A 72,089-nucleotide genomic window follows, 5' to 3' on the forward strand; every position below is an offset into this window, starting at 1 on the left:
TTGGATCCCCTTCCCCACCCTACCCTGATGATTCTAAGCAGGGACTCAGATCTCATATTATACGTGTTTAACAAGTGTCTTCTAGGTGATTCTTAGAATCAGGTAAATTTAATTCAAAGAGGGACAAGGATGAGGAGTGAGCTTGCATCATGCAATGAACGTGTAGGTGTTTTTGAACATATGCCAACCTCCCGGCCCACCTTCCACTGCCCCACCCTTACCTCGACCTCCCCCACCTCGACTACCCACCCTCAAGTCCATTCCTTCGACAGGCCTCTAAGAGGTAGTGTGGCCCTCTTGTGAGTCATTTCCTAACAGGCACTTTTCAGATATGAGCCAGCTCTGTTCTCTTGTGATGATTTATGCCCTAAACCCACAAATGCTACCCCCTGCAGCCATGTTTGAACCAGGTGACCTTGAACTGCTTTCCATCACTGTGTGTGTCATGATAGAACCCCGACTGTGCTGTACAGCCATCTTTTCTCTCCTGAGACTTTGAATTTGGAGTTCCAAAAGGAGAAATGATGGTAGGATCAAGATGATAAAAACTTACGATGGGGGCAACCCGGTTTATTCAGATTGCCATGAAGGATCTGGTAAAGCGATTCCTAGGAAAAGAGAAAAAAGAAGCGAATGCTCAGAAGCAAAGAGAGGCACCTCCCGGCCTTGGATGGAAGGAGAGAATGACCCTCCTCACATCCGAGTGGCTTTTCAGTGAGGACAGGGTGCAGGCGGCTCTGACTCGGGTGACAGAACTGAGTGGACTTCACGGTTGACATCAGACAAGGACCGCCTGCCACACTGGCTGAGCTCTCACTGCTTTCTGGGGAATCCATAAAGAACTGCAAGCTGGCCACTCAAGGACCCAAGACAAATGTCTCTGCTACCTTCCAGTCGATTGTTCTGCCCCAAAACATGCAATACAAGTTCCACTGTTCCCAGATGGTCTTAATTTTTCTCTCCTCTCTCTTAGAAACCCTCTTTACCTCACTCTTTCCTGTGAGAATAAACAATTAGCATAGGAAAATAAACTCACTGTGAAGTAGTTACCCATGTGTTCCTGGGTATTCTACAACACCGATTCCCATCCCTAGGTAATCCCTGTGCTCCGGTCAGCCTGGGGATGGTTTGGTTACATATCCAGACAAACCAGCAGAGACGCACACACAGGTGTGTGGGGAACAAAAGAACCCTTGTCCTAGAATAGTAACTCCAAACTAGGTATGCACCCCAGGAGCATTTCAAAGGTGTGGACTATTGGATTGGACACTCAGGGATTCTTAATCCATAAGGCTCAGATAGATTTGAGAAACTGGCATGTTTTTACAACACCTTGGTCTTTCTAATGCTAGGGGGTACAAGTATTTTAATTTCGAAAGCACTGTCCGAAAGGAGAGTCACCTGGATGGCTCAAGCAGTAAAGAATCTGCTTACAATGCAGGAGACACAGGAGACTCAGGTTCCATCCCTGGGTCGGAAAGATCCCCTGGAAAAGGAAATGGCAACCCACTTCTGAAGGAGTCTTTGGGGCCTAGAAAAGAAAACAACAGTTTCAAAGGCCCTTGCTGAATCACCTAACTTCGGAGAAAACAAAACAGAACTTTAGGTCCCGCCCTGATGCTCCAGGCCAGTTGCATCTATCTGGGACTTATCACCCCCTGTCCAGAAACCTTCCACCCTCTACACTTGCCCAGAAGACTTATCACCCCCTGTCTGGAAACCTTCCACCCCCTACACCTGCCCAAAAGACTTATCACCCCTTGCCCAACTACAAATGCTATCTCAACTAAAAAATACCCAAAACATCCCGCCTGATTAACGTTTCCCTTATCGCTTCCACAAGCCTCCCTACAAATATGGAGCCTCCCTGATCCCTCTCCGTGCTCAGCCTGGTCGTTAGGCCAACTGTCGACCCTCCTTGTCTAAATAAAGATAACCTACTTCTGTTGAGGTCGTCTTTCCTCTTTCTGCCTCGGCCCGAACTATACCTTACAACTTCAGTATTCTTTCCTGGAGAATCCCATGGACAGAGGAGCCCAGTGGGCTATACTCCATAGGGTGGTAACGAAGCAGACAATACTGAATACATGATGGATGGATTAGCCCTAAAGGAAAAAAAAATCAGATATTCAAAAATATGTTTGTGAGGTGTATGTGTCCGTGTTGTGTGTTCTGATTTTTTTAACATCAGAAGAGGATTTCTGATAACCCTGAAGTCACATTTTTCCCTTACTGTTTTAAAGTCATTGATTTACTGCCAGTTTTGCCTGGAAGCCTAGCCCAGGCTTTCATATGAGGTGAAACAGCTGGGTTCAGCAGTGTCTTTGGTCAAGAGAAGACAAATGGACCCAGTACCGGCTAAACAGAAAGCCACGTGTGAACAAATTAGGTAACAGCTAGCTCAAGAACCAGTGGTAAAGAGCGGACTGAAAACCCAGGGGAGAATTCAGGACTTGAACAACTACTAACCATTTGCACATAATCAATTTTTAGAGTCAGGGGGCTAGGGCAAAGTTTCTCAAACTCAGGAGTATTGACATTCTGGGCTGGAAAATTCTTTAAGGTTAGAGGCTGGGAGGTTGTGTGCATTGTCGGGTGTTGAACAGCCTTCCTGGCCTCTTCTCTCTAGATACCAGCAGTGCTTCACCCCCAAGTGTGACGATCGAGCACTTCTCCAGACTTTGCTGAAGGTGCTGAGGGGCAAAACTGTCCCCAGGAGAGACCACTGTTCCAGAGGCACGGGATGGGGGTGGGGGATGGGTGGAGGGAAAGAGGAAGGGCCCCACGCTGGGGCTGGGCTCCCTTAATAAGTTTCATCTCCTCTAAAACTGTCTTTCATAGTAAAAGCAGGACTATACGTAAGCAGAAGCGGTAGCAGTAAAATGTCTCATTTACAAACACGAGGTTTTAGTGGACTTACAGGGAAACTTCTTTCCTCAGAAGTTGGCTTTGGTATTTTTGAAATTTCATAAATCCTGTTACTGTCATACAGACTTGTACAGCTGGATAAACAAACTCAAAGAACACTCTCAGCCACATCTTCATTAGCAGCTCTGCAGGCAGAATCCCCGTCACTTTGAGATGTTTTGTATTCAAAGCAATCGCAGAAAGAGTATTTCCAGATCCTACTGCCTGCTTTAAATCTGCGGTTTTGTCTTTATCATTGGGGTGGCCTATTACTGCTGGCCAATTGTGCAATAACATTTGCAGCTTAAGTTTGGTGTCTGTACAGAGCTGCTACCCTCCCAAACTCTGGCACAAAACTAGTCACAGCGGCGCTCATGGATCAATACAATACACCTCTGGCCTTGATAAGTGGTTCAAGGAATCTGCATCTGAGCTCACGCAGACAAAACCATGCCAAAGAAGAGATATGCTAAGGGAAGAATAACTAAGTCTTCCCTAGATTCAAACGCCTGAGCTCTACACCAGCCTACACCTCGGAGACCTGTGCACAGTCAGCTGCTGAACATACAGCAATTAGTTCCTTGACATCCTTGTCCCAGTTATTAAGAGTCCACCAGAATAACAGATCACGGACAAATGCGATTTCAGTCAAGGGACTTTATGTAGTTCTTGGTTTGTTTTATTACTTGCTGTTTATCCTTCTGTAAGGTGATGCAGTATTTACCTATGTTCTAAGGCTCAGAACTTGAATTTACTTATCTTAAGAATAAAATGTCTTGCAGAAATTCTCCTTAAAATGTTGACCAGCTTCCTTCTGAGGTTTCAATTGAATTAAGTCCCTCCAAGACATAGCTCTGACTCTGTGCTGTGGCGAGGTCCTCTGCACCATTGGGAGAGTAAGAGCTTCTATTCTACTCAGAATTCAGCAACCCACTTTAGATGTTTATGACTGTTTCCTAGCCTGCCATAAAATGAGGGTGATAATTCATGTTCAACAGTCGATACACACTCCACACAAAGTGCTGGGCTCTGAGTTAGGAGCTGAAGAATTTAAAAACAGAAAAGAAGAAAAAGAAAAGATAAGAAAAAAGAAAGAAAGAGGAAAGAGGAGGAAAGGAAACCTCCTGCTTTGGGGAATCTAGTTGAGAAAGCATCATCTCTGATGTAAGTAGAGTGGCCGGAGGTGGCTGCTGCTGCTGCTGCTGCTGCTAAGTTGCTTCAGTCCTGTCTGACTCTTAGCGACTCCATGGATGGCAGCCCACCAGGCTCTTCCATCCATGGGATTTTCCAGGCAAGAGTACTGGAGTGGGGTGCCATTGCCTTCTCTGGCTGGGGGTAGGGTTGAAAGATATTCAAGTAAAAAAAAAAAAAAAGATTTTCATTAAGTGTTTTGAAATGACAAGTAAAATCTCATGTAGATTTAAGATCTTTTTATATTACAGGATATAGCAGGAAATCCCTACAGCTAGAGTGATAGACTCCATGGTTCTCCTCTTCTATTAAAATAGATACGGCTCCAGGATTCTGAATTTAGCAGCTGCTGGTATATGTGTCTCTTGCCACACTCATAAAGATTTTTAATGCACAATAACATAATATATACCTCATGCCTTCTGTGGCTGGATGCATTATTTCTAATTAACTAACTTCGTACCATCTTCATGTGTGGAAGGAGCAATAATTGGAGCTATCCATTTTTAGTTCACAGGAAGCAAGACGCTCTTCATTTGTCACAGAACCGTTTACTTACCACCCTTTCTTGCCAATGATTTGAAACAGTCAGCTGTAGCTCCTGTTTAGTTTCAACAGACTCACAACTGGGAGACGATGCCAGTTCAAAGTGAATTAACCAGAGAGTTCATCTGGAAATGCTGAAAGGCCTGCTGCACCCCACAGCTTAGGTGCAGACGCTCAGGGCAGACCTGAAAGTCATAATGTCTGTACCGGAATGCATTCATCTGTAAAGTGAAAATGATTATATTGATGTTAAATCTGAAAAGAAAAAGCAAAGGTTTGGATGGAAGTTAAAATATTTCCCTGGCAGATATTAGTGTTTGTAATAGTTCTCCACGGTTCACTTTGCCCTGTGTCATGAGGCACTTTGGATTCACAGAATAAAAGAATCCCATCCACACATTTTGTTCTTAGAAACGGTCTGCATATTTACTCACTGTATTTACTAACACGGATTCCTAGTCACTTTCTAAAGCTCCTCTTTGCAGAAACTTATAACAATCTTTGCATCTGGGCTCCTCTTTCCTCCAACTCTACTTTCTCCTGTAAGGGAGGCTAGAAGCCAGGAGTCATCTTTCTCCATCGTGGGTCATATACGGGGACAGTCCCGATGTTTACAGGAAGTTCTGTCTCTAGAGGTTGGAGGAGGACCCTTGTTTCAGAATGAATCTCAGTGAAGGAGATGAGGCACTACGTGAGCCCAAGTGTTGACGCTTCAGCTCATTTCAAACATAGGTACAGTCCTTACGAGAGGGGCTGAGACTGACCATGACCTGACAGAGCTTTGAGGAGAGCACAGTAGTCAGCCAGGGAAAATATAGCACATAAAACAAATGATCTGAGGCTGAATATATTTACAGATAAAAACTATAGCGTGGTTAGGGAAAAACCTAGGGTGTAGTTACAGGAGAATTTAAGCATCTGAGCTGGGACAAGTATAATGAGAGAACTTCAACAGTCAGAAAAACTTTCAACCAGTAAATTGGAGTGTCGGGGGCAGAGAACACAATGCAGGAAGGAGCTGGATAAGCATAGTTACAGAAGCCGCAGGCAAAAAGCAAGATGGGCCATTTGGACAGAGGTAGGGTTCCCAAGAGGATCAAATAGAAGATTGACGGTGAGGCAGAGGCCATATTTCACACCCAAGGTAAATTATTTTGAAATGTATTCTGCTAGCAACAGTCTACTGTTTGGTTTTACTAGGAAGCGATCAGAGCAAGACACTTATTTTTTAATAGACACATCTGTCCCTTTCTACCAAAATGGAATGGAGTAGGAGGAAACTGAAGGCATCACCAATCCCCAAAGGAGTTAAGTTTATTTGCAACAGCTGGTATTTCACTATATTAGATGGCAGACTCAGGTTGACTCTTGGCCAAGTGTAATCTCAGATGTTAGTGAGAGGTTCCATATGTCCAGTACCACAGGAATTACAGGTGCTCGACGATTTCCAAAGTCTGGAATTGCACACACGTGTCACAGTAACTGAGCCACAGTCTTTGCTGCCTGTGGGTCTTTACTGAATTGCAGGTTCCATTTCTTGAATAAGAAAGAGGTTCCTTCCACCTGTTTGTCACATACCTTTCCATATTTACACTGCCAGAGAAATTATTGCAATCAATAAGGCTGATTAGTCTTTTTTGTCTTCCCCTGATCTTTAGCATCTGTGCTCCTCAAGTCAGTCTTGTATTAATACGGTATATTGATTTTGCATTTCTAAATGACAGCAACCCCAGCCCTGCTGCCGCACATTCCCCTCCTCAGCCCTTGCTCTTCCTGAAGGCTGATCCCAGACATCCCACGGCGTCACCCCGCCCATCCCCACTTCCCGCATCATTTGTAATCTGGCCCAGAAACTCCTCTATCCTCCTCTCACTCCTAGCCCTGTGAGGTCGGCCCTCTCCCCACAACCAAAGGCGTAACAGCAGCGGGACTCGACCGGCAAGGAGAGGTCCTCTGACCCTTGCACTCCCAAATCCCTCCCTCCCTCTTCTCCCGGTTCCGCCGCTCCGGGAGCGCGCGCCGCCGCGGCAGCCGGGAACACGCGCACTCCGAGGGCCCTAGGGTTCAGATCCCGGGGGCGGTCGGCCCTGCCCTTGGCCCCGCCCCCATCTCCTTCCAGCCCCGCCTCCGATCCATCTCCGGCGTAGCCTGTGCTCGCGCTCCCCCGCCCGAGACCCCGCCCCACCAACGTCCTCTCCACCCCGCCCACCACCCGCCTCGCCCTCCCAGGATCCGAGGCCCCGCCCCGGCCCCGCCCCCAGCCGTTCCCGCCCCGCCCCCGGCCCGCGTCGCCGTCTCTCGCCCTCCCCCGGCCGCGCGGCCGGAGCTGGCACTGAGCACCGGCGGCCGCGGCGGCCTCGCGTTTTGGCACGCCAGCGCCCCGCTGGACACGGCGTCCCCGAGAGCGCCCGGCGCGCGCGGATCTGCCTTCCGCGGCCCCGGGCTGCCCGGGGGCGTCCGGCGCTCCCCGAGGGCGGGCGTGTCCGCGCGGCGCCGGGCGGGGCACGGGCGCGGGGCCTCAGCCTGTTGGAGCGCCGGGGGCGCCGGACCCGGGGGCTTCGGGAGCCCTGCGGGGGCCGGGCCGCCCGAGTCCCACGCAGAGCAGTGTTTTCCAACTCTCCGCCTGCGTCTCATCGGGCCCACCACCACCCGGAGAGACCCCGTCCAGATCTGCCGAGGTAAGAGGACTTGGCTATTGAGGGGTCTCTTGTCCTAAGACCACTGCCAGGGGTCGGGGATGGGGAGCGGAAGATGGAGCTGGCATGTTCGTAGGAAGCGAATCACAAAATGCAACAGGCGGAGCGGAGCAGGAAACTCCTAGCGTTCATGTTTCCCACAGAGAGGAGACTTGTCCAAGACTGAAACTTGGTGAGGTTCTTCGGAACCCAGACGGGCTGCCGCGAAGCTGCTCCTTGAGTCCGGGTTTGGGTCTGAGCTCCCTCTGGTGGCTTCTTTTAAGGATGGAAAACCAGGCTTTTCGGGAGGGAGACTGGAGCAGAACCGGCGTTCTTCGCTCCCACACATTGTCATGACTTCTCCTTAGACAAAAGTGACTGCGCTTAGTATTATAGTTCCTCTGGCAAAGACACCTTGAGCCCTTGAAAGCTAAGCCCTCATCGAGAATCATAAAATGGTCCTTTCAACTTTGGGTTTTTGTCTCTGAGTCTTCCGTGATCAAAACAAGAATGACAGCGGTACTCAAATCTTCTCTTGACTGTATTTGAGTAAAAACATTTTAAATTAAGAAAGCAAGCCACCGTTAAAATAAATACTCTTGGGAAAGTTACATCTTGTAGCCGCTTGTCTTCTACCACCATTGTTATCCTAATATGTGCCTTGAAAAGTATGAGAAAAGGAATCATTTAGTGTAACTTCGATTGTATTAAATAACAGATCTTATTGTCATTCTAAAATTTCTATCAGGAGATGGTAGAACGTTTAAATCTTCCGTTTATGTCCCAGCATACCTGTAGCCTCCGAGAATTTCTGTTTTGTTATGTCCCCCAGAACAAAATTTCTGTTTTGTTTTTCCAGTGTCATGAAAAAGGAACGGAAAAGAGACGTCACTGTTGGTGAAAGGGGAGTTTTCTTTCCCAGTTGATGGTTACTTCGTGATTGGAAAAGAAGTACCTAGGTGGTTGCAAAGATTAGATTTTCATAGTTGTACAGATGAAGCTGATAAAAGAAGATGAGAATATGCTTTCTCAGATGGGTCATAATAGGCTGATGAGTAAGTAAGCCTGACAAGACAGACTGGAAATGAGGGCAGGAATCTGGAATGTTTTAAAACCAAGTAGGACTTTGAACACTTGCTGAGGATTTTTTCTCCCAAAAATGGAGGAAGAAAAAAAAAATTCTCACAGCCAGAAGTGTAAAAAGCTGAGCGGAGTAACAACCCAGTCTGCTCCAAGGATTTCAGTACTTCATCAACTTCTTTGAGAGCACACAGACAAAGGCATCAGACCTGTATGATGAGCTTGTCACCAGTGATGGTATCCTGTGCCAGGAATGACTTCTTAATTTGGATTTTGGAGTGCTTTTTTTTTTTTTTTTACAATGTGGGGTTTTTGACTCTCCATGTTAGGTAGATTTCTGTCACGGAAGTAACTTGTGAATTCATAGTATTCTTGACTATCTCCACTCCTGTTTGCTGTGTGACATGGGAAAATCAAGAGGCTTTAACATTCCTTGAAGTTTTATTGGAAGCAACACTGCATCAGGGAGGCAGATTCACAGTGTAAGTTTTCTCTTTTTGGCAACTGTACTTTGAATGAGCCGAATGTCAGCAGGATTTCACAGCGCATACAATTTACAGTCTTTGTTTTATCAAGGCCTTAAATGTATGTTTTATACTCAGCAGATGGGAAGCACATTGAACGCTGCATTTGACATGTATGCCTGAGGAAAGGAGCTCCCCGATGGATCATGGCGTTAATGTTTACAGGACATTGCTTATTTTTAGTATTAGTGATGTTTGCTTTCTCCACTTTGGAGGAATCTGTGAGCAATTACTCTGACTGGGCAGTTTTCCCAGATGACATAGATCCATTTAAGACACAGAGAGTGCAAGATGTCAGACCCAATCAAAAACCGAAGAAGAGTATGCTTCATCCACATTTGTATTTTGATGCTGGAGAGATCCAAGCAATGAGACAGAAGTCTCGCACAACCCATTTGCACCTTTTTAGAGCGATCAGAAGTGCGGTGACTGCTATGCTGTCGAACCCGACATACTACCTACCTCCACCCAAGCATGCTGATTTTGCTGCCAAGTGGAATGAAATCTATGGCAACAATCTGCCTCCTTTAGCCCTGTACTGTTTGCTGTGCCCGGAAGACAAAGTTGCCTTTGAATTTGCCTTGGAATACATGGACAGGATGGTGGGCTACAAAGACTGGCTGGTGGAGAATGCACCAGGGGATGAGGTTCCAGTTGGCCACTCCCTAACAGGTTTTGCCACTGCCTTTGACTTTTTATATAACTTATTAGATGGTCGTCGGAGACAAAAATACCTAGAAAAAATATGGGTTATTACTGAGGAAATGTATGAATATTCTAAGGTCCGCTCTTGGGGCAAACAACTTCTTCACAACCATCAAGCTACTAACATGATAGCACTGCTGACCGGGGCTTTGGTGACTGGGGTAGATAAAGGGACTAAGGTAAATCTATGGAAACAGGTTGTAGTAGATGTGATGGAAAAGACAATGTTTCTGTTGAATCACATTGTCGATGGCTCTTTGGATGAAGGTGTGGCCTATGGAAGCTACACAGCTAAATCAGTCACACAGTATGTTTTTCTGGCCCAGCGCCACTTTAATATCAACAACTTGGATAACAACTGGTTAAAAATGCACTTTTGGTTTTATTATGCCACCCTTTTGCCAGGCTTCCAAAGGACCGTGGGGATAGCAGATTCCAATTATAACTGGTTTTATGGTCCTGAGAGCCAGTTAGTTTTTTTGGATAAGTTTGTCTTAAAGAATGGAGCTGGAAATTGGTTAGCTCAGCAAATCAGAAGGCACCGACCTAAAGATGGACCCATGGTCCCCTCCACTGCCCAGAGGTGGAGTACCCTTCACACTGAATACATCTGGTATGACCCCCAGCTCACCCCACAGCCTCCTGCAGAATATGGCACTGCAAAAATGCACATGTTCCCTAACTGGGGTGTGGTCACTTATGGGGCTGGGCTACCAAATACACAGACCAATACCTTTGTGTCTTTTAAGTCTGGGAAGCTAGGAGGGCGTGCTGTGTATGACATAGTTCACTTCCAGCCATACTCCTGGATTGATGGGTGGAGGAGCTTCAACCCTGGACATGAACATCCGGATCAGAACTCATTTACCTTTGCCCCCAACGGGCAGGTGTTTGTTTCCGAAGCTCTCTATGGACCTAAGTTGAGCCACCTGAACAACGTACTGGTGTTCGCGCCGTCACCCACGAGTCAGTGTAATAAGCCCTGGGAAGGTCAGCTGGGAGAATGTGCACAGTGGCTCAAGTGGACCGGCGAGGAGGTTGGTGATGCGGCCGGGGAAATCATTACTGCCTCTCAGCACGGGGACATGATATTTGTGAGTGGAGAAGCCGTGTCGGCTTACTCTTCAGCAATGAAGCTGAAAAGCGTGTATCGGGCTTTGCTTCTCTTAAACTCTCAGACTCTGCTAGTTGTTGATCATGTCGAGAAGCAAGAAGATTCCCCAATAAAATCTGTCAGTGCCTTCTTCCATAATCTGGATATTGATTTTAAGTACATCCCATATAGGTTCATGAACAGGTATAATGGCGCCTTGATGGACGTGTGGGATGCTCACTACAAGATGTTTTGGTTTGATCATCGTGGCAGTAGCCCCCTTGCTAGTATACAGGAAGCAGAGCAAGCCGCTGAATTTAAGAAACGGTGGACTCAGTTTGTCAATGTTACGTTTCAGATGGAATCCGCAATCACAAGAATCGCATATGTCTTCTATGGACCATATGTCAATGTTTCCAGTTGCAGATTTATTGATAATTCCAATTCTGGACTTCAGCTTTCTCTCAATGTCAATAACACCGACCATGTTGTTTCGATCGTGACTGACTACCAGAACTTGAAGACAAGGTTTGACTACCTGGGATTTGGCGGCTTTGCCACTGTGGCTGATCAGGCCCAAGTAACCCGCTTCGGTTTGGGCACTGAGGCAATAGTAAAGCCCATAAGACGCGATAGAGTTATTTTCCCCTTTGGATTTAAATTTAATGTAGCAGTTGGGTTGATTTTGTGCATCGGCCTGGTGATCTTAACTTTTCAGTGGCGGTTTTACCTTTCTTTTAGAAAGCTTATGCGGTGGATCCTCATCCTTGTTATTGCCTTGTGGTCCGTTGAACTGCTGGACGTGTGGAGCGCTTGCACGCAGCCCATCTGTGCCAAGTGGGCGAGGCCGGAGACCGAGGCAAGCGGGCAGGCGCTGGCCCCGGGAGGCCAGCGCACAGACCCGCCGGACGTCGTCATTACCTCACTTCCTGGTTCCGGAGCCGAGATTCTCAAACAACTCTTCTTCAACAGCAGTGACTTCCTCTACATCCGGGTCCCCACAGCCTACATTGACATCCCGGAAACGGAATTGGAAATCGACTCCTTTGTGGACGCCTGTGAATGGACGGCGTCCGAAGTCCACGGCGTGCGTTTCCGTTTACTCCGAGGCTGGTTGCAGTCCTTGGTCCGAGACACGAAACTCCATTTGCAGAACATCCATCTGCATGAACCCAGTAGGGGGAAATTGGCCCAGTATTTTAGCATGAATAAAGACAAGAAAAGGAAGTTGAAAAGGAGAGAGTCTCTGGCAGAACAAAGAAGCAGAATGAAAGGCGCCTTTGACAGAGACGCTGAATACGTCCGGGCTCTGCGGAGACACCTGGTCCACTACCCCAGTGCGCGGCCGGTGCTCAGCCTGGGCAGCGGGAGCTGGACGTTAAAGCTGCATTTCTTTAACGAGGTGTTGGGAGCCTCCATGAGGGCCTTGTACGTGGTGAGGGACCCTCGGGCGTGGGTTTATTCCATGCTGTACAGTAGTAAACCTAGCCTTTACTCTTTGAAGAATGTACAAGAGCACTTAGCTAAGCTGTTTAAAACGGAGGGAAGTGCAGGCCGTTGTACCTTGAACTCAGGCTATGCTGTGGAGTATGAATTGTTGCGGAAGGAACTGTTGGCATCCAGACCTCACCCAGTCTCGCTGCTGGCCCATGCGTGGCTGGCAAACACGGCTGCTGCCCTGAGGCTAAATGCAGACCTGCTGCCCACCAGCTACCAATTAATCAAGTTTGAAGATCTTGTGCATTTCCCTCAGAATACCACGGAAAGGATTTTTGCCTTCCTTGGAATTCCTTTATCTCCTGCTACTTTAAACCAAATATTGTTTGCCACCTCCACAAACCTTTTCTATCTTCCCTACGAAGGGGAGATATCACCCGCTAATACTAACGTTTGGAAACGAAACTTGCCGAAGGATGAAATTAAACTGATTGAGAACATCTGCTGGACGCTGATGGATCGTCTAGGATACCCAAAGTTTATGGACTGAATGCTGCAGGTCAGCAGAGATTTGCACTAATACTTTCCAACCCAATTTGTGGATATGAATTAGAAGTTTGTTTATTCTTGTACTGTGTGTGTTTGTGTGTGTGTTTGTGATCAATTCGTTACATGCAGAGAGATTATTTTAAAAATAAGCACTGTATTTGGCCTAGCAGGATTTATTTTTGTCACCACTTCCCTTGCCTTTGTTTCTGAACTTTTTTCTGCTAATATGTTTCTGCCACAGAGGCTTAGATGAAGTTATATTACCATGGTCAGGGGAGATAGGAGGATTATAAAGGTTTTTGTCTAACTCTCTGCTTCATCTGTAACTCAGCTGATCTAGCCCAGAACCTCATGCACTGCTGAAAGCCTGGCAGTTGCTGCTTTACCCAAGCGCCTCTTGCTTTCAAGATGAACTGCAGAAGTTTCCTAGTTTTTTAGAAGGTGTCCCAACACATTTATCTTGCACGCCACACATACACACAAATCCTTTCACTGTGTAGAATGTTCACAGATATCACTGGGGAAATGGTGAAAGCTCCTATTGGAATTATCGGATCCCTTCTGGAAAATACAAATGGAAATACAGAATGGACTTTTTTTTTTTTTTTTTAGGTCAGAAACAGTGACCTGAAAATCCTCCTTCAAGTTTTTTACTTAGAAGTCATAAGGAATCAGTCTTGGAACAGTGGATGCCAAGGGCTGGTAGGGTATTTTAGGCCCTCTTGTCTCTTTAAAACCCTCTCATTCTTGCTTCCTTGAAACTGCAGCTGTTCACCATTACCGCTCCCACCCTGTCCTTTCTGCCACTGTCACGCAAAACAGTCAGTAGTTGCTAATGGCTAAACTCTGATATTTGTGGGGATTTTTTTTCTCCCTGTCCTGTTGATTAATTTTGTGTCAAAGCCTGAGACCACCTTAGAATCAGATTTCTCCTTGTGGAAGCATCACTGTATGAGTCAAAGCAGTGCTGCTGCTGCCAGTGTTTTTTTAGACTGGAAACAGAATTGGAAAACTGCCTGACTTATCCTGCGTCCCTTTGAATGAGTCTCCAGACTGCCGGTGTCTGCAGAAGTTGAAGGCCAATGGCAGATGATGTCAGAGGCATCTGCTTCCTTTACCATCTGCATCTTATTATAAATGTTGTCGTCATAACACATGGTTCATTTTATTTTGGTAGACGCTGAAATCAAAATGCGATGCCATTAGAAACCAGTGGAGCAATTACAATGAACTGGATGAAACCATGAGGCAGTGTGGGGACTTAATGCAAATCTCTGTGTAGACTGCAGTCTTCCTGATGTTTCAGACTGTAGTTTCACACCACCCCCCTCACCCTCCAGGCGCTAACACTTGGAATTCTGTCATTCTGACCTAGATAAAAGTGGCTTTTTCTCAGTAGTTTGTTGTTATGTCAAAATGTGCCTCCAGGGTGATCAAGCTGTGGGTATGTTACATTCCAGCTGAAGCTAACCAGGCTGTCATTTTTCTTCCATTACAGTAGGAAAACAGCTCTCTCCTACGCCCCCACCTCTACTTCCTGGTGTAGCTCTCCCTGCCCTCTCTCTACAATGTCAAAATGAATGAAAATCCTGTTGGGTTAATACAGGTTGAGAGGGCAACCAAAGACTCAAATCCGTACTATTATTCTCAAGGAAGATTATTCTTCCTATCTCAGGGTTATCGTGATGCATGTAACATTTCTACATGGATGATAACACCATTTCCATTACTGGTCAGAGTCTCAGTGTCTGCTTTCAATTTCTAGGATGTGTGATCGTATATCAAATAAAAAGGCTTTGGGTTGAAAATAATATGAGGTTCGATCAAGGTAAGAATTACCAATGTTTGCAGATAGCAGCAGAGAACACCAATTCTGGACCACTGCCTTTCCTTTAACTTTGCACAGAAACATGCTCACAGGCAGAAGAGAGCCAGGTTGAGTATGCACAGGGGTTGGGGAGAGATGCAGAAAATGAAAAAGAGCAGTTCTGTGAATGAATATGGGAACAAGATGAGAATACATTATTAATAGATAAGGAAAGGGACGCACTTAAAGTGATCTTCACAGGGTATCTTTCACCACTTAGCAAGGTCAGGGTGAATTTCCCTGTCTACTTCTGACCCAAGGGAAAGTTTGCTGGAGGAGACTAATGTTCACAGGTTCTGTTTCTGAGGAATGTTACACGTAGGTGAAAGCTGGCCCAGCCGTTGCATGTGCAAGGACTTGTACATGCTTGGGACCCACTGCCTTAACATCCCAATTATGATCTCAGAACACCTAGGTCCTGCACTTCCAGAGTGTTATCCTAGGAAAAATGTGAACTTACTTTTACTACATTTTTACTCTGATCATCACAAAAATAAAGCAACCCTGATGACTTTATGACATTTTCAAAGGAAACACAAAATGTTCTTTCCATAAAAACAATTCTTTCCTTCATTAATTTCCCCAAACTTGGGCCCAGTTGGAATAAAAGCATTTATTAATACTGTTTACATATTGAAATTCTGAAAGAATGGATTAGGTTTGCTGACATAAAAAGTAGCTTAAGTGTGGTGATAATGTTGATCTAGTTTTCAAAATTTAGAAATGATGCAAATTACTCACTTTGGATGAGAGAGGCCATATCCATAGCCGAATTTACTGTAATGACAATTCCAGAAAGGAAGGAAATGGGAGAACCTGCTCAGGAGAAAGAAGTCTATGATTATACTTAATCTATAGAAACCCAGAAAGGCATGAATTTTAGGTAGATACACTTTAATACCTACATACTGAGCCTAGAACCTGAGTATTAGATGTTTGATTAACTGGGTTTTTGGACAAACAGAATAATTAGTACTATAAATGCCTGGCAGGAATGGGGTAATTGTGTCTAATTCCCAGACGTGGTATAGGATCTGCCATAAATACCTTCGTATTTGAAGAGACTCTCTCCACACACTAGTTATGTTTATTTTATTTTTTCTTTTTGTAGAAATGCCACCCCTTCTGTCTGCCATTGACTTGATTGGCATCATTTATCAGCACAGTTTTTGGTGATTTGGTTTAGGGTCATCATAGATGCTGTGTGTATTAATCACTCAGTCATGTGTGACTGCGACCCTGTGAACTAAAGCTTACCAGGCTCCTCTGTTCTTGAAATTTTCCAGGCAAGGATACTGAAGTGGGTTGCCATTTCCTTCTCCAGGGTATCTTCCCAACCCAGGGATCAAACCCAGGTCTCCTGCATTGCAGGCAGATGCTTTACCATCTGGGCTACTATATAAAGTCTATCTCATTCAGTTATCTGTAAGTAAATATGGACAATGGTTTTAAACTCTGACTTAATTCTGATCATAATTAGAAAAATGTCACTAATTTAGTGAAAAGTGTAAGTAGAAGATAATATGTTATAACACCACTTACAGAGGTAAGGGAGCCTAATATTCTAAGACAGATCTAGGAATTTAATATACATATGTGGGCTATCTACTGCTTGTTTAAATATAGACCAAAGTATGTCTAAAAATAGCTGCTAAGGCAATGTTTTCCATACTTGACTAGTATCATTATTTCCCTTCATGTTGGCAGAAAAATTCAAATAACATTTTAAGAACTAGACTGAATTTTTGTTTTTTATTTTTTTTTTGCACAAAGAATGGAAGGAACTTAAAACAGATTCTCACACTCTCTAGCTAACTTGTAAATGCTTGAGCTGTAATTTACATGAGCTTATGTTGTGTTTAGTCCAAGTAACATGTTTAGTTCCATTTCCAAAGATAGGTTTGGAGAAAGCTTCCAAACCTTAGCCGGGTATCTTGTTTTTGTTCTTCATTTTCATTTTTCTTTCACATCTATCCAGTTACGCAGCGAAGAAAACCTATACTGGAGACCATAGCCCAGTTTATTCTGCTGCTGCTGCTGCTAAGTCGCTTCAGTCGTGTCCGACTCTGTGCGACCCCATAGACGGCAGCCCACCAGGCTCCCCCATCCCTGGGATTCTCCAGGCAAGACCACTGGAGTGGGTTGCCATTTCCTTCTTCAATGCATGAAAGTGAAAAGTGAAAGTGAAGTCGCTCAGTCGTGTCCGACTCTTAGCGACCCCATGGACTGCAGCCCACCAGGCTCCTCCGTCCATGGGATTTTCCAGGCAAGAGTACTGGAGTGGGGTGCCATTGCCTTCTCCGCCAGTTTATTCTAACTATATGTATAACATGACTCCTCTGTTAATAAAAAGCTAAAAGCAACTTGGCTATGGTTGGGATAATTTGTAATAGCCCTCTTCTTTAGGTCTTTGGGTACCTGTGCTAGGATTTTGTCTGGAGCTGAGAAGGCAGATTTGGGAAATGCAGTCCCATGATTTCAGCTACTAAACTTGTACCCTTCAATGATGGACAAGCCATGACTCCACTCTTGTAAGTTAATTTTAAGTCCTGCCTTCAGTCCATTTCACTCTTCTCTGTACTTTGTCCTAACTTACTAAGTAGTAAGAACATCCTGGTACTGTATACCTGGGCTCCACAATTGCCCCCCCTATCATTGGTGGAATCTCCATTTGAGCAGGAGATCTATGAAAGGAAGGTTGGTGCAGGTTCCTTGAGTCATTCCGACAGGTGGTGCAGAGGGTTGGCATAGTGGAGACTTTTGCTTTTAAAGACAGAAGGATCCATCATAAATTAGTCTCAGTATGTGCTGCACAGAACCTTAACGTTTTCATGTTCATCATTACAATCTTCACAACTCACTGGTGTTGATTTTACAGATAGATCTGAAGCCTGTATTCTCTTTGCAGGGAATCTGTTTTTGTGAAGACATTTGGAGCAGGTTTACAATTCAGTTATCAATTCACGGTAGTTTTAGGGTATCTACCACCAAGGTATTGATTTGCATGAGGGAAGAAGACAAAAATGAGTTGACTTTGTGCCTGCCCTGTGAAGAATTGGTGTTCTCGCCAGAGACTTCAGAGCCAGTAGGAATTCATCAAGAGGAGAAGGAGAGGAAGGGCATGCCAGTAGCGATTACCACCCAAGGAGAGGCACCACAAAGTGTCAGCTGCTCTGCCTTAGAAATGGTGGTTATGAGAAAAGGAAGTAGTTTATGGAGCTTCAGTACATTTGGAGAGAGATCACCATCCATGCTTTTCCTAATTAGATTTGACTCTATCATCACAGGACGTCCCATCAGTAAGTAGTGATAGGCACAAGCGGAACAAAACTGCTGACACTCTCTCCCAATTCTCCCCTGACTTAATTGCCCCAACACATTTCTCACAAAGAAATGTGGTCCATAACTGAACAGCAAGGGATGCCCTGAAGAGAAGGCTGTGTGAGTGTGGTTGGACTGGGGTGCATGCAGATTGCTGCTGGTAATAGCAGTAAAGGATAACTCAGGGTATCTCATCTGGGCTCCAGCTGGCCAGTAGCATCTCCTTTTCCTTCCCCGGCCCTCTCAGTGCCTCCAGATTCATATTACCAGGCGGAGCTGACCAATCCTAAGAAGGCAGCAGTGAACAAAACCTATGGAGCTGACAGTCAACCAAATATATTGGGGCGGGGGGGAACTGTTCTTATTCCTACTACGAAAATAGTAGAACTAAGGGAAGGAGGGAAGGAAAAAATGGAAGGAAGGAATTCTGAACCTAAATCTGAACACAAAGTAAGGTGTATAAGGAGAACGGTTTCTCTAACAATTGAGTTCATTATTGTATGAACTGTTTAAGAATCTCTTTGAAATCTTATTATAGCTAAAACTTCAGAAAAAAGGAAAGATTGTAATCTGAACAAACCTTTTGTATAGTACATTGCAGTTGCTCTTTCTATCTTATTTCTTTTAACTATTTCTGTATTGCTGTGACTCTTGAGATGAAATGAATTTTTCCTTTCAAGGGTACTAACACTGGTGTTGAATTGCATCTAAGTGTTAGGTTTTACAGCTTTCTAGATAGCGTGGTGTTTTCCTATATACTATCTCCCTCTCTGTTTCCAAGTGAGGGGTATATACAATGATCCCAGTGATTTAAGGAACCAGACATTCATACACATGGGACATCCATGGTGCTCTTCATTCTTTTGGAAGTTAATTCACCTCCCATCACCATCACTTTTCTCACTTCATGAGTAAATGAACAACACAGAAATCTCTAATCCCTGCATTAAAATCTGACATCCCTCTACGGACAATGCATAAACCACTTCTTACCTTATTCATTTCATAATGGAAATAATGCTCCCAAACTTTGTTCTACTACAATGAAAGATAACTGCCCAACTTTATTAGTGTTTATTTATTGTTTTAAGTGTTCATTTATTCCTTTGCCTTGTTCCAAAAGATTAATTTTGTTTTATATATTTGTTTAAAGTTTCTGGGATTTTAAAATAAGGCTTTTTAAACTATATTGAGCTATTTTAACTTGATGCCTTAATGCAGTATTCCACAAAACTTTGAAGGGAGATTTACAAGAACACAATACAACCAAGAAGTGATGAAATTGCTTCCATAAAACACCCATGAAAAGACAACTACATATAAAGAGTGCAGTTAATAAAAGTTAACCCTACACAGTGAAATAGGTGGGTTCTGCTCTTCATTTTTATTCCAAACATTAACCTGGGGGTCCTGGCATTCAGTGTTAACTCGAACACATCACACTCACAGTGGGCTTATGTGCACCAAGGAACTCGTGTTATTTTTCTTTAGATTGACCAAAATAAACTGAAATGTACATGCATTCAGTTATACTTTATAAAGCTATGGTTTTTCCTGTGGTCATGTATGGATGTGAGAGTTGGACTGTGAAGAAGGCTGAGTGCAGAAGAATTGATGCTTTTGAACTGTGGTGTTGGAGAAGACTCTTGAGAGTCCCTTGGACTGCAAAGAGATCCAACCAGTCCATTGTGAAGGAGATCAGCCCTGGGATTACTTTGGAAGGAATGATGCTAAAGCTGAAACTCCAGTACTTTGGCCACCTCATGCGAAGAGTTGACTCATTGGAAAAGACTCTGATGCTGGGAGGGATTGGGGGCAGGAGGAGAAGGGGATGACAGAGGATGAGATGGCTGGATGGCATCACTGACTCGATGGACGTGAGTCTCTGAACTCTGGGAGTTGGTGATGGACAGGGAGACCTGGCGTGCTGCAATTCATGGGGTCGCAAAGAGTCGGACACAACTGAGCGACTGAACTGACCTATAAAATGTGCGTTTATAGTTACTGAACAAAAACCCCATTACTAAAAGGTACTTGCTTTTATGCTCAGTCACTCAGTCGTGTCCAGGTTTTTGCAACCCCATGGACTGTTGCCTGTCAGGCTCCTCTGTCCATGGGATTCTCCAGACAATACTGGAGTGGGTTGCCATTTCCTTCTCCAGGACTTTCTTGTGCACCCACATGAAAATCTGGCACGATTCTGTTATCATATGGGGTGTAAGGTTTTCTGTGTATAATCAACATATTGTACTCATAGGTTTTTCACAAGCTATGTTTATGCCTTTCTTCCATTTCCTTGGTTAATTTGAAGAGGGAGATTTCTATTAAAAATGTTATATTAACAACACTTTGTATATTATATGAACTTTGAAATTTGATAAAATTTGAATACAAATCACGAGGTCAGTAAATAATAACCAGCTGTGAGTTGTTGCTCAAACTACTGCACAATTGCACTCATTTCACATGCTAGTAAAGTAATGCTCAAAATTATCCAAGCCAGGCTTCAGCAATATGTGGACTGTGAACTTCCAGATGTTCAAGGTGGTTTTAGAAAAGGCAGAGGAACCAGAGATCAAATTGCCAACATCCACTGGATCAAAAAAGCAAGAGAGTTCCAGAAAAACATCTATTTCTGCTTTATTGACTATGCCAAAGCCTTTGACTGTGTGGATCACAATAAACTGTGGAAAATTCTGAAAGAGATGGGAATACCAGAACACCTGACCTGCCTCTTGAGAAACCTTTATGCAGGGCAGGAAGCAACAGTTAGAACTGTACATGGAACAACAGACTGGTTCCAAATAGGAAAAGAAGTATGTCAAGGCTGTATATTGTCACCCTGCTGATTTAACTTTTATGCAGAGTACATCATGAGAAATGCTGGGCTGGAAGAAGTACAAGCTGGAATCAGGATTGCTGGGAGCAATATCAATAACCTCAGATATGCAGATGACACCACCCTTATGGCAGAAAGTGAAGAGGTGCTAAAAAGCCTCTTGATGAAAGTGAAAGAGGAGAGTGAAAAAGTTGGCTTAAAGCTCAACATTCAGAAAACGAAGATCATGGCATCTGGTCCCATCACTTGATGGGAAATAGATGGGGAAACAGTGGAAACAATGTCAGACTTTATTTTAGGGGGCTCCAAAATCACTGTAGATAGTGGCTGCAGCCATGAAATTAAAAGACGCTTACTCCTTGGAAAGAAAGTTATGACTAACCTAGATAGCATATTCAAAAGCAGAGACATTACTTTGCCAACAGAGGTCTGTCTAGTCAAGGCTATGGTTTTTCCTGTGGTCATGTATGGATGTGAGAGTTGGACTGTGAAGAAAGCTGAGTGCCAAAGAACTGATGCTTTTGAACTGTGGTGTTGGAGAAGACTCTTGAGAGTCCCTTGGACTGCAAGGAGATCCAACCAGTCCATTCTGAAGATCAGTCCTGGGTATTCTTTGGAGGGACTGATGCTGAAGCTGAAACTCCAATACTTTGGCCACCTGGTGTGAAGAGTTGACTCATTGGAAAAGACTCTGATGCTGGGAGGGATTGGGGGCAGGAGGAGAAGGGGACCACAGAGGATGAGGTGGCTGGATGACATCACTGACTCGATGGACGTGAGTCTGAGTGAACTCTGGGAGTTGGTGATGGACAGGGAGGCCTGGCGTGCTGTGGTTCATGGGGTCACAAAGAGTCGGACACGACTGAGTGACTGAACTGAACTGAACTGTGTGGTGTTGGGGAGTTTTCTTAATTTGAAATGATCATTTCCCCATCTTTAAAACTCCCCAGAGTTGATGTAAGGATTAAATAAAATCACATGTAAAAATTAATAGAATGATACTTGTTTCCTCTCTGCAATCACCTCAAATTCATTTTCTATCAAACCCATATGTAACAGAATGCACCATTCTCCGAAGAAGAAAATATTAAAGTGTCCCCAGAGGATTTGAGCCTACATAGTTGGCATATAGACCAAATAGACACCTATTTTAATATTTCATATATGCACTGAGTTGTAAAAACATGTAAAATCACAATTATGCAATTAATATATGTGGAAATAATTTGGAGCATTTTTCATGTTCACATTTTTTAAAAAATCATTCAAATTTTCACTTACTTCAGTGCTTTATTTCTAAAGTCATGGTTTGAGTTATTCTAGAGAATATTGTATTTCCTTCTGAATTTTATTAAGATAGAGACTCTCTTAAGTTTATGTTTAGTCACCCGGTTGTATCTGACTCTTTGGAACCCCATGGACTGTAGCCCACCAGGCTCCTCTGTCCATGGGATTTTTCAAGCAAGAATACTGAAGGAGGTTGCCATTTCCTCCTCCATGGTATCTTCCCAACCCAGAGATTGAATCTGCATCTCTTGTGTCTCCTGCATTGCAGCAGAATTATTTACCCGCTACGCCATCAGAGAAGCCTATTGAATTTAAGTATGATGCTATTACTTGAAGTTTTATATCATGTTACGAGAGCTATTTGTATAACATTAATCATAATTTTATGTTCATACCTTCATTCAGTAGATACATTATTATGATCTTATGCATCAAAATCAATGTATTTTCCTATTTTAATATTTTCATTTATTTATTATGAAATATGCATAAAAGCTGGGAGTGTTGAAGACTATGTGTGAACATGACATTTACTGCACTGGCTATGATGGAATAAGTGAGGGCCAACCTTGTGGCTCAGTGGTAGAGAATCCGCCTGCTAATGCAGGAGATGCAGGTTCAGTCCCTGGGTTAGGACAATCCCCTGGAGAAGGAAATGGCAACCCACTCCAATATTCTTGCCTGGAAAATCCCATGGACTGAGGAGCCTGGTTGGCCACAGCCCACAGGGTTGCAAAAGAGTCAGACACGACAGCAGCTAAACAACAACAATCTGAGGTAGCATATCCAAGTTATACATGTCATGATTATATAGCTTGACACTGTATGTAACAGATGGTTTTATGAATATAAAATGATCTCTTTATAGAACACTTAATGCGCACATCCTTCACACACATTTTTTGGCTCAGGGTTAAGTTCTACAATACGTTATCATCTGCCTGGTGCTTTGTAAGTGTGGGTGTTTTTTCCCTTCTGTGGCTGTAGATCACAACCCAGGAGCAGTTCCAGAGCCTCCAGTTGGAACCTCAGCCTTCCAGCAAGGAGCCCGGGACAGCATGCGCCTCTGCCCAGGGAACGGGTGCCCCACACCTACGATCACAGCATTCATCTCACTGAGGACAGGAATTCCTCTTCTATGACTGGTTTTCCCTGGAGACTGCCGTCCAGACCCTGGCTGAGGTCCACTGTATGCAAATCAGAAGACACTGTTTTGCTGAGCCTTGCACGTGTCAGGTCTGCTGCCCCTACTTCTCCAACTGTAGGTGTGATGGATAGGTTACGCTAATCTGTGGACCCTGAAAAGACGTGCTGACCCTATCAGAAGCCCTCTTCTGTGATGTTGATGTCTCTGTGACCACAGCTGAGACTTAGAGTCAGAACCCCTATACTCACACCCTACCATGTGGTGCAGAGCGTATACCTCTGACCTTCGATTACTGTATCCTCCCACCCTAACCAGCGACCCCAGAGGTAACAACTATCCTGAGTTTTGTGTTTACCATTCCTGTGCTCTTCTTTATAGCTCCACCACATATGTCTCTATATTTATCAACACATTGTGCATTTTTGCATGTTTTTATACATTATGTAAACCTAACATACTGCATATATTCTTACACAGCTTGCTTTTCTTCACTCAAAATTTTGTCTAATGCATGTTGATGTTTGCAGGTGGAGAGCACTTATTTCCAACACAGTGAGTTCCAATATAGACTACTGTCCAAACAGCATACTTTATGAAGCTTTCATCTTGTTGGATTTGGGGAATATTTTTAATTTTTGTAATTTTAAACATTATACATAAAACTTTATATATGCTATATAATGCATATATGTTAATGCAAGAATTTTGTCATTGTGTTTTTTGTTTTTTGTTTTTTTGTACTCAGAAACCTTCCCACCCAGCCCCACTCCAGCCTAGTGTATATATTGAGGGCTCAACGCACATCCTCAAGTATTCTTGATACCAAATTATTATTTTCACAGATTGTTTGTACCAGTTGACACTCTAGCAATTGTTGAAAAGCTTATGTTGCTCCAAAGCTTCTCCTGTACTTGGCATTTTCATAGTTTTAAATACTTTTCTGTCTAGTGGGATAAAAGAGTGCTATGTCTTTTTTTTTGGTTCTGTTAATAACATAGAACACGTGTGCAGCAATGCACTAGTGCACACACACACACAGCCGTCCTTATTTTTCCCATTTGTGTTTCTTCTTTTGTGAAAAGAAATCATGTTCCTGTCTTTTATGCATTTTTCCATGGCATTCATTTTTTTCTCATTGATTCATTGACATTTACTGTATATTAATAATACTAATCCTTTTTTAGTTATACTTGCAGTGAATAACTTCTTGGCTTATATTTTTATGATCTTTGCACTATGACTTTTATAATACATTTTGATATGCAGGTGTTCTTAATTTGAACGTAGACAAAATATGTTTACAAATAATTTTTCTTTATTATTTATACTTTTTAACATCTTATCAAAGAATCTTAGCATCTTGGCACTGAAAATGTTCTCCTCTATTTTCCTATCATTATCAATTGCTGCCAAATAATATTACCACACTTGTAATAGCTTAGAACATCACACATTCATTATCTCACAGTTTCTGTGGGTCGGGAATCCAAGCCTGGCTGAACTTGGTCGTCTGCTCGTACATGTGGCTGAAGTGACGTTGATGGGACTAAGATCTCATCTGAGAAGCACCCACTTCCAAGCTCATGTGATTGTTGGCAAGACTGAATTCTTTGTGGGCTATTGGACTAAAAGCCTCAGTTCTTTTCTGCCTGTTGGCAGGAGACCTTGAATCACTTGCCATGTGAGCTTCTCCATTGGCAGTTAACTTCACGAAGTCAGGATGAGAGAGTCTATAGAGAAACTGCTAACATGCTATCATAATCTTGGAAGCGACACCCAGGCAGCTTTGGTTAGAAGCTAGTCAGAGGTCCCCTTACCCCTACACCCAGGAAAGGGTTTCCACAAAGACAGGACTACCAGGAGAAGGAGAGCTTATTTTGCCTTTTATATTTAAGTATTTAATCTGCATACTTAGTTGGTCAGTCATGTCTGATTCTTTGGGACCCCATGGACTGTAGCCCACCAGGCAACTCTGTTCATGAAATTTCCTGGGATTTCCCAGGCAAGAATACTGGAGTGAGTTGCCATTTCCTTCTCCATTTAATCTGCTTTACATTAACTGTTAAGTCCATTCTGAGGTTGTTTTTTTTTTTTTTTTCCCCTTGTATGAATAACCTGCTGTCCTAGACTGAAAAGATTCAGTACCCTCTCCTTTCCACTAATCTTCAATGCCATTTCTACTGCATATCAAGTCCTTATGTTTTGTGTGAGCTGATTTCTGAGTTCTCTACTGTACTCCACTGGCAAATTTGATTACCCGATGACAGTACTGCACTGTCTTAATTACTGCAGTCTTTTTGTTGGCCTTGAAATCTGGTAAGGGAAGTTTTTTTATTTTCTTTTTTCTATTTCTTAAGCCTTTGTTCTTCCATATGCATTTTAGAATTAGTTAGCATAGCTCCTCAAAGCAAGCAAACAAAGAACAATACATGTTATTGTAAATGCATTACATCAATTTTGGGAGAATTGACCTCTTTAATTAATCCCAATTCATAAGCATGGCATATCTCTCCTTTTATATAACATTTGTTAATCCTTTGATAGATTTAAGTATGAGCACTTTATATATTACAGTGGATCATATTTATTTTTAATTGTGTGTCCTAACTGATGATAGTATGTAGAAAATACAGTTGACTTTTGTGTATTTATATTATATCAGGGAACTTACTAATTTAATAATTTACCTGTAAATTTTTTTGAAATACTTATATAAGATGATTTTGTAATCTGTAATTAATGGAATACATTTCTGTCCTTTTAATTTTATAACTTTTTAATGTTCTTACTGGGTTTGTTAGGACGTCTTATAAAGTACTGAGTGGATCTGGCAATGTGAATATTCTTGTACTGTTCCTAATGTGAATGGAGTAATTGTACATTTCACCACTGAGCAAATGAATGGATGCTGTGTGTATTTCATAGATTCCCTTTATCAGGATGCAATACTCCCTTCTATTGCCAGTTGATAATTGCCTTTTTATCATCAGTGCATGATGAGATTTATTCATGCTTTTACTGTATTTATTGTGATAATCATATGTTTCTTTGCCCTAATCTGTTAATGCAAGGTATTTTGTGAAGATATTTTTTTCTTTTGAGATTAAACCAAATTTGGCTTGCTATGATGAAACCAGACTGGGAGTGATTTATAATATTTGTTGCTGAATTGAGCTTATTAATAATTAAGATGTTTATATCAACATTTGTAATTGTAATTTTCTCATGATATATTTGTCTAATTTTCAAGTCAGCAAACTTGTCACACAAAGTAAGTTGAGGATGTTCTATTTTTATATTCTCTAGATGAGTTTGCATGGGATTGAAATGACCTAATACAAGAATGTTTGTCAGAACGCATTTGTAAAATTATCTGAGCATTCTGTTTTCTTTGTAGGAACACTTTAACTAAATATAAAATTTTATTTGGTGGTTATAGGGTTCTTTTATTTACCTCATGAATTTATTTTGAAGCCTATTTTGGCAAATTATGTTTTTAAGGAATCTGTACTGTTCTTTTAATTTTTCACATTTATTGAGCTAAATTTACTCAAAATGCAAATTACCTAATTTGCATTTCTAATTATCCATCTCCCACATATGTATTTTCTCTCCCTAATACTGCGTATGTGTGCCTTATTTCTTTATGTTCCTGATGCTTTTGGGCTGGTGAATATTGACAATAATAGGCCATATAGTTAAATTACCTTCCATATTGGTGGTGGTTTAGTCGCTAAGTCATGTCCAACTCTTTGCAACCCCGTGAACTGTAGCCCACCAGAGACCCCATGGACGCTAGCCCACCAGTCTCCTCTGTCCATGGAATTCTCCAGGCAAAATACTGGAGCGGGTTGCCATTTCCTTCTCCAAGGGATCTTCCAGACCCAAGGATTGAATCCTGGTCTCCTGCATTGCAGGAGATTCTTTACTGACTGAGCTACCAGGGAAGCCCTATTTATCTTCTCTATTAGGAATATAAATTGAAGGTCCTTTACAACGACTAATTTTTAGCTTTTTTGTTCTTACCTAATATTTTATGTTTATTTGCTATTGCATAACCAGCTCCTAATCTTATATATTTCCTTTATTTCTCTAACATCAATTATTTTTCTTTTTTAATCTTTAATTATATGCCCCATTATTTTTTGTCAATGTTCACCAGCCAAAAACCACCATGAAGAAACTGTATTTATTAGAGTAAGAGGGTTTTAAGCAGTACAGCTTTGCTCTGCCCTATATAAAAAAATGAACTAACAAAAACAGCATTAAAAAAAAGCACCAATTAGAAAATAGGATTTTACCACAAACAAGTAAAGATTCAATATCTTTAATGTAGAAAAGATTTTACTTATATGTAAGCAAAAAAATGATTACAACTTTAAAAGAGACAGAAGTTAAAAGCAATAGAGCAGATAATCAGTTTCACTAATTCAAAGTACAAATACTGTCACTTCCCTTTTCTTTTACAGTTTGTATCTTGGCCTCCAAATTATTTCTACTTAAGGCCTGTCCTCCCAGTACTAAATAAATTAAAAAAAAAAAAAAAATACAGGGGAAAAAGTCTAAAATTCCTTGGGATTTAATCAAAAGGTTTAGGACTACTTCCAAACATAAATCAAGAAAGAGCTTTAATCCCATGTGACCAATACTTTACCTGTTTCTCACTGGTATAATGTATCACTGTAGATGACTGGGCCTGTCCAACGCAACAAATGATGCTTTTCTACAGAGGCTAGAATCACATGCCTATATTGTTTCTGCAGAGTTCACATTAGTGACCCATGCACAAAAGGCCAGTTCATTTTAATTCACCTCCCCCACTCCTTTTTTTTTTTTTTTCTTAATTTTATTCTTGAAAGCACAACCTACTGGACTGCTGTTCTTGGGTCTAGAAAATTTGCCTACATTAGGTGTATATTGATATTATGCAGAAATTACTCCCACCTCCTGCACCATCCTTGCAAAAACCATTAGACATTTTTATAGAGACTGGATTACCAGCCTAAAATCCCCTCCCAGGGGAATGTCATTTCAGGTATTTTCTCGTCCTTTCTTGAACAAGTGATTGTTTTGAGGGCCATGCTGGACCAATTTTAAGGGCTCTGTACTTCCAGATTTTGAAAAGAGGTATCAGTTATAGGTCACTTCACGTTCACAAATGCCCTGGGCCCCTTCAGGAAAGAAATTGGCAATCACCAAGGAAATTGATTCAGATTACTTCAGGAAATACAGATACAAGATGGCCAGAAAACCACATGACCCAGTCCAGTAGGGAAGAAAATCTAAGGTGGGTATCCGGCTTCCCGTCATTGCAGGGCACTTCCCAGGAGGCCCCCTCCAGTCTCAACTCAGGGGGTCCTCAGAAGAATCCTAGGAGCTCAGTAGCTGGGGAAATGGAGAAGAAGGATGGAACTTAAGAGCAACCAGTGTTCAAATATCCACGGACTGCATTCCTGCTTCCAGTGGTACCTGAGTGGACAGTCTACCCAGTAGCTCTGCACATGCGCAAAGCTGAACTAATCAGTGAAAATCAGTAAAAGGAAAATCCATAAAAACCTGGATATTAAAGTGAGGTAAAGACACTCCTGAAAAACCCACTGGCCAAAGAAAAAATAAAAAGAGATATCAAAAAATATTTTGAGACAAACAAAGATGAAACACAGTATATAAAAACTCATGGGGTGCAGCAAAAGTAGTTCTATGAGGAAAGGTTATATTAATAGCTATGAGTGACTACATTAAGAAAACAGGTCTCAAATAAACAACCCAATAGTATATTTCAAGGAGCTAGGAAAAGCAACAAATTAAGCCCAAATTTAACAGAAGAAAGCAAATAATAGAGATTAGTATAGAAATAAACGAAATAGAGAATAGGAAAACAATAGAAATGATTAACAAAACTAAGTGTTTATTCTTCAAAAAGATAAATAAAATTGTTAAAAACCGTAGGATGGTTACCAAGAAAAACACAGAGAGGACTTAAAAATAAAGGCAGAAGTAAAAGGAGAGAAATTAAAATTAATACCACATAAATACAAAGGCTCTTAAGATATGATAATTATATACCAATCAACTGGACACCCTAAAAAGTTAGATTTATTGCTAAAAACATGCATCCTGCTAAGACTGAATCCTGAAGAAATATAAATCTGAAAAGACCAATAATGAATAAGAAGATTGAGTCAGTAACAAAAAAATTAAATAGTAATAAGAACTGGAGAAAATAAATATTGGAGAAAGCGTTAGTATCAGTGTCACCTAGTTATAGTTATCAGATTACTTTAGAATATTTTCTTCGACCTGGGTATAGGAAAAGGCTTTCTAACTAAGACTCAATATTCACATGCCTGAGTTCACTTTTGATTACGGACCAAAGAAACCAATATTGCTTCAACCCTCTCACAGACAGCAGCATTTAACTCTAGAGAAAACTTTTTAAATAAATAATAAACACACACGCAACTACTAGAAGATGCTGGAGAGTGATCCAAAAATGAGCAGAAATCCGAAAGAATTTCACTATTGGAAAAAGGAAGAGGCACTAGGGATTTTCTTGTTTCACCACTTCTAGCTTCAAGGCAGGCCTCGCCTGCAGCACAAACGGAAGCTAAAAAGCCAACAGACTAGAAAATGCCATTTTCCGGTGAAAGAAGAAACTGTAAAAGAGGAGTGCCAGAGACTGGGGGCACAAACGCCATGCAGAAACTCTACCTAAGTATCTTTGAGTGTGTGCTCAGTCATGTCCGACTCTTTGTGACCCACGGACTGTAGACCACCAGGCCCCTCTGTCCATGGCATTTCCCAGGCAAGGATACTGGAGTGGGTTGCCGTTTCTGCCTCTAGGGGATCTTCCTGATCCAGGACTCAATCCTGAGCCTCCTATGTGTCCTGCTTTGGCAGGTGAATTCTTTACCACTGCCCCTAAATACCTGGCCTATTCGTAAACCATGAACGCTAAGGGCTGAGTCTTAGCTTAACCATAAAGATAAAATAACCCATCTAAGATTCAATCTGTTAAAAGTCCAAAACTGAGCAGAATTAAAACCATTAAATCAATAAACAGTCTTTAGTAAGAGTTTATCATGCATCACTTCAGTTCAGTCACTCAGTGGAGTCCAATTCCTTGTGACCCCATGAACTGCAGCACACCAGGCTTCCCTGTCCATAACCAACTGCCTGACCTTATTCAAACTTATGTCCACTGAGTCGGTGATGCCATCCAACCATCTCATCCTCTGTCTTCCCCTCCTCCTCCTGTCTTCAATCTTTCCCAGCATCAGGGTCTTTTCCAATGAGTCATCTCTTCGCATCAGGTGGCCAAAGTATTGCAGTTTCAGCTTCAACATCAGTCCTTCCAACGAATATTCAGGACTGATTTCCTTTAGGATGGACTGGTTGGATCTCGTTGCAGTCCAAGGGACTCTCAAGAGTCTTATCCAACACCACAGTTCAAAAGCATCAATTCTTTGGTGCTCAGCTTTCTTTATAGTCCAACTCTCACATCCATACATGACTACTGGAAAAACCATAGCCTTGACTAGATGGACATTTGTTAGCAACGTAGTATCTCTGCTTTAAAATATGCTATCTAGGCAATGGCACCCCACTCCAGTACTCTTGCCTGGAAAATCCCATGGATGGAGGAGCCTGGGGCTATAGCTATGGAGGCTATAGTCCATGGGGTCGCTAAGAGTCCAACATGACTGAGCGACTTCACTTTCACTTCTCACTTTCATGTATTGGAGGAGGAAATGGCAACCCACTCCAGTGTTCTTGCCTGGAGAATCCGAGGGACGGGGGAGCCTGGTGGGCTGCTGTCTATGGGGTCGCACAGAGTCGGACACAACTGAAGCGACTTAGCAGCAGCAGCAGGTTGGTCATAACTTTCCTTCCAAGGAGTAAGAGTCTTTTAATTTCATGGCTACAGTCACCATCTGCAGTGATTTTGGAGCCCCCAAAAATAAAGACTCTCATTGTTTCCACTGTTTCCCCATTATTTGCCATGAATTTATGGGACCAGACGCCATGATCTTTGCTTTTTGAATGGTGAGCTTTAACTTTTTCACTCTTTCACTTTTTCACTCCCTTCACTTTCATCAAGAGGCTCTTCAGTTCTTCTTCACTTTCTGCCATAAGAGTGGTGTCATCTGCATATCTGAGGTTATTGATATTTCTCCCGGCAATCCTGATTCCAGCTTATGCTTCATCCAGCCCAGCATTTCTCATGATGTACTCTGCATATAAGTTAAATAAGCAGGGTGACAATGTACAGCCTTGACGTACTCCTTTTCCTATTTGGAACCAGTCTGTTGTTCCATGTCCAGTTCTAACTGTTGCTTCCTGATCTGCATACAGATTTCTCAAGAGGCAGGTCAGGTGGTCTGGTATTCCCATCTCTTTCAGAATTTTCCACAGTTGATTGTGATCCACACAGTCAAAGGCTTTGGCATAGTCAATGAAGCAGAAATAGATGTTTTTTCCTGGAACTCTCTTGCTTTTTCGATGACCTAGCGGTTGTTGGCAATTTGATCTCTGATTCCTCTGCCTTTTCTAAATCCAGCTTGAACATCTGGAAGTTCATGGTTCATGTATTGTTGAAACCTGGCATGGAGAATTTTGAGCATTACTTATATTATCATGCATATACGTTTGCAAACCAGGAGCTTTCAAAAGGGCCTTCATTAAGTTACAAGGATGACTTACAAAGTGAAAACAAAGAAGTTGTTTGCCCTTTGGAGAGATTACAGTGGGGGTTTCTGGTTGGCAAGGGGTTGCTTAAGAGTGATTACTTCATATTATTTTTAGGAAGATGGTGTAAGTTTCTTTTATGATTATCAGATGCATTTGCAAGAAATAACCTAAGCTTTTTCTTTTGTGCTCATGAAATAGACTTAGTTTTGCTTATATGACTTAAATGGTTTTGTCTTCTCAGGAAATTCTCAAGTCTGGTCTTCATTTTGCTTTTAATTTTAATACCTGCTACTCAAAAGACTGAGTTTTCATTTTGAGAACAATTGAACTAGTTGCCTATTAAAACCAAAACAAAATAAAAATATCTCTTTAGGGTAAAATAACAGAATACAAATTCTCCAACAAAATGCTTTTCATAGCACACAGGACACAGTTTAAAATCACACAACGTTTTAAAGAAACAGAGAAATGTGACCTATATTTGAAATTAAAGACAATTTTTTGAGACTGACTCCTAGAAGACACAGATTTTTGAATTAACAGACTAAGATTTTAAAGCAGCTGTTATAACCATGCTTTATGGCATAAAGGAAGCTTAATTTGCAATAGCTGAAAAAGAGAATATTTCCATTGAGAAATATAAAATAAGAAGGAAAATTCCATAGCTAAAAAGCACAATATTTGAAATCTTTAAAAAAACAATAAACATGCTTGATGGTGATACAACAAAATGGAGATAGCAAACACTGTGAGCTTGACAGAGCCGTAGAAATTATTTAAAGACTAAAGAAGATATTAGTAATATTTGGAAGCAATAACACACACATATTTGGAGTCCTATAAGGAGAGAAAAAAATAGGACTAAATATAGTCAAAGAATAATAACTGACATATCCTCAAATTTGTGGCAAGATGCAAATTTATATTCTGTGAGCTCAAAAAACCTCAAGTATGTTAAATGTGAAGAAAACTATGCCAAGACACACCATAGTCAAAATACTATAAATCAAAGACAACAGAGCATCTAAATACCGTGAAAGCAAAGTGGCGTCATGTATACACTGGGAAATAATTCAAATAACTCCTGATTAAAAACAATAGAATTGAGATTTGACAGAAAACAGCAAAATTCTATAAAGCATTATCCTTCAATAAAAAATACTTTAATAAAAAAAATAGAATTTAGAGGATATTGTGCCAATGTCTTTATAGTGCTGAATGAACGCAACAACCTTTCAACCCAGATGTCTCTATACAATCAATAGGTAGCTCAGGAAAAAATAAAGACATTGTGTTATGCACAAACTTGATAAACTGTATCACCAACCCATGTGAGCTACAAGAAAGGATAAGGGGATGTTCTTTATGTAGAAAAGTAATCAAACAGATGGAACCTTGTATACTCAAGGAGTGAAAGAAAAGCCAATAATATGAGCATAGGAGGGAATGCAGTCCTGTGATTATCCTCAGATGAGAAATGGGGACCTGGAGGCAGGGAAGTGGGTATTCCTTGGAGCTGCCTAGTGCACACTCCAAATTTCCTTAAGTTTCTTTCCTTTTTTTTTAAGAATCCATCTACATGAAACACTTTGTTGTTTAGTTGCTAAATTGTGTCTGACTCTTCTGCAGTGCCACGAACTGTAGCCCACCAGGGTCCTCTGTCCATGAGATTTCCCAGTCAAGAATATTGGAGTGGGTTGCCATTTCCTTCTCCAGGTAGAATTTCTTTAAAGCCTCATTACTAAAGGAGGTAAAAATGCCATAGACTATCCCATGATATAGACAGACATGTTTTAATAGTAAAATTTTCAAACTATGGTTAACAATCATGAGACAATTTCTCTGCAAAAATATTCACTTAAAATTGAGAAGCAAGAACTAGGCCTTGCCTGTTGTGTGGCTTTATGTATGAACCCCTTGGCCATTAGATTTAAGACTTGGGCAAATTGAGAACTTATTGTGATGGAGGGCATCCTTTTCATCTGACAAAGGCAGAAATAAAAATATTGTTCAAAATTGCCCTTTAACCCAGGAGGGTGGAGGAATATAACATCTAGCATTAACTTTCTATTCTGCAAACCCAGCGTTTCTCTGTTAGCATTTTTAGGAATCTCATCCTGCTAATCAAAATGTATATATATGTCCAAATCTCCAGATTTTTTAAAGGAACTACTGCAAAGGAAGTTTCCTCTTTTCTGAAATTATACCACTGAGTTTTGAAAAGTACCAGACTTCTGCTCAGTTTCTATAAATTTTTGTCTGAGTTTCTACACAGCATACCAGATGGTCAAAACTATTTCTTTTTCCTCTTTCTTGATTTTGTTTCTATTGCTTTAGTTATCACTTCCAGCTTGCTGCCATCTACACATCTTAAAGCTATGCCCTTTATCTGTCTTTCTCCTGGGTATTAATCAAATTTTTAACAAGATAGGGATAAGAGCCAACACACGCTGTAGAAATCTGCTAGAGACTATTCCACTTTGCAGTTTAATATTTATTAGCATTCTTTGGGCATCTAGCTGCAATACAACTTGATTTTTCTGTGAGAAACCATTAATCTTCTTTTGGCTTATTTTCCTTATCTTTAATATGGGGTGGATTTCATAGCAGTATTTCTCAAAGCATCTGTGGTAAGGGACAGTTTTGCTTTTTAATTTCCATTTGTCAGGTATCTGTGTTTTTATACAATACAATAAGAATGAAATATAAAAAAAATCTCTAGAAAAATGATAAATACAAGAGAAATGAAATCAGAACCATTTTATTACTAGACTCAAAAGACGTAAGACCACATTTCAATAATCCAATCAAATAGATAGGAAAATAAAACTGTTGCAAAAGCTATATACATTGTTCATTGAAATTGTGCACATAGGTAATTAATATAGGAAATATTTTTACAGTTATCACTTTTTGTTGTTCTTCAACTTTCACCAAATAAGGGTTGTTGTTGAAATAACAATCCCTACACTGAACTGCTGACTGGACATTTTGAATCAATTCTGTTTGTCAATAATGTTTTTTCATGTGACAGATGAACTTACATTTTGCTTGTTAACTGATCTAATTTAGATTGGATAAATAACATCACCACTCATACAGGTTAACCTCAGTTTTGATTTCACAGCACTCAGAGAAGCTTGTCTCAGAGACAGGTATACTGAGTGGATTGGAAGACAAGAATTTGAAGTAAATTCAGTAAACTTACTGAATTCATTTTTAACATAAAGTAGATGATTCTATATTTTAAAAATTTATCTTCAATCCTTCATCATCAGGAGTTTCAGCCATTAATCTTATGAAAGATTAATTAAAGTTATACTTTGATAAAAGAAATGGAGTTCATCTTTTTTTCTGGTATGGATATTTGATGAAAAATAAAATTTAAAATATTCTAAATAAAATGCAAAACACATTTGTGTTTGGTGGTGGTGTGTGTGTGTGTGTTAGTCACTCAGTCGTGTCTGACTCTTTGCAACCCCACAGACCATATCCCGCCAGGCTCCTCTGTCCATGAGATTCTCCAGGCAAGAATAGTAGGGTGGGTTGCCATTTCCTTCTCCAGGGGGTCTTCTCGACCCAGGGATCAAACCTGGGTCTCCTGCATTGCAGACAGATACTTTACTGTGAACTACTCAGGAAGCCATTTTTCACAAACGTACAAAATCAAAAGTCATTGAAGTAAGTATGTGTGAATACTTCCTGCCAGGCATGGAAGTATTAAGATGATTTAAAAAATTCAAATACTCTGGTACAGGGCAAAACTATTTTTGGCACCCTGATCAGTTAGCAAAGCTATACAGGAGATTTTAAAATAAAATTAGCATTCCTTACCAAATTTGAAAATGTGACTATCTGCTAAGAAATATTATTCCAGTATTTTCTATGCAGACATTTAGATTGAATCTGAGACAAAATACCGTTAATTTCCTAGTCTGTCTCTGTACTTTAAAGAGCTAATCTCCAGTGTGCTGGCTGTCACAGTGCTGAGTCACTAATACATTTGACTTCACGCTAGGAGAAACTACTTCACACGTAGTATTTAAAAGTGTTCATGTTTCTTACTTCTTTTGACAGTTCTTAGCAGAGTTTGTTAAATCATAATGTTTATTTAAACATTTTTTAAAAGATGTGCCCAAATTGCTTTTATTTGCATGTAGTTTATACATAAAATCACCTCATGTAGAAAACCAGAGGATACATGAGATGCAAAAATTACCCATCTATAGACTGCTGCCACTTGAATTTAAATATTTTAATCTAAATAATGGCCAGGAGGCTTATAACTGTGAAAATCTTAATAAAATCATACCTAAAATGATAGAAAATTTCTGCTCGTGATTGACTTTTGCTTATGGACAATATTTGCTAAAATCCAAGGAGGACTGGGTACAGGCTTCTTTGTGCTTTCATAAAAGTTTGATTATATATGTATGTATAAGGTTATTGTGGGTGCTGTAACAAATTACCATTAACTTGGTGGCTTAAGAAAACACACATTTACTATCTTTCAATTACAGAGATCAGAAATCAGACATAGGTCTCACTGGATGAAATAAATTTATGTGTAGATCTGTATTTCTTTCTGGAGTGTCCAGAAGAGAATATGTTTCTGTGGATGTTCAAGCTTCTAGAGGGCACCGTTGTTCTCTGACTTATATCTTCATTTCTTCATCTGTAGAGACTCTGAACCATAAGCTTCTCACATTGCCATCTCTTCACATCTCCCTCCTCTCTCAGCCTCTTTTGATCCTCTTTTGAGGATCCTTGTGATTATACCGAACCCACCCAAATAATATATAAAAATCCCCCAATCCCAAAGTCAGCTGACTGGCAACATTAATTCAATATGAAACCTTAGTTCTTCTTTGCCATATAGGCTAACACATTCCTAAATAGAGGAACAGGTGACTAAAGATTGAAATGGAAGCTTTTATCAGTGAGAATGACTAGGCTGGAGGACCATGGGGGAAACGGGGTCCCTGATCCTTTAGACTGGATATAGGCAGAGTTTTCCCAAAGGTCCCAAGTGGTGCTGGAAGCCTCCCATGGGAATCAACCCTGACGGTACTCTCAGCATAGGGGAGGAGATTAGAGCATCTACTGTTAGGGGCAACAGGAGTGTGGGCTATGGGCCAGTTAGATACACCACCAGTAACGTCACCCACCGGGAGAAGAAACAGGGCAGCAGTGACCAGCACAAAGCCCCTCCAGGTGGGCTCACCACAGAGGGTAGGAAGCACTCCCCTTTCCACCCAAAGACCAGTCACTTCATTGGAAATACAATCTATCTATTCAATTCAATCTGTCAAAAACAGTTGTGGATAAAGACAAACTAGCATTTACATTTGAGCATAAAGACAAATCTTTAGAAACTTACTAGAGTCAGTTACTAAGTCTTCCCTGGTGACTCAGATGGTAAAGAAACTGCCTGCAGTGCAGAAGACCTGGGTTCCCTCCCTTGGTCAGGAAGATCCCCTGGAGAAGGAAATGGCACCCCACTCCAGCATTCCTGCCTGGAGAGTTCCATGGACAGAGGAACCTGGTGGGCTACAGTCCATGGGCTTGCAAAAGAGTTGGACACAACTGTGTGACTGACAAACACTTTAAAAAGAAAGTTGATAACGTTATACCATATTATAACTATCCCGAAATATGTTTGTCAGGAAACAGGCAAGGCCTATCCCAATAAACTGAACTGTAAGAAGTAATTTTCCAAATAATCTGCTCCTCCACTTGTTCAAATAGCTTTCATTTTAAAACTATTTATTTTGGTAGCAGCTGCTTTACATATATTTTTGGAATAAACAAACAGAATTTTGGTTTAAAGCATGGAAAATATTGAGAGGAACAATTAAAAAATAATCTGAATATTTATAAATATGTTACTAATACCTGTTTTTCTTTCCACCAGAATCCACAGGTTGCAAAGTACGTTTCCAATAAAACAAGGCATCTGTGTATAAGGTGTATGATAAAAGATCTTTGTCCTCTGGAATCACTGCTGTTTGACACCAAGGCTGGGACCATGCATATCTCAAGAATTAAGCAAAGGTTTGTTGAGGCAAAGGGTAAATGAATCTTCACATCAAGATAGGAAGTCATTTCCTTTTGGTAGGAGCCAAATTTCCTGAGTTCAAATCCTGTCTCTACAGCGAATTTCTTCAGGCCAGTTACTTAACTTCTCTCTGACTCAGTTTCCTCCAGCAGTACAAGGATTATAATAATATAACCTACCATAAAGTTATTGTAAAGTTCAGTTGAGTTGAACACATAAAGTTCTTAGAACAACAGGAGGTACATTTTAAACTATTATGTGCTCCTGGTAAAATAAAGAACGACTCAGAGTCTTTTTTTTTTTTTTTTTCATGTCTCATAGTTAGAAATATTTAGGACTTGAGCTCAGCATACTGATTCTTACGCCCAATTCTATTTCTAAAATGTCTGAACTATGTTCAAGATACATAGGTAGGTTGTTTACCACTAGCGCCACCTGGGAATTCCCCACAGAAACTAATCTTGAAATATGTGTCATTTTTACTGTTCATGGATTTTTTGTAAGATATTGACTTTTTATCTATCTAGTTACAGAGTAATATGAAATGATTCTAATATGAAACAGTCAAATCTTGATTGCCTGTTAGTGATCTCAGCCAGGCAGCAGTGGGCGGTGGCGTGAAGTGGGATCTTAATTCCCTGTTCAGGAACTGAAGCTGGGTGAGAACCAGGAATCCTTGCCACCAGACCAGCAAGGACTAGAGGCTAGAAGCTATTTTTCTCTTGGTCTTTGCCCCCAGTGAAAAAGGGGACTGCTGTAAAGAGACAGTTAAGTCATTTATATAGGTCACTTCTTCCAGCTGTTGTCTTCCTTCAGGCCAATTATCTGGTTTCTTTTCCCACATCTGACCTGTCCTGGGACACCCTCTTGGGACGCACAGGCACCTCTTAACCAAGATGGATCTCAAAGTGAAGGCTTCTGGGAGGAGCACGCCTCCTTATGGCCTAGCATTATCCCTTGACACTTGACCCCCAAGGAGGATTTCTGCACATGTGTAGTGTCTCCCTTGTTCCAAAAGAGAGGTGAGTGAAGATCCCTTAACTCCTTACTCAAACAGGGTTTTACCCCTCTTTGTCCTTACCGTGACTATTACCTTAAGGTGTTTATGAGAGACAAACACTGGCTTTTTACCCCATTTCTGTTGTTACTTCCAATTTGGAGGGCAAATAGGAGGCTGATTATAAATGCCTCAACTGGGGCTCACCTATCTCTTGTCTCAGGAAATGCAAGCAGGAGGCTGGTTGTAACTGTTTAACCTGAAGCCCATCTATCTCCTTAACCTGAAGCCCATCTATCTCTTATTTCCTACATCAATAGGAAGGGGACGGGAAGAAATGGGTTTTACAGCAATGTGACTTTTCTCCATCTGAGATAAACTTTTATGCATGGAGAAGAAAAAAAAAAGACTATGTGAGTTATTTGAGAGATAAATAGGGTACCCTTGTTTAAGTAAAATGATACATCATTAAAAGTGCTTCAGCTGAGTTTTCAATTCAACTCACAATATCATTTGAGTCATTCTGGCTGAAAACCAAGATCCTGTCACTACAACCTGGGGCTTTGCTGTTTATAACCATCATTAAAATAATTTTTGAGATAATATACCCTAGACACAGATTTTCAGGTAGACACAAAGAACTCACAGACTGGTGGGAGGCTACATGGATAAAATGGGGACTAGAATACTATCATGGCTCTGAGTGCAGAGAGAAAGACTGTGATTGGCATGGGGGAAGGCGTTATGCAACCCACATCACTGCAGTGACATTTCAGCCGCACTGTGTAGTCTGGGTCTTGGGAGTCAGCACTTCTTTTTTTTTTTTTTTTTTTGTGAATGATAATCTTATCAAGAGGACATAAAAAGAAAATAGTAGCTATTTTTATTGTGCACGTAGGCTGTGTCAGGCAAGCACTTCTAAATTTTAATATTTGGTTTATTTGCAGCATGACTTGGGGCAAATTACTTAGCCTTTTGAGCCATAGTTTTGTCATCTGTAAAATGAGAATACTAATACACATTGTTGTTTCTAAAGATGACAGATACAAAGGACATGTTAAAGAGTCTACATGTGTTTCCATGTAGTTCAAAACTATGTACTTTTACAATTTAGTTAAGTCCATAAATTATTAATCTTTTCCATCTGTACACTTATTTTTTTTCCAGTGCATTTCAATAAACAATTGCTATTATACCTAATTTTTTAAACAAAGTTTTGCCAATAGTAGCCCTCTTAGAAAAAGGACATATGTATATTTGGGGAAATTATGAAGCAAGGCCAGTTTAAATTACTTAGAAAGTAAAAATGTAAAATATGTTAAGCTTAATATTATCAAGTGCAAAGCACTTAGATCTTTTCAATATTTAGCCTTTGTTCAAAGACCAAGTCATTTTCTGATGTTCCACATATGCATTAACTTCTTTCATAAAAATTTCTTTTATCGATCCTCCCATTTTCTGAACTTCTAAATATTTAGAGTGAGTAGTATTCTAGTTCCCAATCAAATACACATTTGGGTACCATAATTGTGTTTTCTTTGTAAAGGTATGTTGATTTTTTTTTCTTTCTTTCAAAGGAAGTCTTTAAAAATATGATAATTTTCTTCTAGGATAATGATGTTTTTGAATGCCACACAGAAAACAGCCTCTTTCTCACCGATTGTATTTCTGTAAACACACTTCAGAGGAGCCTACTTCTCCCTTTTCCACCTTAATTCATTCATTAGTGGTGGTTTCCTTTGGTCCTCTGGATTTCCTTTCATCAGTGAAGGAGCACCATCTGGTAGCAGACAACAGTAAAATCAAGCTACACAGAACACACGCAGGGAGGACTCCCTTCAACCTCCCTCCTCCCAGCCAACATCTGCTTCCCTCTGCTGTTTGCAGTGACATTTTAAAGGGAAAACTGGGAATCATGGTAGTAATTTGAACTAGGTTAAGCAATTTTGATGTTTGATGAAGACATCTGTAATGAGGATTTCAAATCACCAGTATAATCAGTGTTTGCTTGTGTTAAAGTTCTATGTCTTAGGCGTTGAATTCATGTAGTTCTTAAGAAACATTTTTTTAAAATATTTTCCACTAGCTGAGTAAGTGCCTCTTATTTACTGATGGTGGAAAGTTAAATTTTGGCTAGTTAGGTTTTGTATTGTACCACATATTCTTAAGAAGTTAAGTCTGAGTTAATGGAATTTGTTTATAATTAAGAATACTATGGCATGAGTAATTACATACATCAAGTATCCAGTATATAACCACAAGTTAATGTGACATCATTTGTACAGATAGGACTGAGCAACTGAACAACAACAGAAATAAGCATACAATTAGTTACCTAAGATCCAAACTGATGAACACTTGGAAGTGTTAAGCAATGTTGCATAGCAGAAATCACATTGTTTTCACTATAGATGAATTAAATTTTAATAGATTCATTGTTTGTAATTTAATTTTTAATAGTCCAGAATTTAGACCATCAACTCAATGGACATAGATCTGAGAAAACTCTGGAAGATAGTGAAGGACAGAGGAGCCTGGCATGCTGCAGTCCATGAGATTGTTAAGAGTCAGACATGAGTTAGTGACTGAAAAACAACAGCAATAGACCATTTAAATATGCAAAATCACAAAGTTATGTATGAAGAGAGAAACATGAAAACCGAAAGAATAGTCTTCCCTATTTTATTTAAAAATTTGTCTTTAAACCCATGCCGATTCTCTCATAACCTCCCAGGGTCAGGCCTCAGATCCATGCCATTGGTGTTTTCATAAACAATGGGAGAAACAAAGTCATGGCTTGAAATATTGAGCTTGCTTTCTCAACTAGGAAAGAACTTTCCAGAACTAGGAATGCTTCCAGCTTCACATAAACCCACATTTCAAGCAGTAGGTTTAATAAATATGGATTTATTTTTTCTAAGATAATAAAAAGTCTTGAGAGAAAGGTAGATACTAGTTGTGATTCAGCTCCATGATGTTAGAGTGGTAGCTCTGATAGTCTCATGGTAACAAAATGGCTGCCAGTGTTAAAACATTACATCCACCCTCAGGGCAGAAGGGATAAAGAAAGTGATGGCCACAGATATTTCAATCTTTTTACCAGGAAAGCAAAATCTTCCCAAGAATATTCTAGCAGAATTTTTATTACGTCTCATTGAAGAGAAATGTAACATGTGAACATTCTTAGCCAAGAGAGTGTAGAAATAGGAAAATTTATCATTTTATCTCCTTAGGGAGATAGGAAAAGGGGAAAAGGATTAAGAAAGGATGTTTGATAAGCAAGTCAAAAATGTTAAACCTAGTTCCCAACCTCCACTTCAAGACACATCAACAGTTTTTTAAAGTTTGTTTGTTGAATAAATAGTGTGAATGGAAGCTCTGGCACCTGTTTTTAAGAAATATGCATCTTCTAAACCCTTCTAATATAAATTCTGGAACCACTAATCCCCCATTCCATTGTCTCCACTGTTGAAATTACTTTCTCGTGTGTGTGTGTGTGTGTGTGTGTGTGTGTGTGTGTAAAGAGAGGGAGAAGAATTGATTATTCCTTTTAAACCTTTAGGCAAGTGTGGTGGAGACTGGCTAGATGTTTATCTTTTCTATTTCATTAATCTGATCAGACCACATCTCTCAACATCCCTAACTTCCCATAAAATAAAGTGTGAGCAGTGTAACTGGGTTTAGACCATGCCTACAAATGGTCCAGAACATCACAGAAATGATGTCCTGCAAAATCCCTATGTTCTCTCTCTCTTTATCTCATCCTTGCAACGGTAAGTGAAAGACTTCAAGATGGCAGAGTGACAGAATGAACAAGCACTGACTCTCTGTCCCTGGGGGAGAGGCACGAATCTGCACTCATCTGTCACGTGAGTTAGTCACTGATCTGAGGGGTATTTCTTCTAGCCGCTGATGTTACTTATGCTACTTACCACCAATGGTGTATTCTCCTGTGTAGTTTTTCCCAAATGTCCAGATAACTGGTTGATTGCTTGTACTTCAGGGATTATTATCAGCAAAATGACAGGGGAAGAAATATGTGCTAATGTAATTAAAACTGAATACAGCTTTTTATGGTATAATTAATGTCTTTATAAGGACTCCTTGGGAGGTTACAACTTAACGAGTAGGTAGGCAAACCTCTTAAATAACTTGGTAACCATCAAGATTAGACAGCTTTTTAATTAGAGAAAAAAGTAAAAATGTCTTTTTACAATCATTAGGCACAATATATCAGAGTATCAGCTAATTGAAAATAGATTTAACAACAGTCTTGACATAATCAAGAAGCAACTATTATTTAAAGACTGTTAATCAAATAAAAAACTCAGTGTATCATCAGCGGTAGCCTAACCTGATAGAAGCTAAGTTCTTCCTTGGCAACTAATTCCACTGGGCGTAGAGCAATCCTGATAAAAGTGGATTCTTCCATGGCAACTAACTGAAGCTGCTACCTTTCCGTTGCTGTACTTGGGTTTTCCAGGTTTCTTACTTGTTCTCCTTTTAATTCTTGAAATTAGTTAAAAGGACAAGTGTTCTTTCTCCCCCTTACTACCCAGAGACTTCCTAATTATTCTCCAAGTCCCAGAGCAACTGCGATCTACATGAAGCATTTCTGTTTCCTGAGTTTCTTTAAGCAATGCTGTCTGCTCTCTCCATTAGGCTGTTAAGACAAATTGCACCTGCCTTCTTCAGCACTTGATATTTATGCGATCTATGCCTGCCTTTCAGCCAAAGATATTTCCCTGAAATCTGGAACACAGAATAAGTAAATTTATTTGTGTGATTGATTTACAGCCCAAATAAGAGTTTGGATCTTTCATAGTCCTTTGACAGAGCAGGATCATATTCAAGCAAAGTATAGAAAGAAAAGCAAATCTATATGTGTGTATATATGTGTATATATATGATGAGAGATTTTAAGATTTACTTTCTTAGCAACTTTCAAATGTTCAATATAATATTATTGACTATGGTCCCCAGGCTGTACATCACATCCTTACTTATTTTATAACTGGAACCCATTATACCTTCTAATTTAAGTATGCTTACTTATTTTATAACTGGAAGTTTGTACTCATTTCATCCACACCCCTAATCTCCTTGTCCTCTGTCAACCGCCAATCTGTTCTCTGTGTTTATGAGCTTTGTTTTGTTTTCTAGATTCTGCAAATAAGTGAAATAATTGTCTTTTTCTGACTTATTTCACTTAGCATACTGCCCTCAAGGTCCATATCTCAAAATAATATCCAAACAGAAAGGAAAATCCGAGGGGAAAGTTAATCGTATGGTGTAATATATTTTGAGCCCCCCAGGTGGTTCAGTGGTAAAGAATCTGCTTGCAGTACAGGAGATGCATTTTCCATCCTTAGGTCGGGAATATCCCATGGAGAAGGAAACAACAACCCACTCTGTTATTCTTTCCTGGAAATCCTATGGATAGAGAAGCCTGGCAACCTAGAGTCCATGGAGGTCTCAAAAGAGTCAGACATGACTTAGTGACTAAACAACAATTTATTTTCAATGCCATAATTACACATAACTACATAATTTTTGATTCATTTTGTATTTGATTTTGTTGGAAGGAGACTTCACAATTGCAGTGACTCATAGCAATTGCCACACTTAGATGCATTGCTCTAGCATATTTTTATTCTAATACTGCAATGCTAAGAAACAGAAAATTCCGCCCAGGAACTAAGTGACAAGGGAAGTTCTGCAGATAATGAAAATGTGCGTTCTTATAAAGTGATTTTTATTAGGGTTTTCAATACTTTTCCTAATGCATTTTATTTAATGGACCATTTAGATCAAAAAAACCTGGTTGTTTAATTAAAAATGAGACTCAAAATAGACCAAATTATTTTGCCAACAACCTATATAAAAGGCATCACTGTTGTGCCCATGCTCTTATGAGAGTTTTGGGAATTAACTTTTACCTAAAGTTTTATAAATTCCTCACTGTTAAGAAATTTGAGTCTTTTTCCATTTTCTCTTTGGATTTTCAGCTGAGACTGGATGCCTAAAATGACGAAATACTACAAGGAAAGTGTCTTGTAATTTTCTGGCAGTTGCCCAGAATATAATATAGGAAGTAAGACTCAAAACTACCTTCTGTGAGGAGGCACTGAAGCAATAATTTTTTTCAGATGTACTCTAGTGGCCTGAGAGACATGATGCAGTTTCAAAAAAAAAAAAGGAAGGTGGGGGAGAAAGACACTCATGTGCATTTAGGTAGTAACTTATCAGTAGAGGCATCAGGAAGGGAGCTAGAGGTCATTTAGTACAAGAATTTTCTGTTAGTGTCCTGTTATAAAAATTAAATATGTATTTTGTTAACACACATACTCTTATATAGTATAGATATAATGCATAGTACATAAAATTAATATTCACACTTCTAAGAATTTCACATGTTAAGCCTACATGACAGGGATGAAGGGCTTCCCAGGTGGCACTAGCAGTAAAGAACCCACCTGCTAATTCAGGAGACGTAACAGACTTGGGTCCAATCTGTGGGTGGCGAAGATCCCCGAAAGAAGGAAATGGCAACCCACTCCAGTATTCTTGCCTGGAGAATCCCATGGACAGAGGAGCCTGGTGGGCTAAAGTCCATGGGGGTCAAAAAGAGTTGGACACGACTGAACGACTTAGCACGTATGCAGGCTACATGACCCAAGTTGTCCTATATCCTACAGCTTCTGAATTTATGTCAAGGCCTTCTTTAAAGTTTGAACAGTTTGGAATTTTCATTTTTCTTTCAGTTTCATTTGTCTAAAACACTTTTGGTATAAATGTGATTGTATTAGGAAAGTTCTTTCTACTTACAGGAAATGACTAATTCTGTACCACTTAATGACTTTTGCCTTGAATTTTATTTGCACTTGCCTGTTTTAATTTGCCTATAAAGTTACTTCTGCTATTTAGTGTCATCGAAACTTGCAGGAAACATAGGATTTTCTGCTTGACCCCCATTTGTCAGTTTCTTACTTATTTGTTGTTTGAGGAAAACAAACAACAAACAGGTTGTTTTATTTTTAGCTATTGTTAGAACTTAAATATTCAGGTTAGTTCTAGTTCTGTTACCTACAATTTATTCTTTTTGCTTTTGATGAACATCCTGTCCTTCCATTCCTTGTTAGATTTTTCTCGCTGGATGTCTTGGAGGATATATTTTGTGATACATTCTACTTTGTCACTATTGTTTATTTTTTCGAAGTGATTCATTTTATTATTCATCAATTATCAGATTCAACTATAACTCCCTAAAATTTGTGGTAAACAGTACTGGAAATACTTAATTCTGAATGATTTTTCAAAAGTAACTTTCATTGTTTTGATACATTATTTGAACAAAAGTAAAATGTGATTTTTTCAGAAAATTTCTGACATTTTATTTAGTTTCAATTATATATATATTAACTGATTTCAAATCCCACAATATATACACTTTAAGTATTTTTAAAAGGATGAACACAGTTCAGTTCAGTTCAGTTGCTCAGTTGTGTTCAACTCTTTGCGACCCCATGGACTGCAGCAAACCAGGCTTCCCTGTCCATCACCAGCTCCTGAAACCTGCTCAAACCCATGTCCATTGAGTTGATGATGCCATCCAACCACCTCATCCTCTGTCGTCCCCTTCTTCTCCTGCATTAAATCTTTCCCAGCATCAGGGTCTTTTCCAATGAGTCAGTTCTTCACATCAGGTGGCCAAAGTATTGGAATTTCAGCTTCAGCATCAGATCAGATCAGTCGCTCAGTCATGTCAGACTCTTTGAGACCCCTTGAATCGCAGCACGCCAGGCCTCCCTGTCCATCACCAACTCCCGGAGTTCACCCAGACTCACATCCATCGAGTCAGTGATGCCATCCAGGCATCTCATCCTCTGTTGTCCCCTTCTCCTCCTGCCCCCAATCCCTCCCAGCATCAGAGTCTTTTCCAATGAGGCAACTCTTCGCATGAGGTGGCCAAAGTACTGGAGTCTCAGCTTTAGCATCATTCCTTCCAAAGAAATCCCAGGGCTGATCTCCTTCACAATGGACTGGTTGGATCTCCTTGCAGTCCAAGGGACTCGCAAGAGTCTTCTCCAACACCACAGTTCAAAAGCATCAATTCTTCGGCTCTCAGCCTTCTTCACAGTCCAACTCTCACATCCATACATGACCACTGGAAAAACCATAGCCTTGACTAGACAAACCTTTGTTGGCAAAGTAATGTCTCTACTTTTGAATATGCTATCTAGGTTGGTCATAACTTTCCTTCCAAGGAGTAAGCGTCTTTTAATTTCATGGCTGCAGTCACCATCTGTAGTGATTTTGGAGCCCAGAAAAATAAAGTCTGACACTGTTTCCACTGTTTCCCCATCTATTTCCCCATCTATTTCAGCTGGATCATGGAAAAAGCAAGAGAAAACATAGAAAAACATCTATTTCTGCTTTATTGACTATGCCAAAGCCTTTGACTGTGTGGATCACAATAAACTGTGGAAAATTTTGAAAAAGATGGGAATACCAGACCACCTGACCTGCCTCTTGAGAAACGTGTATGCAGATCAGGAAGCAACAGTTAGAATTGGACATGGAACAACAGACTGGTTCCAGATGGGAAAAGGAGTTCGTCAAGGTTGTATATTGTCAGCCTGTTTATTTAACTTACATGCAGAGTACATCATGAGAAATGCTGGACTGGAAGAAACACAAGCTGGAATCAAGATTGCCGGGAGAAATATCAATAACCTCAGATATGCAGATGACACCACCCTTATGGCAGAAAGTGAAGAGGAACTCAAAAGCCTCTTGATGAAAGTGAAAGTGGAGAGTGAAAAAGTTGGCTTAAAGCTCAGCGTCAGTCCTTCCAATGAATATTCAGGACTGATTTCCTTTAGGATGGACTGATTGGATCTCCTTGCAGTCAAAAGGATGAACACACTGATGCCATATTTTCTGGTCCCTTTTATATCTAAGTCTTTAAAAATCATAACGCTTGCCATTCACCTTCACATAAGAATAATTTATTGTTTAAAATTTTTCTTAGGTCATGTTTTTCATGCAAATTTGAGAATTTAAAATTTTTTTTATTAAGCAGCTAATTATTTTTTTATTGTCTCCCTTCCTACTCAAGATCCACTGATTTCTTTTTCCCCAGTTTTATTCAGAAACAATTTTTCTAATTGATTTTATTTGTGTCCCCATACATTAGCTTGAGTTTCAGTAGGAAACAAGTAGCACTCACAAAAGCAGTGATTAAAGGAATGAAGGAACTGTTTACAAAGGTGTGGGCTGGGTTAAGAGAAACCAGTGTGTTTGTGTGTGCGTGTGTGTTCAGTCATGTCCAACTCTTTGTGGCCCTATGGACTGTAGCCCTCCAGGCTCCTCTAGCCATGGATTTCCTTGGCAAGAATACTGGAGTGGGTTGCCATGCCCTCTTCCGGGCATCTGCTCAACCCAGGGATTGAACCCGCATCTTCTGGGTCTCCTGCATTGGCATGCGAATTCTTTATCATTAGCACCACTTGGGAAGCCCAAGAAAAACCAGTGAGAGATACTTAAAGGGGTAAGAAGGGAGGGAGATTGTCTGTATCTGTGAGAGCCGAGCCATAGGAAAGGGCTGCTTGATGTGGGCTGTGGCCTCTGAAAGCCGACTTCTTCACTGGCAGACTGTGGCCCCGCTGGGACAGGCAGGAAGTAAGCACTTCCAACTCTCAGTGTCCTGGTGGTTCTGGCCACCCGCCCCCCACCACCAGATGCCAGGAGACAAGGGAGCAGGTCGGTGTGGTCAATGGGCACAGGAATTAGTGGGCATGCATGTAGTTCTAACGAGTGAGACCTAAGGGGAAACCTGAAGAATGTTTGCGTAATTATTTTCTTTTGTTGATAAATGGCACCAATGCTCCTTGTTCTAACTTTCCCCGCCCCCCCCTTCCCTCTTCTTTCTATCTGGAAAGCAGATGTGAACCAAAATTCCTGGCAAGGACATTAAGCAACTAACTCTACCAGCCTTGGGTTGCCTACATTTGAATATTTTTTTCTTAATATGAGAGAAAACAAACTGGAATATTATATTTAATAGTCCTTGTTGCTTTTCATCTCCAATATATGATACTTCTCATAATCCTATGTTTTGTGTCTTTGAAATCACACTTATTTCCACTCCTATATGACTTCTTATTTTAATCCTGGATAGTGATAATAGGTGATTAACTGACCTTCTTCTTTATGTTCTCCAAACTCAAAACTATCCTAGGACTTCCTCAGTGTCTAAGTGGTAGAGAATCTGCCAGTGCAGGAGATGTAACAGACTTGGATCTGATCCCTGGGTTGGGAAGGTCCCCTGGAGGAGGAAATGACAACCCACTCCAGTATTCTTGCCTGGAGAATCCCATGGACAGAGGAGCCTGACAGGCTACAGCCCTTGGGGTCACACAGAGTTGGACATGACTTAGATACTAAACAACAAATCCTAGCTATGGAGTAAATTAGTCCCCCCAAAACACCACTTCCACAACCATATTCCCTTGACACCACCCTGGTAATTACTCTTCATCTACAGAATTCATGACAGTGTACTCCAAGGATGCTATTAGGCTCTGATCTACTGGTTAGATCTTCTCTCTCAACACTTCCTAAAGGTATATGCTATCTTGACACAAATATTTTAATGCCAAGTGCATTTTGACATATTCACATTGATATTGTTATAAAGAGGAGAAAAATTTGGTTTTGCTGGATTGGAAAATAAAACATGATATTTATATTCCTTTCTCTCCTTTCAAGTGAGTGAGTGAAAGTCTCTCAGTCAAGTCCGACTCTTCGTGACCCCATGGACTATGAAGTCCCTGGAATTCTCCAGGCCAGAATACTGAAATGAGTAGCCTTTCTCATTCCAGGGGATTGGCCAGGGGATCTTCCCAACCCCGGGATTGAACCCAGATCTCCCGCATTTGAAACAGATTCTTTACCATCTGAGCCACAAAAGTTACCAGTTAAGAAGCAAAATACACACTGTCACCCCCATTAAATCATCCCTGAGCCTTAAACACTAACCTACCCCCTCTTCTATAGGGAAATAAACTTTGACACGGCTCTTTAAAGGGTTAAAATTCTGAAATAAGCCCGTGTCTATGCTTAAGTGGACTTTGCTCCTGGTTCAGCGGTAAAGATCCCATCTGCCAAAGCTGAAGACGAGGATTCAATCTCTGGGTTAGGAGAAGGAAATGGCAACCCATTCCAGTATTCTGGCCTGGGAAATCCCATGGACAGAGGAGCCTGGTGGACTATAGTCCATGGGGTTGCAAATGAGTCAGATATGACTTAGCAACTAAACAACAACAGCACAATGCTTAAGGACAATAGAATTAACCTACGGAAAGCAGAAACATTAACAACACAAGTCCGCACGTGAATGCTGCCGCTGAAGGTAACATGTGCCAGACTTCTCCGTGATCGCCAAGGTCCTTCTGTTTCAGCTCCATCAGAGCACATGTTCTGTTCTCCATCACAGGAGTATCTGTGGGGTCCCCATGAGCAGGGATATTCTGGGGGCTCATTCTGTAGCAACACTGCTTTAGGAGACTCCTTGGTGTATATGATTCACAAAACAGCCCGCTGCTCCCACTTCTAAATTGTTGGAATTTTTTTTTTCTAATACAATGTTGTAATTTTTGTCTAAATGCAATTTATATATTCTTGTGAATGTAGAAATTCAAATAAAATATTAAAAACCAAAGCCCAGAATAAAAGAAAAGTAACTTTTTAAAAGATTATTACTATTGCTTAAAAAGTATGAAAAAAAGTAAATCTTTTGAACCTTACAGAAGACCAGAAACTGCACTTATTTTTGTCTAATTCCAGTGGCCAGAATAGACAATAACCAAAATAATATATGAAACTGTATTGGTGTGGCTCAAGAGAAATGTTTCAATAAGAACTGTTCATATAAAAACATTATTAGATTTTTATAGATTCTGATGATGTAATGACAGAATAGAGTTTGTAGTTTTGGTCACATTTTAGAAAAAAAAAATGAATAATTAATTTGGCATTACCTACCATACCACTATATCTTACTATATAAATAATTAAGAAAGTTTACTTTCTAGTATATATGAAATTTCTAATAGATATTCGAAATTAAGCTTTAAAGTTGTCATTCAAAATGTCAGTTATGTATTTTGCTTTACAAAAAAGTACTGTTTCAGCTATTCAAATCAAAATAATAAGTATATGACTTTAAAAATGATAAATAAAAGTGGAAGACATAAAAATGGGAACATGTAATATGCTTGAAAGAAGAGCAAAAAGTATTCTGAAGGAAAAAACTGCTAGAATAGCTAATATGATGTGAATATGCATTCAACATAGGTGATAATAAATATTCAGGCTCTTTCATTCCAGTTGTCTTGAAACTAACAAAGTGATGTTTCTGTGTATAAATATGAACAAAAATATCGAATTAAGACAATTAGTTGCAAACAGCTCTCACAAATGTGATATTCTTGTGTGTGACTTGGTATATAATGCATTACTCAAGTATATTTACACAAAGTATATTTACACAAAATATCATCACTGCTATTATTCTAGCAGAACCTAAAAGAGGGTTCAGCATAATGAAAACTACATCACAGGTGATGAAGGCACTGTTCTGTGCACAGAGACTTCATGTTTTCTGAGTCTTTAGGAAAATTTAACGTCTTTACCTACGTCAACCTACTCCTCAGACAGGATCATCTTTTCTAGTGACAGTTGCATCATACAAAAAATTACATGAACAATTTCTTAAAAATAATTAAATGACTTAAAACTTACTGATGATAGACAATCTGTGGTATAACTTACCACTTTGTAAACAAAGTTTAATGATAAATGTAGTGTATTTTTAAAATATTTTTGTAAAATTATATAATAATTTGCAAACTTGTCCCGGAAATATATTGAACATTATTCATGGGTATGAGCTAATAAAGGATCATTGATGGCATGGGGATGGTGGGGTTAGAAATGTTACGAGATTTGGTGATATCTGTCAGGTAAAATCAGATGTCAATCATGACTTATCTGCTCATAACTTCTCATAATCTAAAAAAGGTTCATTTTCTAAGCATGTGAATGTTTTAAATAGCTCATATTATCTGAACTGCTGTTTTGTTACAATTCATTATGCTAATGGTCTTTTAATTAATAATACATTTGGTTGATTACTAATGGAATTAGGGAAGAGGAATGACAAACTTGGTAATTAGGTCCTTTGTAATCATAAAAGTAACATCTTCATTAAAGCAAAAAGCCAAAATGAATTTTGTGTCAAGCAAAAGTCTGCTGTAATGGAATGAGTTAGTGTGAAGTAAGAACTGAAATGTCTTTTTCATACGTTATTGTGCATAAAAATACCCAAAAGATTTCCTTCCGACAGGGTCTTTTGGACCCAGCTATGTCCAAAGAGTGTGAACATGCCTAGAGTAAAATGCCCTGGTTCTCCCCTGTGTGATGAGTTAGCCCAGAATAACTTGCCGTGCATGTCCCTTTATCCCTGTCTGAACATCTCCATCTTTTCCCAATATACATATCCAGTTCAATCTGTACATTCTCCTTATTACCATACCTTAACTCTATGGGGTCGCACAGAGTCGGACACAACTGAAGCGACTTGGCAGCCGCAGCAGAGTAACCTCTCTAATAGACCTTGGTGACCATAACACTACTTTTCATCTGTATCATGCATCTTTGCGTTTAATCCCATAATACCTCCTATTTTAAAACTAATCAAGGAACTTCCCTAGCGGTCCCATGGTGAAGACTTCACCTTCCAGTGAAGGGAGTGAGGGTTCAATCCCTGGTCTGGGAGCTAGGATCCCACATGCCTTTTTTAGTCGAAGAACCAAAACATTTGGGAGAATGGCATTGAAACATGTAAAATATCATGTATGAAACAAGATGCCAGTCCAGGTTCAATGCACGATACTGGATGCTTGGGGCTAGTGCACTGGGACGACCCAGAGGGATGGTATGGGGAGGGAGGAGGGAGGAGGGTTCAGGATGGGAAGCACATGTATACCTGTGATGGATTCATTTTGATATTTGGCAAAACTAATACAATTATGTAAAGTTTAAAAATAAAATAAAATTAAAAAAATAATAATAAAATAAAATAAAATTGAAAAAAAAAAACAAGCAATTTTGTAATGAATACAACAAAGACTTTAAAAATGGTTCACGTCAAAAATCTTTAAAAAAAAAAAAAGAAAGCTTCCACGATAAAGAAGAAAGGCACACTACTCAATGGGTTTCTTTGAGTTCTGCAGACAGCCTGTCTCACACTTAGGTGTGTGCCCTGACCTACACAGTCTGTGACAGGAAAGTGCTGGCTTTCAGTGGAGCCAGACTCAGACACGCACCATGGCAGATCTAGACAGCTGCTTGGACCATATGGCTGATTCCACATGTAATGTTATCAGAGATGAGAAAAGACACCATATGTAATAAGACTTAATGGACAATTACTGCATTGACCATGAGAGTTTTCTGATCTAAAATATGCCAACTGAGATAGGAATTGTATACCTTTTGAAAGCATAGCTTTTGGCTAGTTCCTGAACCCTGGAGGAGTCAGGGATTTTTGACCGTGGAACATACTCCAATTTTTTCAATGTATTACTGAATTTCATTAAAGGATAAAATTGCAAACCATATGAAAGATTTTTAAAGGCGTTTTGCATAGAAGAAGATGAGACAATTTCTTTTACATTTCTATAACCTCTACTTTATAGGTAATTGTGATGCAGTTGATGATTCCTAAGCTTTTATATCCAAGCTGCTCATATTCCCACGAAGCCTTATAGTGAATGTCACAATTCAACTTTTATAATAACATGCATTGATGGCCATGAATGCATAATGGATACCACTGAAATGGTGACCATTCTATTCCCTCAAAGCTCTTTCCTGTTATAAAACATGCAGAAGGTTATTATTATAGTTTATTAGCAATCATTTTCCTCTTTAAAAGTTTAACACTATCTAGAGGAAACTTCATGTAAAACCCGTAACAGTGAAATTCTTCCACAATTCATTAAAATTGCTTTTTTTTTCATACATAAAATAATGATCAGCAAACTGTACCGGGAGACAACTTTGGCATACTTTAAAACAGCATCTGCTACTTAAGTATTTAAACTATCAAATTTGATAGGAAGTAATTAAACAAATTTCTTTTCCCAGAGATATTCTGAATCTCCATGAAACTTGAGGTTTCTTCCTTGTGATGACTTCTTATTCTTTCCCCACAAAAACATATTTTATTTGTTTATCCCCACATGGATAGCTATTGCCAGAGAGAATAAGACATTCATTTAGGACAAATAGTTGACTTCTTTGAAGAGTCCTGTGTCAATCAAGCAGGCTCCAGAGAGCCTTTTTCTTTGATGGGTAATGGACAGATAATAGACAGACTGCACAGGTAACTAGAAGTCAAGGGATCACCATTTACTACAGACAGTATCTCTGATATACGATGGAAGGTTTCTAAAACCTAAGCCCCCAGAGTCAGATCACATCCATGGAGCACTCTGTCTATGACATGTAATATGCTAACAACTTTTAGAAAAACAAGTTCTTCTCTTTCCTTTTCAATGTTTAATGTTCCATAGCCATTACTGTGGATTAAATTGATATTTTAGAAATCCAATAGTTATTATTTATTTCACCCAAAACATTTTTATCTCTTTAGATTCCTTGTGAGAGGTTGACATGATCTAACTTCTAACTCCACAAAACAGTTATTCTTACACCCAAACACTGAAGAGTATAATCTCCCACATAGAAAATCCAGAAGTTTCAGAAGAGACACAAATAACTTATTATAGTTATAATATATTGTTTCTTGGTGTCATAATGACACGATTATAGCCCTTATGCATCCCTTATGGAGAGCAAGAACATTACTTTATCTGTGTGTAAACACAAACATATCATTACAGTACTGGTAGGTTAGTGAAATACAGCACCAATATTATTTGTAATAGTGATAACTAACAATATCTTATGAAAATTAAATTAGGGTAGTAAAGCTTAAACCTAAGGAAAGTCCTACTGTTAACAATATGAAAAAAGAGGCAAAGTCAGAAGCATATAATTTTAAAACAGTAAAAAGCAAACATATAACCAAAGGCATAATTATTTTTTAAAGCACTACAAATGAAGGTGTGACATGTAGAGTAATTTTCCAGCGGTCTTATGCAGAACTCTCTGTGGTTTTGTCTGCATTTTCCAAATATCCTGTATTCGTGTTCCAATCTCTTCCAAAAACTCTGTGACGAACAACAGTTTAGGATGCTTAATAGGTGTTATCCCAATTCTTATAGGTTTTGTGGTTGTTTTAGTTGAGAAATATGCATCCAAAGACGAATTCTTTGTCATCAATTTCTGTACTGACAATAGAGTCCTTGATAAGGTCTTCTGCCAGCAGCTTTTAAGGGTAACCTTTCTTTGATATCTCTTCCAGGATACAAGCTCACCTATTTTTAAGTCACATGAGGAACTGATTAGGTGGTTTTTTGAGGAAAGGCAGCCTGTAGCCATTAATGGTAAGACTGATTGTATCTGTTCATTTCCTGACAATGATCAGCTAGAGCAACTTTAAAAAGTTGGAATTCAGTATGAATGGTGGCATTTCTAGTTGCAGGGATCTGCTTATAAATGATCCATAAAGAGACAACCTATGCATATCTGATAGGCAAGACCACAAGGTCATATAATGTTAAAAAAAAAAAAAAAAAAGGAAGTGTTAATCATGTCTGACTCTTTGCGACCTCACGGACCGTAACCCACCAGGCTCCTCTGTCCATGGAATTCTCCAGGCAGCAATACTGGAGTGGGTAGCCATTTCCTTCTCCAGGGGATCTTTTCAAGCTAGGGTTAGAAACCAGGTCTCCTGCATTGCAGGCAGATTCTTTACTGTCTGAGTCACGAGAGAAGCTCATATAAACTAAGGGTAGTAATTGAAGCCATAGGAATTCAATGGCATCTGGTTGGTTAGCTAAAAATTTTAGGCTTAATGTTTTTTTCCCCATTTTTCAAGAGTATTGGGAATGATAAGAAAATGAAGTTTCCGAGTAAGTGACAAAACTTTGCATAGTTTACAAACAGCTGGGCCAGTAAAATATGTTCCTCTATTGCTGGATAGATAAATCTGAATGTCCGAGCAGGGAAACACAGTATCTATTTTTGTTTTAGCTACTATGAGGTTGTAGTCCTATAGGAATTTGGTGCAACCTGTTCAGATAATAGACTACTATTAGGATATTGCCATATCCATAGCAGAAGGAAATGATACAAAATCTCTTTAGGACATAGTTCCAGTTCAGTCTTACCTTTACTTTTTCTTAATTATCTAAGTCACACAAAAGTCATGAATTCCCCAGGCTCTGCTGTCTCAGAAAAATTTCTTTCTGGCTTTCTCACGATGTTTGCTTAATGGTTACAGTTAGTCTCTGCCGTGTTGCTTCAAGGGGGGTTTTGGCAAATGTGTATCTGAAGTTTTATCTGGGGCAACTGGATGGCTATGCTAACATTTCCAAATGTAATTCCTGTGGATTTTACACTCTGATCATTTCCAGCGCTCATATTTTGAATTTGGGGCCACATTTCCATATCTATGACAGGATTTTTGATTCTCCTCCTGCTTTGTGTTTGTTTTATAGAAGATTCTTGCATAAAGATTCTGCCAGTGTGACCTATTTAGCATGATAATCTAGTAAGTATTTTCTCTAGACTCAATATTATCTTTTTTTATTATTGACTTTTACACTAATGACAGCAGGCACCACATCAATATTACTCCAACACAAACATAGACACTTTCGGTGTATATACTTATTTCTTTATTTACAGCAAACTGACGTGCCCCAGAAAAGTGAAAGTCGTTCATTCGTGTCTGACTTTGTGACCCCATACAGCCCATGGAATTCACCAGGCTAGAATACTGGAGGGGGTAGCCTTTCCTTCTCCAGGGGATCTTCCCAGCCCAGAGATTGAACCCAGGTCTCCCGCATTGCAGGCAGATTCTTTACCAGCTGAGCCACAAGGGAAGCCCTAGAAAGGGCCAGCTTTTACCCTTTGAACCTATTTTGCTCCTGGTTAGGAATGAAATTCTACAAGATACTAACTATGAACAGCTAGGCTGGTATCAACTCTTTCTATTTAAAAATAATTGCTAGGAAGGAAAACATCAAGACTCATTTGGTATGAGAAGGGACAAAAGTCTTTCCTGGGCTCCGATACTTCTCTAACTACAAAATTACAATCATGAGATTCTTTTTCTCTGTGCAAGCCTCATAGAGTTGCTTGATTAGGGATATTACCAAAATGAATGGCAATGTGAGAAGAAAGTAAAAATTATTCACAATTAATTAACTAGAAAAATGTTGTGTGTTTTTCATTAGCCACAGAGACTCACTTAGTAGAGTAGTTTTGGATTTAGAGATGATCCTAGGGACTTTCTTGGTGGTCCAGTGGTTAAAAACTCCCTGCCAATAGAGGGGACATGGATTCAATCCCGTTCCAAGAATTAAGATCCCACAAGCCCTGTGGCAGCTAAACTCGTGGGCCACAGCTGCTGAGCCTGCACTCTAGAGCATGCTCCGCAACAAGAGAGACCGCTGCAAGGAGAAGCCTGAACACTGCAAACAGAAAGTCTGTGTGCCCCAAAGAAAACCCAGGGCAGCCATAAGTAAAATTAATTAATTAAAAATAAAGATGATCCTCATAGAAGACATGAAGATGCTTTGATTAATTTGGCTGAGGATCTTAATTTCTCTGAGGGAAGAAGGGTGAGTTTTGGCTACTGGGTCAGAAGATCAGTTTTTTATAGACAATAGGTCTTTGATGTGGGCCCTGAGTTAGCACCCTAAGGGTATATTCTTAACCTCTTCATATTCATACAAAAATAAAGATCTACATTAATCTAAGAAGAATAGATCTGAATTCTTATGGATTTTGTTCCAATTATTCTCTCTATGCCCCATTAGTCTTTTCTCCATAGGGACTCTGGGACTTTGGGTAATTCTTTGCTCATTTTTTGTCTCATACATAATGTAGTGTTCTAATTTCTGGATCAGCTATAATCTGATTATGTGCAGATAAATTAAAGGAAATTTAAATATATTTTATCAGACAGTTCTATTTGCTGAGTAAATCCTGCTTATTAAATTTTTACATGTTATAACAAAAAGAAGAAAGGAATATTCTGTGATAACATTCTCCAAATTGAAGGTCTATATCAGAAATTGAAAAATACTTAGAACTGTTACAAAGTTCTACTACTTGAGTAGTTCTAATAAAGCAGAGAAAATAAAATTGATTTTCCCTTCAGCTTTCTACAACTGATACATGCAAAAGTTTGCTGATTTTTAAAACATTTAATGATACAACCAGATATTTTGCTTCAAGACAAAAATTACTCTTTTTTCCTTTTTTATTTAATATAATTTGTCTTCAATTTTATTTTTTTTTTTCAGACTACTTAACATTTTCTCTAAAGCTGAAATTAATTGTGGATGGAGCACTTCCAAATTTACCAGTGTATTGCCATTTTTCTGTATTTGTAGACAGTGCCTCTCAGGAGATAAGAGAAATGGCAGGAAGTTTTTGGAGTACGAATTTTTTCCTCAAGCGGACATACTGAACAGGTTTTGATAGTTTTTCTTGTTTCCTATCAATATGGTAAAAGGGATCTTCCAAAAGTCCTTTTGCTTGCAATTAGTTTACCTGTATCCTTCTCTATGAGCTCTTAATTCTTAGGGAACCAAGGATATTTGGTCTTATATTTCTTTCATGAACTGGTTGTTCTCTCCAGAGTTAAAACAACGTTACTTTTTATATGGATCTCTAAAATTTGGTTCATTATCCAAATTGTAAATTTCACATTTCCATTCGTATTTTTCTGATGAAATTTTAATTTAACAACTGAATCCATTTGTAGACAGTACATGACTCCTTTTATTTAAGTCCACCTGAACCTCAAGGCAGCCTAAAGTTCTATTTCTCATCCTTATCTAGTTTATATTTTTAAATTGGACTTTGTGAAAAATTAAATTTCTTAAATAGCATTATGTGGTGATATTTTTGCCCTTTAACAGTTAAAAAAAAAATTACGTGACTGGAGTATTTAAATGTTAGTTCTGCCATGCTGCTTTTTAATACCTTTATCTCTAAGCATCTTATTAACTAAACTAGTTGCTGTGGGTATGTGTGTACTCAGTCACACAGTTGTGTCCAACTGTTTATGACCTGACCCCGTGGAATTGTTATGTATCTGTATTACAAAATAATATATGTCTAACAAAATCCTGAAATCTGCAGTTAAATTCTGTACTTCTCCCTGTGGTTTAGGAAAATCCGCGATTGTTGTTTTTATTTAACTTGATGCCATTTTAAAGCCTGGGGTAACCTTGGGCTTGTGAGCCAAATACTAATGATATCAGAGGAGAAAGAAGTCCTTGATTAATCGCGTCACAGAATTGGCTGCAATGCCAGCCTTTGACCAGCTACCTCCAGACTTCCTTTTCTTGAAAGAATATACCTGATTGCTGAAGTCACCACAGTTGGTCTCATTCATTAACAACTGTATCTGAATTCCAACAAATACAGAGTTTTAAAGTATAAGTACACAGAAAGTCAATACAAGCAAGAATAGCACATTGGTAAGTGGCAGCTTAGCAGGTTAAAAATAAAGCAGCAACAGCAACCGGACAAATTCTTTAGGCAGCATACATGGAAAGGAAGGGAGACATTTTCCAGGATGCTTCATATCTAGTGACTGACTTGCAAGAAGGAGTGAGAAAAACGATATTCTAACAAAATACCTAAGGAGAGTCGGCATTTAAGAATATTTCCATGACTCTTCTCTTTCTGTGGGTGAGGATATTGTTGCAAAATGCAAGAAAGAAGCAAAGAAATGCTATCTCTGCTTTCCTTAATGAAATGAGGTCCTCTTTTCTGAAAGAAGTGATTTGCTCTGAAGATTATGAATGTGGTATGTCTGAATATTTCTGAAAATCTTCATTCAGTGTTTTGGTGTAGCAGAAAAATTAAGAGAACAAATCCTGCTCTGGGATATACAGCATGTATCAGTAGTATCCACAAATAAAAATCACAATTTCCCCTTCTTTTTTTTTTCTTGCTTCTTTCCTCATTCTTATTACTAATATCCTTGACTACGTGATTTTGTCTTTTTAATTCTTACCTGTTTCTATTTTTTTATTTGAAAGATAATTGCTTTAGAGAATTTTGTTGGATTCTGTTTCTTAACTGTAAATTTTAGCTTTGGACAAGATGATCTTTGTAGACGCTTCCAGTTCTGACATTTTACAATTTTATGCTCCATATCTAAAATTGGGAAATAATGCATATTTTCCCCAGCTTTATCGAAACCTAATTGACATCAGACATTGTATAAGTCTCAGGTATACAAAGTATTGATTTGATTCACTTATATATTGCAATATGATTACCATTTTAGTGTTAACTAACATCTTCATTACATCACATAATTAATATTTTGTGTGTGTGTGGTAAGAACATTATCTCATGTTTGTATGAGTGCCTAAGTTTAGAGATTCTAGATAATATGCTACCATTGGTTAAGCAAGTTATCTAATATAAAAAAGCAGGATACCAAAGAAATTGTATACGTGTGTGTGTGTTGTTTCCTTTACTCTATAGGCTTTTAAAAAATCACCTAGGAAATATGATATTATTTTATAAATCTATATATTATTTTATGTTTTGCAGGGATGAAAGTGAAAGTCACTCAGTCCTGTCCGACTCTTTGCGACCCCATGGACTGTGCAGTCCAAGGGATTCTCCAGGCCAGAATACTGGAGTGGGTAGCCTTTCCCTCCTCCAGGAGATCTTCCCAACCCAGGGTTTGAACCCAGGTCTCCAGCATTTCAGGCAAATTCCTTACCAACTGAGCTACAGGGTGGGGGTGGAGGTGTGGGGTTTGAAGTTTTCAGGGGTAAATATAGGTAAATTTTAGTGAGTCTTCAGTACTAAAAGTCTTTCTAGAAGCTCCCATGGGGATCTTACTTAACTTCTTAACATTGTTTATTTTTTCAAATAACAGGCTACTAAAATTTATATACAATGTGGCATAGATAAAACTTTGAAGAATTCTACATTTTTGCTGATCTAATACCCTTTTATTTCACAATGTCCCATCTTGATAATAATTTCTGAGGGGCAGTAATTAAGCTTTGGACTGAACTTGTGGTTTTCTTCACTATTATAAGCCTGTCTTTGCAGATGCTTCATAGATGCTCAGGCTATACCAGTCTTCTGGGAGCTAATGCAGTCCAGTGAAAATTAATAAACAGATTACACAGGATTACTGCAGTTTTCAAGGTTTTTCACACTAGCACTTCTGAGATTCCAACATGAGCTCTAGAATCAGAGCAGGCGATTCTCTACTGTGGCTGGTCTGCTGTTTAATTCCCCACGCCTGGCTATTCTTTGAATCCACAGATCTGAGAGAAAGTATAAAATGCAGGTTCAGACCCCAGCTGGTCATCATACCTACCAAGGCTGTCACTGCTGAGATGGATGGAGCTGCAGTAAATTGAGGAGGAGAATAATTCTTCTTTTGTGTCTCCCTATTGAAAGTGTGCATAGTGTCATTCGGCTCAGCCAGGCAGTTCTTTCAAATCTGCTTTCATCTGCTCTTCCCTGGATGCACACACACTTCTGAGGTGGCTGCATTGGAAAGGGTTCAAGTAGCAGTAGCCAGTAGCCAGTTGTCAAAACATCAGACTGCCCTGTGTTCCACAAGTTTTATTGCTGAATCTTGTTCCTTTATAGCCAGCTTCTTGCTTTGTAATAAAATCATTTTTGAAATCTGGCTTCTCTTACTCTACTCTGCCACTTTCAAAAGTGTGTCCCAATTTCAGCTCTGGCCTTACGTTGCTCTGTGTGTGTGTGCTCAGTCACTCAGTTGTGTCTGACTCTTTGAGACCCCATGGACTACAGCCAGCGAGGCTCCTCTGTCCATGGAATTCTCCAGGCAAGAATACTGGAATGGGGTGCCATTTCCTACTCCAGGGTCGTGCCTAACAATTTGCGACATGGACTGTAGTCCATGGAATTCTCCAGGCCAGAATACTGGAGTGGGTAGCCTTTCCCATCTCCGGGGTATCTTCCCAACCCAGGGATCAAACTCAGGTCTCCCCCATTGCAGCGGATTCTTTACCAGCTGAGCTATCAGGGAAGCCCTATCTTCTGGAGGTAGGGATCAAATCTGCATCTCTTGTGTCTCCTGCATTGGCAGGCAGATTCTTTACCACTGAGCCACCTGGGAAGCCCAGCTTTACATTGCTAATTTTATTTATATCTCTGTTGTTCCAGCACTTGTATGTGTGTGTGTGTGTGTGTGTGTGTGTGTTTGCTTACTAAATATTTTATAGGACCATATGAATTAAGATCATGTTCTAATGAATTACTTCTTTCATTTATGTATATATTCATGTGCTTCATCATATACTATTTAATTTTATAAAGTTTTTTTTTGATGCTGTCCATTTTTAAAGTCTTCATTGAATTTGTTACAATGCTGCTTCTGTTTTTTGCTTTGGTTTTTTGGTCAGGAGGCATGTGGGAGCTTCACTCCCCGACCAGAGAGGAACCTGTGCCCCTTGCAATGGAAGACTTAAAAGTATGTGTGCGAGAGGCAGAAAGACAATAAAATGATTTTAGGTGCTAGTTTGAGTGTGTGTGTGCACGCCTCTCTACGTGTGTTCTGCTATTCTATTCTGAAAAACATTTCTCTAAATGAAACCAACAATAATTAAATACAGTAGCTGAAGGCAGTGTCTTTTATTAAAAAATCTATCATTTTTGGTTTACTTATGCTCAAATCTCATTTCAAGAGAAATTTACAGTTTGATGTAACATGTTTATCGTTCCTTAAGTTTCAGTTTCTAATTATTACCCCAAAAGGTATGTCTCTTACTTCAGAAAAATCTCATTGTTCCTCTTGTGAAAATAAGGCACGCATTTTATTTTTCTTAAATCTCTTCCAACAGCAAATTCTCTCTCTGAAAAAAAAAAAAAGGTATATTACATTTATTCTATTTTAAGCCAACGGAAAACAAAATAGGACAAGGAAATTTAATTCTTTCTTCTTATTTTTTCTTAGTCATCCTTATTTGTATAGAGATAACAATATTTCCATTAAGAGCATTTATGGCTAGCTCCAAATCCTTCACTAGATTCTGAGTCCATGTGTAAGATGATTAGCCAGTAACCACTTGAGTGCAAGAAATAATAGAAGTTTGGGGTCTAGTTTGATTCTTCTCAGTGAATCACATAGGTAGATATCTCTCTTGTAGCCTAATGCTGTCACTCAGGGGCATCCAAGATTCCTCACCAAAAAGAGAAAACACCCAAGTCGATACGGTGGATCTGTGATCTGGTCATCAGAGGTTATTCACCACGTTGGGAGCACATCGAGCGAAGCTCTCAGACCAATGCAAGGCCTCCTCATGAAGTGTCCTTGAGACTCTGGGGGTGCTCTATTTCTGGTTAAAAGCTTGTTCAATTTTATGATTGCCTTTTTTATTTAGTAAGGCATAATCCTAGAGAAAAACCTGGCAGAGTGGAAGAGACTTCCAATTTAATTGAAATATTTCAAAGTTTTCTGATCTGTGAATATGAAAGAGGAACACAGCCCATTTGCATAATAAACTTTATGTATGTTGATCTGTTGATTAAAAGCCAAATGTACATGAAAATGATGTTTAATGTTGAATTTTAATCAACCATAAGTTTGGGAAAGATGAAGCCAGTTATAACGGTCTTTGCCTCCACTGTGTTAAATACATAAAGATCATATGAAAAATTGATAATGTGTCAAAAAATATACTGCAGCGGTTTTTCTTCTCTGTTGTCAAACTGTCAAACTTCTTTGCAGTCAAAAATTATAGGGTTCTTTATTCAATCAACAACAGCATTGTAGACTTGAATAAATTAAAATTATTTTTAAAATATGGAACATAATTTGTATAAATATTCGAAATTCTACCCAAGAAATTCCAATCATTTCTGTTTCTAACAACCTCTCGATGGTCACAAGTTCACATGCAAATTTGCTTTCTCTGAAGCCAGACCCCGGCACAGTAGACTATGCTGCTCACTCAGAATGCTTTTGTTTCTACATTTACCAGTCTCATTCTAGTGCGTCTCTTATGTGTGTTTCATTTCTTAGATAAATACTTACAATCAATCATGGCACACAGAATTATGTGGAGTTTAACAGGAGCAAAAAACCTTGATAACAGGCTAAAAAGTAAAGTGTTAGTAGCTCAGTATCTGACTCTTTGTGACCCGATGGACTGTAGCCCACCAGGCTTCTCTGTCTGGGCAAGAATACTGGAGTGGGTTGCCATTTCCTCCTCCAGGGGATCTTCCAGACCCAGGGATCGAACCCAGGTCTCTTTCATTGCAGGTAGATTCTTTACTGTCTAAGCCACCAGAGAAGACCATTAAAATTTTCCTTCTTCCATCAAGACCACAGATTATCTTGTATTTTCCAGATTCCATACTTCTCTATCATGATACTGGTGCTGGGACCTTGCAAAGCCAGCTATATTCCCTGTTCAGTTAAGTTCACTTCAGTTCAGTCACTCAGTCGTGTCCAACTCTTTGTGACCCCATGAATCGCAGCACGCCAGGCCTCCCTGTCCATCACCAACTCCCGGAGTTCACTCAGACTCACGTCCATCGAGTCAGTGATGCCATCCAGGCATCTCATTCTCTGTCATCCCCTTCTCCTCCTGCCCCCAATCCCTCCCAGCATCAGAGTCTTTTCCAATGAGTCAGCTCTTCGCATGAGGTGGCCAAAGTACTGGAGTTTCAGCTTTAGCATCATTCCTTCCAAAGAAATCCCAGGGCTGATCTCCTTCAGAATGGACTGGTTAGATCTCCTTGCAGTCTAAGGGACTCTCAAGAGTCTTCTCCAACACCACAGTTCAAAAGCATCAATTCTTTGGCACTCAGCTTTCTTCACAGTCCAACTCTCACATCCATACATGACCACTGGAAAAACCATAGCCTTGACTAGATGGACCTTTGTTGGCAAGTCTGACACTGTTTCCACTGTTTCCCCATCTATTTCCCATGAAGTATACTCCCTGTTAGGATGTATCAAAAGGGGATTCTGGGGGAAGATGGGAAGGCAGGAAGACATAGATGGGACTTGCTCCTCACTGATCCACTTGCTTCTCTCTCCATAATTCTCCAGAAGCTTTCTTCTCCAACCTCACTCTCAGGAGCACTGGCTGATGAGTAGCAAGTAGTTTCAGGGTCCAGGATTTTTATTCACACTCCCAGAATTGTCCTGCCATTTCCACTCAGAGGGACTAGCGCCAGACAAGTAGCTCCTGCTCCTTAGAGGTGTATGTCTCAGCTCTGCATGGCCTCTCTGAACTTCTGAGATGCCAGGACCATCTGGGCTGTATCTTTTCTCGGAGGTCTCAGTGCTAATACTTTGGGATCCATCATCCTCATAGCTTCTAGAAAGTAACAGCCCATGCCTCTCCCATCTGTATTCTCATTTCTAAAAGTGAGCTCCTTCTTATTGTCTCTTATTTTCAGTTTTTCCTTTATGCCTGAAAGTCCTTCCATCAATATCCCCTCAAACAATTCCATACATTAAACTCACTCTGTTTCAACAACATGTGGATTCTGCTTTTCTGACTTGATACTGACTGATACGGTGCTGAGTACCAGGAATTGCCCAAGAAACTCAATCCTCAAAGCTGAGATTCTGGGGTTAATTAGTTTGTGCCATTGGATCTACACACAGTGATCCTCCCTAACTGGCAACAAGATACTGGTAATTTGTGGAATGGTGTGACATCATGGTTAACCATCATCAACTAATTTAGCTAAGTGCCTACTGCTTCAGATGCCTTGGGGAACCAAGGGACTGTTGCACTTGACTAAATGGCAGTAATAATAATTAAGAGGACTCTGGGTGGAATAGATGCTTACAACTCTATTGACAAGTTTACAGAAAGAAATTGACAAAGATGAGCCTTTAATCTTTCAACTCAAGTAATGGCAAGGATATTCCATCAGTTAGTCATTTTCACGTTTGTATTTTATTCTTTATCATTAAGCTACTGGTGATCTCAAGAGATGATTGAACTGTGGGGGGAAAAAAATGGCACATACTTACGCCTGAAGAAGAAGCAAGCCTGTATTATACATTTACGGCCAATAGGATTAGATTTTCTGAACCTTGAAAAATCAGCACAAAAGACCTGGCAGATGCCAATCAGACTCCTTTCACCCTGACACAAAGGCGAAGGGAAGAAGGAGTCTGCTCTGACATCGGACTTGATGGCACAGCAGAGCATCCAAATGCCTGAACACTGGTCCTCTCTGAACACTAGGAGCAGGGAGCAGCCTAGGAGAATAATGGAGCATGTTTAGCTGAACATGCTCTGAAAGATGGTCTTTGGGGAGTGCAGAGAAGAGTGGAAGGAGTTACCAAATCTGAAGATACTTGGTTAAAGGCAAGGACGTGTGTAAGGAACTATGAGGAAGATCATGAATGTCTAGAAGAGCTGTGATGTCAGTCATCGGATACGTCCTGACTCGGGTCCAGACACTGATCCAAGGACACATGGGCTTCCCAGGTGGCACTAGTGGTAAGGAATCTGCCTGCCAATGCAGGAGACGTTGGTTCGATCCCTGGGTCAGGAAGACCCCTGGAGGGGGGCATGGCAACCCACTCCAGTATTCTTAATTTCATGGACAGAGGAGCCTGGTGGGTTACAGTCCATGGGGTCAAAAAGAGTCAGACACGACTGAGCAACTAACACTTCCACTTTCAGGGGATGGATATGTTTAACCATATAATATAAATTAATTCATCTTCAGAAGTGGACTAATATACTGGTCATTTTCACTCACAAGCAGGTAACATGACTTACCTTGCTCTTATCCTTTGGTTCATATGCTAAAACTCTTGGTTTGGCGCATCAGTGGCTACTACTAAAATAGTCTTATAGCACAGAAACTGTCTGTGGTTACTTGCCTTGTTATTTTTGTTGCAGTATTTAAAAAAAATAAAAACAAGAGGAAAATTGTGTTTCTGACCTTCATTTTTTTCTTTTTTTATTTAACAAAATTTTGCAGGAATGTCCTACTTTGTACTTTACTAGTATTGCATTATGATATCCTTTTGGGGGCATTTCAAAGCCCATATTGTTATCTAAGACTTTGTCTTTTTTATTAACTAACTTTAAATGACCATTTTATATTATGAAATTCATCCAAGACTTGAACGACTCTTAAAGAAGACATCCCTTACGCATTCATTGGGCTCTTCTTTGAAGTCTGACTTTGCCTTTGAAGACTCTTGCATCTTTGAACATAGCTCGTACTAATATATTTGTAATCAAAAGAGATTGAAAGTGTCAGCCGTCTTTCATCACTGAAAGACTTCCTACTCAAAATTACTTTTATTGAAACTATAGACAATTCATAGTTCAAATTTCTCATTAGTAACCTGGATTTCTGTCTTTAAAAGTATTCTTCTCTCCATCCTCATGGAGAGTGCAAAATGTATTCATTGTTTCTTCTCTTTTTTTCCCAAATTTATCAGTCGTTTTTTAATGAACTTGTTAAAAATATGTTCTAGGGCCACTTTGTTAGTTTTTTTTTTTTTTGCTGAAAATAAGGGGCACTGATATCAGCAGTCACTGTGGGTGACAAGACAGACAGAAAATTCCAACACATTGTAAAAGCTTTACTTAACTGGGATACGGCCAGAAGGTCACGCTTTGAAGACTGCAGACGTTTGGAGGAATGTATGTCAGGAAGCTGTTCTCTGCGGGTGTCGAGTTTCTGTAGGTCTTGCAAACAGATGGATTGACTGCTTTTGTTCTGGGCTGCCTTTTCAAGGATTATTTGTACAGCCAGCAGCCTTGGGAATGAGAGAGGGCGCCTCCCTCTGGAGTAAAGGGCAATTGTGTGTGCTGTCCAGAGCTATAAAGACGCTGCTCCTCTCCCTGGTGAAGGTCAGACAGGCTCTCCACTGATCATAAAAGACTTGGGTTCTCCAAGCTCTGGGTTCCTGTCCTGTAACACAACTCACTGTGTGTGTGGAGCGTAGTCTGGCCATGCCTGCTTCACTTTGACAGAAGAGAAACTCGAGGAAACAGTGCACACGCTGATGCTCCAGCTACTTCTACTGCTGTGCTCCCATCCTTCCGCTCTGACACTGGGCTTCCAAGACTTGTGGCACCTTCCACAGACCCGAGGCATCTGACTAGTTAGCTCAAAAGTCAGGAAACACTACAGACCCCTTAGAGCTTTTGACAACAGGGCACAGACTCCATTCCTGAATATTCGCTAATCTAGATATCAAAAATCACCTATTGAATCCCACCTACTGCTGTTAGTAGTGTATTATACATTTTAAAGCTAGAGTATGCATAAACTGCTTTCTTTTTCCCACTTTAAATTTATCATTTAAATTGCAATACTTACAAAAGGGGCACATTTAAACATTAAGGTTTAACTGGTAAGATTTAGGCCACAACTTTTAAAAGTTGGAACAGGCAATAAGTCATTGACTCCAGCTAAACACAGGCAGTTACGTTGATTTTTTTCATTCTCATCTGGGTTAACACCTGAGATTTTCATCATGAATGTTTCTTTTTATTACTTCTTTAAATTTTTGGTGGAAACATTGATTAGATTATCTTTCAGGAATTTATGTCATCAGTTTAATGATTCAAGAACCAAAGGCACTTTCATTATGATGCCATGCCCAAGGAATTAAGTACCTATTGTTGATTAGAAATTGTTTCTTATGCAAAATGTAAATTCAGAATAATTCTTTCATGCTTGGACTATCTGTGAACTGCCTTGTCAGCTTTCTTTTTTCAGTAAAGTACTGAATATTCCAATATTCCAATATCAATTGTCCCCCTCTTCCCACTTTTTTCAAGTTGACTCCACTGATTTTAAATTGCTTTTAACTAAACATTCATAAATGATATAAATAGCCCACCAGGCTCCTCTGTCCATGGAATTCTCCAGATAAGAATTCCAGTAGTGGCTAGCCATTTCCTTCTCCAGGGGATCTTCCCAACTCAGGGATGGATCCTGGGTCTCCCACCTTGCAGGCATATTCTTTACCATCTGAATCACCAGGGAAGCCCTTTTTTCACTTTTTTAACTAAACATTCATAAATGGCATATGGGAATTTTTAAGTTCTGTTTGTCATCTTACTCTACTACATAAAAAATAAGAAATTAGAGTCTCAACCTGAATTTCAATTATGATGAAAAAGGAATGGTTACAGCCCCATACACATTATTTAGGAGCTAATCACAAATTGTTTTTGTTCTCAATGTTATTAAACTTCATCTCCCTAGGGTAGACAATGCCGTTGAGCCTAATTGGTTCAAATATGACAGCCTAATTGGTGTCATATTTCTAAAATGAGGATTTTAGGAGTGAAGAAGTCAATGAGAACTTGTTCACCTGTGTTAGTCATAAAACTACTTGGAGGTGTAACACTGAGGTTTATCAGATGCTCCTGAAATTAGGATGGCGTGGGGATGGTGGACGATACCATATGTGGTTGGAACCCTGATGATATAGACGGATGCTGCTGAGACCACCCTGCTTGTCTATGTGAGACTGACTAACTAAACTGTTCATCTTTTCCCCTTTGAGCAACCATCAAAGCTCTGGTCCTGGAGATGTCACACTAGCATTTTACCAGGTACACTGAAGTATACACCTGCAGTTGCGACAATGGTACAAAATTAAAAGTCTGGGTAGTTGGTGACCCTAGTTCTTCCTTTGTTCTTTTTCTAAAACTAGGATCCTTTTTCTTGATTAGACCTGGGGAATGAAAACATTCAAATGAAGATCTAATTGATTGGGCAGAACATACACACACACCCATGTGTATATGATGTGTATATACAGACACATTTCTCCCCTCCTGATGACAGTGTCTCCACCAACTCAGGGATAAATGGCTCACCTGGGACCTGGCTACCTGTGTCCTCAGATGTCCCGTGGGCCAGCTCTTAAACCTAATTATACCAGTCCTGCTTTGATCTCTCCAAGGTCTCAGGGGACTGTGTGGTGGCATGAAAATGCTTATATTTTAACTCATGTGGATGCTAATACCATGGAAACATACATGTACACAGGTGACAAGGCAATGAACATGTGAGACAAATTACACAGCTTTTAAGTGATATATTCTGTTGTCTGTAAAGCTTTTATCTCATGAATTAACATACACTTTCATTTTCCTTTTTTTTTTCCTCTCTTTGTTTTTATTTCTGATTAAAATTCCTCATCATCTAGTAGTAAAATACATAGTATCTAAATTTTTTTTATTTTTACCCTAGCCTGGAGCCCTTAGCACTTGCTGCTTCTTAATACTGTAGTGAAAACACACAGCATGCTCCGTATCTAAGTTGTTGAGCGGTACTTGACTGCTCCAGTGTGAAAGAAATAGGGGGTTTCTGGTGTTGAGATGATCAGAACATAATACCAGTTCTGGAGAAATGCCTCTCACAGCTGAGCATGCCAGCCAGTAAATTCTTAAGCAGGAAAAGGGAACATTTAATTCAGAGAGACGCTTGCATATGGTGACTGCTAACATTTTTACGTATTGTGTCTGGTTGAGCAGTAGGGGAGCGGTGATTATCTGGTGATGAGGTGGCTCATCATACTTGATGGGATCTCACAGTGGTGTTTGTGGGCTCTGCAACAGCTGGTGCAGGGCAGCCCTTTGCTAAGGGCACACACTGGTTTTGTGTTCCCAAGAGGCAAGGCCAACCAGGAACATCACACCCAATTCTAAATAAATCATGTTTATACCCTCTACTATCGGTTTTGAAACTACTTGTCTGTCATCCTTGTAGAGAAACTGTCTAAAAGCTAAGATTAGTTAGAAGTAGTCTAACTAATGGAAAAGAATCAGATTCTTGCAAAGCCAGTAATTCTCTCAATAAATATTAAATTACCATTTGAGTACAAGCCCTGTTGCTTTTTGTTCATGAAACATTCTTGGTGAGAAGGTTCTTCTCATCATCCTTGTCTAATTGTCTTTTTCTCTTCTTTCAGATCTCAGATTAAATATCACTCAGGGAGATTAAAGCCCTTCCTCATGTTTTATGTTCTATCGTGGTACTCTACTTTTTTTCTTTGCTGTATTAGTTGCCATGATTACTTTAATAATCATAAATTAATGACCCCTGCACACTGAAATGTGAGCCCTAAGAGAACAGGGAGCAGCTCTGTCCTGTCCTTTCTTCTCTCCAGACCCTAGGGAGTTACCTGAAAACCTACCAGGTGTTCAATACATAGTTACTGAAATACTAAATGAATGAAATACCTTCTGAATAGTTTTCTATTTGAACATCAATTATTTTGTAAATTAAAGTGATTGCCTTGTAAACCAAACTACTGTTCTCAAATTTGCTAATCTAGCTATTTCTGTGATGAACTACTGTACTCAATACAAGATTTCGGGTTCTACAAATGATGATATAGTTCTTACTCTCTGTTGGGCTCTCTGTGTGAGGACTCTGCCGCTATCTGGTGATGATACAGCGAATTACAGGCAAGAGTTCTGGGTGGAGGGCACTTGGGTCACAATAATCTCTCTAAAGAATTTACGATTTCTCCTTCAATAAATCAGTGAAGCATTACATCATACCTAAACTTATGCATGTTCATTAACTAGATATAAGATGTGAACATTTATAGAAATTTATTAAGCCACTGCTGTTGATATTAATGATCCACATATAATTAAGGTAAAGCTTGCAAATTAGATACATGAAAAAAGACACCTTGTATTTAGTTTTATGATTTTATAAATAGAAATAAGTTCCTATAGTATAAGTCAACATATTTTGGTAGAAAAAAAAATTTTTCACCATGAACAATAATATAGTACTATTTCCCCAAATGTGGACCCCATTAAAGTCCTTTTGAACAGATACTTATATCATTCACTTTTGTAACCAATTTACAGCTCACTTAACACATTTCACATAGTAGGCACCTAAGAATAACAACAAAAATCACTGAGTAAATGCTGAAGGCCAGTCAGGAGCTAAATTCCTTCTTAGTTTA

At 39.7% G+C, this 72,089-nt stretch overlaps 1 protein-coding gene across 5 annotated transcripts; it reads left to right on the forward strand.

The window, feature by feature from the left end:
* Window positions 1–7,181: 7,181 nt before the first annotated feature.
* On the forward strand, window positions 7,182–26,301 carry DSEL (dermatan sulfate epimerase like). 5 transcript variants are annotated; one of them, XR_003508416.1, is made up of 4 exons: window positions 7,233–7,322; window positions 8,179–12,717; window positions 13,320–13,409; window positions 23,009–26,301. XR_003508416.1 is itself a non-coding variant. In XM_027525639.1 (3 exons), exon 2 carries the CDS (start codon window positions 9,070–9,072, stop codon window positions 12,706–12,708), a length of 3,639 nt encoding a protein of 1,212 aa, XP_027381440.1. In that variant the 5' UTR covers window positions 7,233–7,322; window positions 8,179–9,069; the 3' UTR covers window positions 12,709–12,717; window positions 23,009–26,301. The 5 variants fall into 5 exon arrangements, 4 of the variants coding, with proteins under 4 accessions (XP_027381437.1, XP_027381440.1, XP_027381438.1 ...); XM_027525639.1 differs by lacking the exon at window positions 13,320–13,409; XM_027525637.1 differs by lacking the exon at window positions 23,009–26,301 and having other exon boundaries at window positions 13,320–16,937.
* The last annotated feature ends 45,788 nt before the right edge of the window (window positions 26,302–72,089 follow it).

This window comes from Bos indicus x Bos taurus, chromosome 24, assembly GCF_003369695.1.
Source record: "Bos indicus x Bos taurus breed Angus x Brahman F1 hybrid chromosome 24, Bos_hybrid_MaternalHap_v2.0, whole genome shotgun sequence".
NCBI classification, from domain to species: Eukaryota; Metazoa; Chordata; class Mammalia; order Artiodactyla; family Bovidae; genus Bos; species Bos indicus x Bos taurus.

What these genes read in the sequence shown, in the direction of transcription:
- DSEL (XM_027525636.1), top strand. Translation starts at nt 9,070, where the DNA reads ATGGCGTTAATGTTTACAGGACATTGCTTATTTTTAGTATTAGTGATG.